The sequence below is a fragment of the Ctenocephalides felis genome, unplaced genomic scaffold (assembly GCF_003426905.1).
Source record: "Ctenocephalides felis isolate EL2017-DRISC unplaced genomic scaffold, ASM342690v1 CF-g0.4_SCAFFOLD_01604, whole genome shotgun sequence".
In the NCBI taxonomy this organism is placed as follows: Eukaryota; Metazoa; Arthropoda; class Insecta; order Siphonaptera; family Pulicidae; genus Ctenocephalides; species Ctenocephalides felis.
In genome coordinates this window covers 51508721-51580809 of record NW_020537758.1, presented here as the reverse complement: position 1 = coordinate 51580809, position 72089 = coordinate 51508721, and the positions used below count along the sequence as shown (strand labels likewise).

Here is a 72089-nt window from a genome sequence, read left to right as displayed (position 1 = left end):
AATGTGTTTTACAGATCATGTTAGTGTAATGCATTACTAAAAGCAACAATATGAACTTGTTCGAACAATCATACTTCATGCTTCCTTCTTTGGGCCATATTTTAAATTCAGTATAGTTTAATATTTATAAAAACTACGAATAATATAGAAATTATTTCAATAAACTTATGTCTGATGCACGGCATTGCATGCATTTATTATTTTCATTATAATTATTTACGAAGGAGAGGGTGAAATATTATTCTGATTCAGACATTTTTCATTACTAAATTAAATCAAGATTGGTACTACGATGTAACTTTAAAATGTTTATTTATCCATGCCAATTTACCTGTTGATATCGGTACGCATACAACGTTGACTCCTGTACGCATACAACGTTGATGCCGGTACGCAAACAACGACAGATCTCTATTCACATACGCGACGACTAATCACAATCCACCCGTATAGAAACGATAGTTTCATCGAGAGCGAATGACAAATCATTGGCTATGAGACTCTTATCTTATCTTATCTGCCGAATCGCACTTCCGTTGAATTTGTTCGGATTTACATCCAAGTCGCGCCTAAAGAAGTTTTACTTAAAAAATGTCAATATTATCTAAATATTTTTTAAACAGATTTATACAAACATGCATCTGCCTGATTAAAAAGTGCAGAATTTTTATAATGCTCTGTCAGCAGGTCTCTAATATTTTAGGATATTCGTTCTTTCGATCGAGAACTCTATTGCCATAAGCTAAACGCTAAAAATAATATTTTTAACACTTAATTACGAAGAAATGATTTGATCGATTTCTACGAAAAATCAATCAGCACAATTCCTATGATTTGATATCTTTCGAACGGTTTTATATTTTCAAAATCAGTTAGGATTTTTTGCAAAAACGTGTACGAAAAATTTTGCTTTAAAAATTTAAGATTACGAGAATGTTTATAAAGTCCCAACGAAATTTTATTAGAATCACTTTATGTATAAAAGCGATCTTAATCTTGTTCCACACCCGCTCCGGTCAAGGTTAATGATGCGGGACCATAAAGAAAACAAACAATGAGTGCGGAAGATGCGCGAAAGTGACGAACGAGGTCACAGACGGCGGAGACATTATCGCAACGCGACTATTTCTTCTGCTTTGTTTCCAGGAAACCAACGAACATATAATGAAAATTTTTATTACACAAAATTATAATGATAAGTTAAGCATTTTTAATATCAGTGTCCAATGAAGGCACATATGGTGCGAGAGTACGAAATTATAATTACCCCTTTACCATCCCTCACTGTTTACTTCTCTAACTTTTGCTTCCACCCATGTCCATCAACTGCAATTCTTATTTATCGTAGTCCTTTTAATATAGGGTAGAGCTGGGCTTAAAGCCCCGTGGGTAGGAAAGTCAACCGAAAATTTTTTAACAACAATATTCGAAACTAGAGGGATATATATATATATATATATATATATATATATATATTTCCTCTACTTTCTATATATATATATATATATATATATATATATATATATATATATATATATATATATATATTATATACGAGATTTGTTCAAAAAGTACCCGGAATTTTCGTTTTTTCAAAAAAATATTTATTTATTCGTCTACATTAATGTGGTCCCCTTCAAAGTAGTCCCCCCAGATATAATACACTTATGCCAGCGTTTTTTCCAATTTTCGAAGCACCCTTGATATTCACTTTTTGATATGTCCTTGAGCACTCTCAGCGATTCGGCCTTTATTTCTTCAATCGAGGAAAACCGCCGTCCTTTCATGGGTCTCTTCAACTTTGGGAATAGGAAAAAGTCACACGGAGCCATATCTGGTGAATATGGAGGTTGGGGCATCACTACGGTATTGTTTTTGGCCAAAAAATTACGAACAAGCAACGACGAGTGAGCAGGTGCGTTATCGTGGTGCAACAGCCATGAATTGTTTTTCCATAAATCGGAGCGTTTTTTTCGGATTGCTTCACGCAAACGTCGCATCACTTCAAGGTAATACTCCTTATTAACCGTACGACCTTGTGGTAAGAACTCTTGATGCACTATGCCGTTATAATCAAAGAAAACAGTAAGCAAAACCTTGACATTCGATCGAACTTGACGTGCTTTTTTCGGTCTTGGCTCACCTGGGCTCTTCCATTGGGACGATTGGGCTTTGGTTTCGACATCATAACCGTACACCCATGTTTCATCACCAGTTATGACCCTTTCAAGCAAACTTGGATCGTTGTTGACGTCATTTAACAGCTCTTGAGCGATGTTCATGCGATTGCTTTTTTGGTCAAAATTTAGCAGTTTTGGAATGAATTTTGCTGCCACTCGTTTCATGCCCAAAACATTTGAAAAAATGTTATGACATGAGCCAATTGATATGCCAACTTCATCAGCAACTTCTCTAATTGTGATTCGGCGATCATTCATAACCATTTTTTCCACTTCTTTCACATTTTCATCGTTTGTTGACGTGCTGGGTCGACCGGAGCGTTCGTCATCTTCAACGTCTTCGCGGCCATCTTGGAAACGCTTATACCACTCGTAAACACTTGTTTTTTTCATAGCAGACTCACCATAGGCTTTTTGTAACATTTCACACACTTTGTTACACTTTATTTCATTTTTTACGCAAAATTTAATACAAATTCTTTGACTTTTCAATTCTTCCATTGTAAAAATCGCCGAGCTCAGAAAAACACGTCGAACCTTAGCGACTACCACAGACAAAGTAAACAGTGAATATAGCTGAAAATTTCATCATACTTTAGGGGCATGTATACCAACACAATAAAAATTTTGACAATCAGACACTCCAGACCCGCGAAATTTAAAAATTCCGGGTACTTTTTGAACACACCTCGTATATATATATATATATATATATATATATATATATATAAGCAGCCGTCGACTCAAATCAAGCAACGTCGCTATCAGGAGATAGCCATGTTTGAAAACCTATAACAAATGCATTTTCTTAAACTTGCATCCAAAAATTAAATTTATAATTTTAATAAACTTTATAATTTTCATATTCGGTCTGATACTTATTAACTTCCCGAAGGAGAAGTTTATGTTTTCATCAAAAAATCCGATTCGCTAATTTTATGTTTTCTCGACGTTTCAAGCCATTCTGAATCGAATGAGACCAAATTTGGAAAAAGTATGTGTGTGTGTATGTGAACAGATTTTTTTGTTGTAATTTGACGTATTCTCGAAAACGGCTGGGCCGATTTCAAGAATTTAAAAGCCATTCGATGTATCTCGACGAGAACTATCGTTTGTCAGTTTTGTGGGACGATCGGCCGAGACGTTTCTTTATAAATAGTAGAAAAGTGAAAAATTCTTCGTCCACATTTTAGCCCGCAATTCTGAACCGATTATGAAAATTCAAAAACCGTTCGAAAGATATTGATTGGGAATCGTGCTGATTAGTTTTCTTGTAATGAAGTGTTAAAAAAAATATTATTATTTTTTTGACTGTAGATACTATAGTCTTCTAGATCATACTAATATATTACGGCCCTACGACAATTGGTTTAACTTTGAAAATTCGTCAAAGTTTGCAAAAATTGGTATCGTTTTTTTGGCATTTGTCAAAATTAGACCTTTGATCGACGTTTTCTCAAAAACGCCTGAACCGATTTCAGAAATTTAAAAGCTATTTGATGTATTTCAATGAGGAATATCGTTTGTCAGTTTTGTGCGGCGATCTACCAAGCCGTTTCTTTGTAATTTGAAAAAAAGTGGTAAACCTTTCGTCCACATTTAAGCTCATCCTACCGAACCGATTTTAAAAAATCAAAAACTGGTCAAAATATATTAGTTGGGAATGGTACTGATTAGTTTTAGGTGAAAATCTACCGAGCCGTTTTCTTATAATTAACTGTTGAAAAAAAAAATTTTTTTTAGCCGATTTTTTTCATATAAAGTTTGTTTTCGATTTTAATGATTTCAATTAGATAAGACGAATTATACGATGCCGCAGAGAATAATATTATATTTTTTATGTTTTATTTATTTAAAGTCATACTTTAGATTTTTCCTAAAAACGTTTTTTAAAGCTTATTATCGAGAAGTTGTGATAGGGTAGGGCGGGGCTAGTTGAGCAAATTTTTACTTAAACGGATGTAGCTTCTCAATGAAAAGTCTCAATAAATTGATATACGGCTTAATGGATTTGATGTTTATTGCTTAACAAAAGTGTTAATACTATTTTATGGTAATAAGTAAAATTTAAAAGCTACAGCTGTTTGAATGCAAAAAGTCACGTATGCTCAATGTACCCCATAGGTGGGGCTAGTTGAGCACTAAGAAAGTATAATGAAATCATAGGTTTAATGTCGATAATAATGAAATAAAATAAGTTTTCAATAACCAGTTCTATATTTATAGTCTTTATTGACAAAGAATACAAAACTTATAGTAATTTGCTTTGAATAATTAAAGAAAAGTAGAATCAACAAAACAATATCGTATCTTAGGAATTATTTTACCATTATATTCAGTATTTTTGTTTAAAATCATTATTTCCTCATATTATTACTCGTAGACTTAGCTTAAATCTTAAAAATAATAAATTTCTGGAAGTTATTGGTAATTGTCTTAGTGACAGAACAAATTTAGCAACTATGCTCAACTAACCCCAACTTGGAATTTCAAAATATAAGTGAGTTTATGAAAAAACCATGAGAATTATACGCAGAATCTCTGTGCATATTAAAAGTACTATAATTATGTGGGAGAATAACATTTACCTGATTAAAAATAAATAACATTTGACTAAACCAAACGAAAACTCGTGATGAATTACTTTTTTACTTTTTGGTCTCAAAATAAACAAAACGCCCGTGAGCCTCACTCATTTGTCCAGCGGCCACTAGCGATCGCGGAATGTTTATTTCTCCCAAACCTCTATCTTTCCGCCATATAGTGCGTATAGGGCGAATAGTTTTCGAGATATTTCGATTGCTCAACTTGCCCCTATGCTCAACTAGCCCCGCTCTACCCTACAGTAACACACCAGGAATTAAAATTATACAAATTTATGTATGCCAAGTAACGCTCGAAAACTATGTGTATAGTATTTTCACTAATTTACATACTAAACATCATCATTCTGGGAAAGCATACTGAATACACTCTTGACTAAGTTATTTGTCATAATATCTATTAAATATAAAAATGTTATTTTATTCAGTATGTCCTGCAAAAATGAGTTTAAAACAAAAATTATATAATTAAATGCCTTTTGTAAAAAATGTATAGACTGCACAAATTCCAAAATATTAATCATGTCTGCAATAAAAGCTAGATTTTTTCTTTATTTTCTACATAATTTTTACAACTGCCCTTATATATTAAGAAAGCAAGAGCATTCTTTTAGCAGCTATACAGGAATTATTCATTTATTTAAGAAAATCTAATCTGAATATTTTCTAAAACCTTTTGAAAAGTTTTATAAAGATCAATTTAGTACCATAATGAACAAGGATATTTCATAAAATAATATTCAGTTTCCTTGTTCATTTATTACTATAAATTATTTTATTACCGTAGTGTTTGCGTAGTATTTTTTTTTTCATAATAAAAAAATGTAATTAAATATTAAATTATACAATTGCTAGCTATTTTATGCATAATGGATATAATGATTGTGCGTTATAAATTATACTAGATGCAGTTTAAATAAGAACTGTGCACTTATTGAATAAAATAAGACAAATAATTAAAATAAAATAATCAGAAATTTTTTAATCCTAAAACTTTAGTTGTTGTAAACAGGGTTGTATAATAAAATTACAATAATTTCCTTTGAATTTACGCGCTTCATTTCAAATTGGAATAATTTTATCAATGCTCTAGCTATGATGATTCTTCTCGATTCAGAGATCTTTTTCCTGCAAATTAATTGAAATAACTAATCTTACCTGAAAGCTTAATTGAAAATTAAAGAAAAATATCAATTATTGAATATTTGTAACTACGTAGATAAATGGCATATGCATCTAGTTAAAGTTAAAACTAGGACAAATATTAATTTACTTAAAAAAAGTTTAATTTTAAATATCTTAAATAAATAAATAATTATTATAAAATTTACTCATTCATGCATGTAAAAATTAAACTTTTAAAGACATTGACAATTTCGATTTTATAATTAACGTAAGCCGAATTTCTTATAAATTGTAATTGTGTAAGCAAATTAATAAAAACTATTATTTAATTTTCATTTACTTGCTTTAATGATTTATTCTCTCTTATTTAATTTAAAATTAATTATAGCATAGTTTTTTACACTCAATAAATCTACTACAGCTTTATGATAAGTCGAGTAATAATATAATAATATATTAATAACAAACTAGTAAGTTAATTGTAAATATGCAATAAAATTATTAATGTATTTTTTATAATAGGAGGAAATGGAAAAATTGGTCTTGTCTAAACCGTGTTGTGCAATATATTATGTTATTTTTTGTGTTTTGTATCTCATAATCGCGTTTTAATAAACTTGCACATAAGATAATTTTACTGCTCGACTTTTTTGTCAGGCAACGCACGCGCGAAAGTGAAAGTTCAATACATACACGAGTCTAAAAAACTTATTACAAGATGACGGATTTTATAATTAGAATATAAAAATATACAATAAGTTGACAGATATAATTTATCTCTAAATTATTGATTTATCCACAGGTTTCCATGAAGCAATTGGTGATGCAATTTCGTTGTCAGTGTCTACTCCTAAACATTTACAAACTCTTGGATTAGTTCATCGATCTGTAGATGATACTCCACATGAAATTAATTATTTATTTGCAATGGCTATGGATAAAGTAGCCTTTTTACCATTTGCTTTAACTATGGACGCTTGGAGATGGGATGTATTCCAGAAGACTGTTACTAAAGACCAATATAACTGTCATTGGTGGAGACTTAGGTAAATAAATAGCTATAATTAGTATAATAAAGTTATCACAAATTTTATAAATATTTATTTTTAGAGAACAATTTGGAGGTATAAAACCCCCGCTGCTAAGATCTGAAATAGATTTCGACCCTGGAGCGAAGTATCACATTCCAGCCAATATACCGTACATAAGGTAAGTGCTATATTTATCAATTAAAACAAAAAAGTTTATTTTTATTTTGTTTTATTATTAGTAAAAATACGAAACTTATTATATACGAGATGCACAAACATGTTCAATAACAGACAACGAAAAATATATTTGGACGAGCTATTCAACATAGAATAATTTTGGTATGAGCTCATTTACTCAATCAACGTTCAGTCAGTGCGAGTGTTCACCAAATCCACCGGATTCTCCATGGATTTCTTCGTGTCCTCCGAAAGAGTGTTCACCGCCTCCATATCCTCCAATTTCGTGACCTCCAAATCCTCCACTTTCATGACCACCGAATCCACCGCTTTCGTGACCGCCTCCTAATCCTCCTCCTTCGTGACCTCCTAAGCTGATGCTTTCGTGATGTTCTTCATGTACTGGTACTGGTACTGGCACTTTGATAAAGTGTGGTACGTGTTTTTCTACTGTGTATGGTACTGGTTTTTCTACGGTGACTGGTACTGGCCTGTCAACTTCAACTTTTACTGGATAAGGTACAATTTTTTCTACTGGGTATGGTACTTTCTTTACTACTGGGTATGGAGCTGGTACATGAACTTTGACTGGATAAGGTACTGGTTTCTCGACATGTACTGGAACTGGACGGTCGACTGGAACCTTCACAGGGTATGGTACGTGTTTTTCAACTGGGTATGGAACTTTCTTTTCGATATGTACTGGGTATGGTTTGGGTACATGCACTGGGTAAGGACGGTCGACTGGAACCTTGACTGGTACTGGTACGTGTTTGATGACTGGGTAAGGTTGTGGAACATGGACTGGTACTTTGACTGGGAAAGGTACTTTCTTCTCTACTGGGAATGGAGCTGGTACTGGTACTTTAACAGCGTATGGTACGTGTTTGGTTACTGGGTAGGGTTGAGGAACGTATACCTTTACGGGTACAGGACGATCGACTGGAACTTTGACAGGGTATGGGACATGTTTTTCAACTGGGTATGGTTTAGGAATATGCACAGGTACTTTAACGATTTCTTTAACTGGATAAGGCACGTGTTTCACAACTGGATAAGGATGTGGAACTGGTACTTTAACTGGATATGGAACATGCTTCTCTACTGGGTAGGGAACATGCTTCTCAACTGGATAAGGCACATGAACATTTTTAACAACGGTTATCGTTTTAACATGATGGTCATCTCCAGATCCCAAAGATAATCCATGACCAAAATCGTGTCCTCCGGATGATCCACCGAAGTCATGTCCGCCGGATGATCCGCCGGATGATCCTCCGAAGTCATGACCGCCAAAGTCGTGTCCTCCAAAACCGAAACCGTGTATTCCACGTTTGTCTTGTTTCTTTTCGGCTTGTGCTGATTCTTCAACCGCGGGTTTAGTATCTTCTACTTTAGTTTCTTGTGCTTTTTTTTCTGCTTCGGCAGACACTAGCAGCGCCAGCGCTAGCAATAGCGCAATGCAATTCTAAAATAAAGAAAACATTTTTAATAAAACTTAATGGTTTAATAAAACTTTCCTGCATATAATTTATGAGTCACTATTATGTAAACTGTTTTCTATTTTTCACATGCACTATTTATCATCCGTAACACTGCGCATCCTCGACGAATTGCAATATCGTAATTAACGGCAAAAGAACTAACATAAAAAACGAAAAAACATATATCTCACCAGTAATTTCATGTTGGTACGTTTGGAGATGTGAAAAGCAAACGAGTTACTGATATCTTCCTGGTCGGGCACAAAGCTTTTATATTCGCGCACTTCACTTTCGCTGTTCAGTACAGCTGACTGCACAGGCACATATAATACATCCCCATTCGCCGTGTGCGCGACGCCGCCGACGGAACTGCGGACGTCTTTTTTCAACATTATTAATTATTATTTATTAAAAAGAGAACAAAAACAGGGCTTCCGAGGATTGCCATATCAGTTGTCTCATTTTTACAATCTATAATACAAATACAAAAATTACCGTTAGATAATTTTAATAATAGATATGCATTAAGTAATTAATTTAGTAAATGCAGATTAATAGTTGCATAAATAATTATAACAGCTTCGTTAATTATATGCTAATTTGGCAGAATCAGAAATGCAACAAAAATATTTACAATACAATGATTATTTAATATTATTTATAACTAATATTTGACGCGATGATCAACTAAATTGAATTTAGTAAATCAAAATAAGAAAATACACAACCTTAGGTCCTATAGGCTGTTGAGCTGGAACTTCTCCTTACTTCGTATTCTTTTTTTCATTAGAATTTATCTAATAGGGTTGACATCTTTTATCGGTGCAGCAATGCCGTGTGAGGGCTATTTTTACTTGGAAACTTATTCCTAACTATATTTCCAAGTGAAAATCGTTGTCACTGCTGTTTGATAATAGGCTGCTCAAAGTGGGTATCGAACCCGGGACCTCTCGTCGCTCTTAACCGCTTACCTACGGGCGAGCTCTTGAGTGTAAATAATGACTACATTTTTATATACGCAAGTTATAATCTATATATCATATCTATATACGTTTATTCTTTGGTGCATTTATTGACGAAGGCAAAAATAATTGAAAACTACATTTATTTCAAAGAATATTGTTTTAAAATTAGGATTCCTATTAAAAGTAGAAGATTCGATAAACTCTATGTTATAACATTAGGTATTTTTATATAGGGTAGGGAAAGGCAGACAGGTCCAATTTGACTTTGAGCAATAATATTGTATCGATCAAACCAAGTATATCACAACAATTAACACATATCAAGCAAACAACTATCTGACTATGTACAGTAAAACTCCCAGCTAATTCATATCCAAATTTTGTCACCTGGTCCTTTTTACCCCATAGGATGGGTAAAAATGTGCAGTCAAGGGACAGATTAAATATTTTATTTTTAATTTCAAATGGATTTTATGTACTAATAAATACATTATTCAACGAAAAATATAAATTTTATGGGTACATTTTTTACAGATATAACACTGTATATAACCTTGATCTGGTATTTTGTCATATTATTATCAGCATAGTTGGAACATTTTTTTATATTAACTAATTTCTTGTAAAAGTGCTTTTGTTAACTTATATATTTTTTATTGACTATTTTTATTTATTTACATCTGCGGGGATTTTTTTTAATAATTACTCTGATATATTTTTGGCTAAGTTGATATTGCCTCCATAGCGAAGAGAGTTTATTCCTATACGGAAAACTGCATGCAAATACAGTAAATATCTATTAAAAATACATGGTTTTTACTCCCAAAAATTTTATTCTTACCCCATTTGGTGTAATTTACCCCGGTTTCCCAACCACCGGTTTACACTATTGTCAAAGTAAAGGCTCAATTAGTTCTTTTTACACCACCCGCATGTAATTTTTTATAGAGGTTATATAAAAAATTGTTGAATCTAATTTAAAAATAATATTAAGAAATAAATATCGTAATCTTAAAAATTATATTGAGGAATTAAGGTCTTGTAGACAAAACAACAATACTTACAACCAAAAAAAATTAACAACCACAGAAAATACTTTTATTATGCTTTTCCGTTTATCTTCCGACAACAACGTCGTAAGAATTAAGGTGATGGCTGGTTATTCATCTTTTTTCCTCTACTTTCAAATATTGTTGTTTAAAAATGTTTAACTTTATTTGTTTTATTTTACCTAGCGATATGGTAGTGGACCTTTATATTCGCAGATTTTTAAGCCCCGCTTCTACTAATATGAAAAAGTAATAAACAAAAAATCAAATAATTTATACTATATAAAAATTAATAATAGATAAAATATTGAAGAATTTGATAACGTAAATAATAGGTTATCCAAATATGCCAAAACACGCAAAATTTATTATTATCTGTTTCTGGTAATTAATAACAATTATATTATATAATAGAAAAATTGCATTAGGAGTAAAATACTAAATATTAGCTGAATAAAAACTAGTGGTGTATAGCATGGTGCACACTAAACTAAGATAAAAACAATTATTACCTTTAGACTTTGAATATGATGAAAAATGTGATAATCATAAAATTTCACGAAAAAACCAGGCTCATGCACTTTTTTTCTGTCTAAGTGCAATGATAAAATGGGTCATAGCATTTTCATACAAATTTTCTATACGTCTTTAATATTTGGGATAATTTTTCAATTTATAATAAAGACAAAAACTATAAGTATTATAAGATACTTATATAAGATTTTCATTTATTGAGACAAAAATCTATCAGTACCAAGACTACGAAGTTTGCTCAGGTAATTATATATTGATTATAAATTATTATTAGATTAGACATTTATTTGCAACAATGGTATTCAAATTTTTAATTCGTTTTTCAATAAATTAAACAGTAAATTATTGATATTTTCGTTCATAGACAAAAATCATTTTTAGAAAAAATAAATATTATATAGATTAAAATATAGAAAATAGATGTAAGAGTAATGGGTATTCTTATAAACTTTCCATAAAATTATAATCTATTATGTAACATAAAAATATCGTAATATGTCTTAATCAAATATCTAACAGCCTGTACTTAAAAATTAGTGACGCCAAATTATATAATCAGTTTTAATACTCATTAAGAATATGCGTACTACAAAATAGATATGTACAAATAACACATATCATTATAATATATATCAAATATATATATTTTTTATTAAATATGTAGATAATTTAAAAATAATATCAAAATTCTTTTAGCAACTCCTTGATAAATAAAAAATGTTTATAAATTAATTTTAAAAGCTTGTGGATCATAAATTTCAAGCTTTATGATGCGGAACTTATGGTCTATAAATGTAATATGCAATATAAACTTTTAGTACTCAAAAGGGTGAATCATGATGAAAACTGCTATAACAAATATTCCTATGTTTAAAAAGAAGTATTATTGCAAATTTGTAAATTTGGAACCTGAACAAAAACAAACTTAATGCATTAAATAGTATATGAATTTAGGAAATCAGAGAAAAAGATACGTTATAAAATCATTTTTTATCTAACAATTTTAAAAACTTCTAGTTATTGAAGAACAAACAGATTTTATGATAATTTTGATTTTTTAAATTTAGTTTTAATCGAATATTTTTGGCATCGTGCCTTATAGCAAATGCTGGAACTTGCCGTACCAAAAATTATTATTTTCAAAAGAGATTATTTTTTTTTTTACTTTGAAATATTTGATTTTTGAGAATTTTGATATTTTTGAAGACAAATTAACTTTTTTGAAAAAAGTATTCTTTTTTATATTCAGAAATAGTTTAAATTTTTTTAAAAGCAATCGCGCTGCTTTAGCTGCATAGAGAAGAATTATCAAAGCGTCTAAGCGCCGCGTCACATTCTAACGGACAAATAATGTTACGGAACCCATAAAAATGTAAACTGAATTTTTACTTATACACCATACTTCTGTGCATATGTCTAATGATCATTTTTGACCGCCAAATAACATATTTTTTTAATTTTTTACTCGATCTCAGAAACCGCTAGACCTACCTTCCCAAAAATTTAATCAGTTCTTCATTTTGTCAATACAAGTAAAATGTTTTCTGATTTATTAAAATCGGACGCTCGGTTCTCTTAAAAACTGAGTCACCGTTTTTGGAACTTTTTGCCCCTAAATATTAATACAAAATGCAAATCTAAAGACAAAATGGATTCTAAGATTCAGGTTTGAGAGATTGCAAAAAATTAATACGAGTATACGACAATAAATGAATTAATATTATAGAAATAATGAAATAAGTAAAGAGATATTTCCATGTATATAAAAATATATCGAAATTTATGATTATATGACTTTACAAAATCTCATGACAAATTGTTTCTCTCTAATTCTTTTCCTGCTCAGTGTTGACCTTACACTGGTTAAAAATGCACGGCAACACATTATATTTATTTGTTGGGAAGGCAGATTGAAGCAGAGTTGTGAATTTGACATCTTTCAGCACATAAAATCTTACACAAATTCATAAAGGTGTGAACACAATCGTAGCTCACCGCAACTCGATAAGAATCATCTGGCATAATCATCGAAGTTAGTAAAACATTATACGAACTTGTCGATGAAGTATCTCGGACAACTACCTTTCTACGGAAGACAACTTGGATGAAGTATCTAAATGCAGTTCTAAAAAAACAACATACTATCCAGATCTAGTTATAAAGTCTTAAGCATCTAGCTAGGCGATTTGACGATTTGGTGAGTTAAAGGACAAGGAGAGATTGAATCGCGATCTCAATGCACTTTTTAGTGATGAATTCAGTTTATGATCCGAAGTCTTGGCTTAATACTAGTCAGAACTAATTATGGTATCAGCGATAACTCGAGGTTTGGACATACAGAATGAGTATGCCAACGGAAGTCCGGTGTCAGGGCTAGAGTAAATGCGTTAACTCGAGTTGACCCGAGGACTGGGCGTACCTTTTAAGTAGCCAACGGAAGACCACTGATTAGGGCGTTGCACCAAAGTCTATATTTTTTAAAATTCTTGATCCATGCTCAATGCTATCTTTATTGTAAATGTCGTAGGTCACCAATATAGAAATATATAAAATATATAAAAAAGATGTTTCCATGTATCTAAAAATATATTAAAATTTATGATTATAAAACTTTATAAAATGTCGTGACCTATTGTTTCTCTAAAATTCATTGATTCCCACAATATCATGAGACGGATATAATTGCATTTCTTTATTTAAAAAATCATCATGGTATATTAAGGGTGTAAGTGACATTAAATCGATATATTATTCTTGGCATAATAGGCCTATAACATTTTAGTACGTTTATTAAGACCTGGAACTCTATCGCTACACAAGGTCTTATTAAAATTGCCAAAGCAAATTTCTTTAACAACCAACTACATAGAAACGACCTAACCGATTCCTGCATTATTCTCAAATGATATCTTAATTATTGTTTCTGATTTCGTATTCTTCAGAATTTTTCACGATAACTTGGAAGCAAAATTGCCACTTTTTTGTTAATTTTAATGAAATACCTCGGTCGATCTTCTCAAAAAACTAATTAAAGAGAGTGCTCTTGTTCAGTTTAAAAATTTTTTTTGAAACCGGTTCAGTTGTTTTTGAATAAATGTCGACTATAGATTATAAATTTACTTTATTCAGAGTTGATCTAAAACAATTCAGAATGACTCAAAACGTCTATTGAAAACATTAACAATTAGCAAATCGTTTTCTTATGAAAACAAACTTGTCATTTAGGAAGTTAATTTTAATTTAGATAACACAGATTTAAAAAAATATAAAACTGTTATATTTTATTTTATTTTATGCTACATCCGATTATTATATTATTTACTTCAAGTTATAAAATATTTCCATTTAACAATAAAGATATATTTATAATCTGAATGTATCAGTAGGTACTATTATTTACACATATTCATAATCATGAATTTATCACAACTTTACATCTTTAAAACTGACAGCATAAAACAGTTATATAAAATCATTTAAAATCTAGTGTAGTTTTTGCATCTAATTATATAGGTTGAATAACACAAAAAAATTCGGTTATCTTTTTAGTTCGCAGTTATTATTTAATAATACATTTATAACTCTACGTGTCTAGTTTGTCGAGTTCAAAGTGATTACTGCAAATCGCTTTTACTTTCACCAGCACATGTGTTTATTACTGTCAAACTCAAAACAAAACATTTATTTGGCTTGAAGTTATTATCGGACATATTATTCCATGCTTGTTTCACGGAAATTTTATTCCAATAAAAAATATTGAATAGTCAATTGCATCTAGTATTAATTGAATGATCGTACCTAGTGATAAATAAATTATATAGGTAAACTAAAAAGAAAAATAAAGTTTGAAGTATTCATGTTAAATCAAATAAAGTGCACGAAGTCTTGTTATCATTTTATTAGGTGCTGAAGAAGTTTTTTTTTTAATCAAATTAAAATTTTGCACAATTTAGGAGCTTTGGGCCAGCGGTGGCGATTTCAGTTCGAACGTGGGCTAGCGCCAACTAGTCCTAGGTTCGCTGGTTCGATTCCCGCTACAGCCAAAGCCCGACATCAGGCAACTTTGATGTCAAATTTTCTATTGAGGTCATGAACTTTATTCTAGTCAACAGCGTTTTAAAATACAAATTTTCAGAATATTTAAAAAATTCCTAAATCTCAATTTTAGGTATAGGGTAGAGCGGAAGTTAAGGATCCATGGGCGAAAGGGTCCACTATTAATATCTCAAAAACAAGTAAAGTTAAGAATCTTTTAACAATAACTCTTGAAACTAGAGGAACAGATGTATAATCAGCCATCAGCTTAATTCTTATCACGTTGCAGATAAATGGCAATTTTGAAAATTCATAACAAAAGATTGCAAGTTTTTTTAGTTGTGAGCATTGTTGTTTAGTTTACAAGACCTTAATACTAATAATTGTTAATTTTAAGTTAGATTCAACATACAACATAGCTAACATATGGGGTAAAAAGAACCAACTGGACCTCTACCCTCGAAAAGGTGTAAACAATATAAAATAGTGAATAAAAATTTAAATTCGGTTAAAAAATCATTTTACAAGAAATAAATTAAATCAATAGTTATTACAACTCTGCTGATAAATATTTCTTACAAAATACCAGATCAAGATGTAGTGTTATCTCTGTAAAGTATACGTACTCATGAAATTTATATTTTGCATTGGTTGAATAATAAAGCTTTTTCAAATAGAAAATAAGAAATTTTCTATTTCTTTGAAATAGAAATCTCTTTGAAATAGAAAATAAGACATTGAACCTACTTTTTCCTTGACCGTGCCATTGCACTCCGCCTATGGAGTAGAAAAGGTCACTTGACAAATTTTTGAAAAAATAGACACATTTCTTCAATAATGAACTAGCTACAAATAGCACTTGATATGTGTTATTTGTAGTGATATAATTGATTTGGTTTTTAAATTGTAATTGCAAAAAGTCAAATTGGACCCTTGTGCTCCGTCCTTAGTTAATTGCTTCAATTAATGTCCATAGTTAATTGCTTCAATTTGAAAAAAAATATCCGTACGTACCCTCCCCCCCACACACACTGCATTCATTTTTTTAAAGTACGACAAAATGTTCAGAAACCGTCAAAACGTGAAGATATGTAAAAAAAATTATTTTCGATTTTTAGTCAATTACCCTAATTATATTGAGTTTATAAGCATTTAACCTTTATTAAAAACAAAATACGTGTAATTTGTAAAATTTTAAAGCAAGCCAAACAAATCTTTTTTATAATTAAAAAATGCATGTCTTGATTGCTGCTCCAGCACTACTCAAGAGTCAGTGATTTCCAATTTTAATCGATTCTAATAAATTCTAATATTATTTGAACCTTCTTTTCTATTTCTTTTCGAGTTATAAAGTGAGCTCCATTCATTCTTCAGATTTTTTTGTCAAACGTACAATACTTTATTAAAAATAACATTACAAATTATACAATGTTATTAAAATAACATTAATATATTGAAACAATAAAGAAGATAAAAATTAAAAAAATAAAGAACATAAAACTAATAATGTTGTGTAAAATGTAAATATGATAGAATTAAAAAGTAAACAATTATAGTAAGTAAAATACAAATTAACAACATACTTCTTAAGACTCATTTAAATAATAAAAATAACTAAATAATATGAAAACGAATAATGATACTGCAACTTTAACGAAATTTCAAGTATTCAATTATAAAATATAAAATATCTAGAAAAGTTTGAAACAAGATTTTAATTTAAAAAAAAATATGGAGAAAAAACTTTATAGATTATCTGAAACTTTTGAACTTTTGTTATTTTTTTTAAAAAATTACTTGGCACAAAAAGTATTCTCAGAAGCGCGTCCAACCAGGCTAAAACGAAAAATTCCCAATGATCTCATAAATTTGTAAACGCTAACATTAATATTATTATTATTATTATTATTATCTTACTATTTCTATTATTGTTATTTTGTTATATTTTGTTATTTTTCTAGTATTATTTTATTATTCAGAAATTTTATTTACATTATTTATTAATTTTATTTTTATTATTATTTGCTTCTATTTTATATTAAATCATCATATTACGGATATTATTTTCATGTAAATTCTATACTTTTCACTCTTATTTATTTAAATTTATGTTATTATTTATCAATATTGCTATATGTTAATTATTTATCAGTCGTAATAATTATTGAAATTAAAAAAAAATAAATAAATGAATAAATGTTTATATTTTAATAATAAAGTAGGCTAAATAAGATTTTTAAACTGTTTTCAATCTTTATTGGTACTATAGTTTCATTTAAAAAAATAACATAGATAATATTTTTAGTTTTAAACCGGCTCTATTACTTTCAAAAGTTCTAATCGTATATCAACAAACATTATCTATTCTCATATTGGTTATAGAATTATTATTTTTAACTTAAATTGGCTTTCTTTATTATTTATTACGTATAAAACATGCTGAATTAACACTATGAAATAATTACTGAACATAGGAATGCGTAAAATGCGTCGAAAGTATTCTATGTCGATACAATTAATAAATATGAAACCGACTTTATAAATATTACGGTTTCACCCATTACTTTCATACTGAAGGCTTTTGTGTAAAAAATTTTCAGCAAATTTTTAGCGTTTAGAGCAGATTTTTATAGTAGTTTCGATTATCTATGTTTAGTTTTTTAATACTAGCAAATCGCTACTGGTATTGTTTCCCGAAAGCGAATATTAGTGTCGCCAGAAAATGCGAATTGCTAACATTATGTTGTCGCTGCGTTTAAAGTCATTCTGAATCGTTTGTGACGAACTTCGGAAAGTGTGTGTGTGAGCCAATTTCTCGATCATTCGTCAATGTTGTCTCAACACTGCTGCACCAATTTTAGTAACGTTCATCTAGTTTTATTAAATAAAAGAGTTAATAAAAAAAAAAAAAAATTGCTATTTGATGAAACTAGATGAGAGCGAGTTTCCATTACGTTTTCGATATGATTGGCTAAGATTGAAAAACCTTTTGAATATTATTGTATTATTTGTGCTAATTCTAAGTTATTGTCACAGATAGGAAACTTTAAATTTTTTTTAGGCGTTTATAATATTTATTAATAAATGAATTTTTAAAATATTTAATGTCCACAAAATTTGGTTGATTTACATAGTCACAAAATTTAGGAATAATGGTTTTACTTATAATTTTAGGGCATTTAATACGTGTTTGTTATGTATGATTAATACAATTACATGTAAGACATATCATATTGATTAGCTTTCAGTGAAAGTGAAAACTGTAAACTTAAATAGCTAAATCTGATATCTCATTGATTAGGTCAATTACTTACTGGTATTGGGAAGTTCATGCAACTTGCCTTAATGCAAAATGCATCTAATAAATAGTTTATGTACTAGCAGATAATACATCTTATATGAAATGTGTATAAATATTAAGAACAGTTTTTGAAGTTTCGCGCATAACCTATTACAATAAGTTAATGTCTTGCATTAGAGTTTAATAAATAGTGTGATTTAAAAAACGCTTTTTATTATGAAAATTAAAGATTTAATATAAAAGTACACAAAACACTGTTAACTTAATTTTTTTTCGATATCTTTTATGGTTACGCCAAAATGTGAGTTTGAAAGAAAGGGCCACTTTCACATATTTTCAATGATATCTCGGCCATAAGGTGAGGTACAAAGTTGAAAATTTGTATATAGCATTTCTTCAAAAAAAACCTTTAAAATGGCATATAAATTATTTAAATACCAGAGTGGTGCCGATTCTATATGACAATGCGCCCATGCCCTTTTGAACTGTTGTAAAAATTTTGTACTTTTTCGCTTATTTTAAAAAAATAGTGGTGGATTGTTGCGCAGAACTGATCAACTTGGATCCTTATCAAGCTGTCTCTGATAACATTCCAATTTTACTTTTAAACTATTCAGATTTGCTTGAAAGTCCAAGAAAACTTAAAATTAACAAGACGGATTTGGTTTTAATAATCTTGATATATAATTTTTTCAATTCGAAATTGAACTTATGTGTAAATAATCTATTTAATCAATAAATATTTGAATTGTTTATTATTATAATCAACATGTCTAACAGTCTACTTGTTTACTTGTGTAAGTGTCAACCTGTCTAAGTGCCAATTGTCTACTTTTTTCACGACCTGTCCACATGTCCACTCATTTACCACTTTACTTGTTTTTTTTTTGCGTCTTCTACATCTTTTCTACCTTCTTACATGTCTATCTATTTACCTTTTAATCAGTCTACATGTCTACCTGCCAACTTATCAGTATGTCTTGTCTTTCTTTTTGTCTATCGTCATATTTTCTACTTGTCTACTTATCTACCAGCTCACCTGTCATCTGTTCACCTGTCTACCTCTTTATGTAAATTTAACAATTATTGATATCATATTACTCTTTAAAAAATGTTGTAATACTGATAATAAATTTGACAAAATACTTTTAAAAATTTCTCCTATATAAGTTGTATTTTCAAATTCAACTATTTGGTATTGGTATTTAGCCTTAAGGCAAGTTACATGAACATCCCGATATGTGTAAATAATCGACTTAATCAATAATAAACAAATTAATTTATGATTAATTAAAAGTATTCCGAGTGGATTTATTACACATAATTGAAAATGAATGAACACGTTAACTCGGAGTATTTTCTAAAAGCAAATTTTCACAAATCAATAATTTTTACAATTGAACCAGTTTTCATAGGACGTTAATGGTTTAGTATGTTCATTAAGACCAAGTAATCTATTGTTATACCAAGTAAATCATCTAATTTTAATTTTAACAAACGTCAAAAAAACAATTCATTTTCTCAAACTGTGGTGAATTTTTAAAATTAAACTACTTGTCGTAAAGCCGTAATATTTCAGTAAGTTCTATAAGACCATAATATATATTGCCAAAAAAAAGTTCCATAAAAATCGGCTTAAATTTTTTTTTCAACAGTTAATTACAAGAAAACGGCTCAGTAGATTTTCATCTAAAATTAATCAGCATCATTCCCAACTAATATCTTTCGAACAGTTTTTGATTTTTTAAAATCGATTCGGTAGAATGAGCTTAAATGCGGACAAAATATTTAACATTATTTTTCAAATGACAAAGAAACGGCTCGGCAGATCGTCTCACAAACTATAGTGCTCATTGAGATACATCGAATGGCTTTTAAATTTCTGAAATCGGTTCGGGGGTTTTTGAGCAAACGTCGATGAAAGGTCTAATTTTGACAAATGCCAAAAAAATGATACCAATTTTTGCAAACTTTGACGAATTTTTAAAGCAAAACGGGTTGTCGTAGGGCGGTAATATTTTAGTATGATCTAGAAGACTATGGTATCTACCGTCAAAAAATTCATAAAAATCGTCGATTTTTTTTTTTAAAACTTTATTACAAGAAAACGGGCAGGCAGATCTTTACCAAAAACTAATCAGCACGATTCCCAATATCTATCAAACGGTTTTTGAATTTTCAAAATCGATTCAGAATTGCGGGCTAAAACGTGGACGAAATTTTTTTCACTTTTCTGCGATTTACAAAGAAACGGCTTGGCCGATTGCCGCACAAAACTCGAAAGCCCTAGTCCTCATTGAGATACAGCGAATGGCTTTTAAATTTTTGAAATCGGTTCAGCCGTTTTTGAGAAAACGTTGATTTACGGCAAAAGATCTGTTCACACACACGCTCACACACACATACTTTTTCCAAATTTGGTCTCATTCGATTCAGAATGGCTTGAAATGTCAAGAAAACATAAAATTAGCGAATCAGATTTTTTGATGAAAACATAAACTTCTCCTTCGGGAAGTTAAAAATTAGTCATTTTTATACTTTATTGAAGCAAGTGGAAGGTAATTCCGCCTAGATGTCTAGACATCTAACGATACTCGTCATAAATGTGAATGTATCGCAGGCGTAACAATTAATTTTAATTTAGTATAAAATGTCATTTTAAGCATTTAAATAAAAATATATATAAAATAGAACTGTATTAATCAATTCGGTCTGCGCATCAATCAATTCTTTTAAAAATATTCAAAAACTTTTGAAGAAGTTATGAGTAAATCATAAAATGTAATTAATTAATTAATTAGAATCTCAAAGGGACTGCATTTATTTTAGACAAAATTTTTGCATAAAATGAAACATTACTCGACTTTATTATATTTGAAACGAAATGAATGATATTTATAAATTACACTTTTTTTTCAAGTCATTTTCAGCTAAACTTAACTGAAATTTTTCGCTTAATTTCAATATGTTTTTTTAATTTGTCTCAACTATCTAAATAAATTAAATTTATGTTATTTCATATAAAAGATAAATCAGTGTAAAACACCGGTAAGATTATTAGCTAAATCGTTCTAGCGGTTCTCACATAGAGACCACTATGTTTAAATTGTATAATACAGATCAAATTTATAAAGAACATAATTATAAATAATTATTATTTTACATACTATATTGGAAATTGTTGATCATGTGGGAATTATAAATATTTTTACTCTTCGATAATGCATAAGTCAAAATATAGCTGTTAAAAACTATTAAAAAAATTATGTATAAATAATTATTATTTAACATAAATTGCAATTTTCCTAAAAAAACTTTTTTTTAATCATAATTTATATTATTACCGAGTCGCTAACAAGCAAGTTAGTAAAAATTATTTATCTTGTAACACTTCTTTCTTAGTTTTTTAAAAAATCCTCAACCGATTGTACATTTTGTAAACTTATACACAAATTTATATAGTCAAATTACAATTATAAATATTGTTTTCCACGATAATGCGTTTCACCAAACTATCACTTTTCTCAATCACTATTCAGCCCTTAGCCCTTTTCAATAAAATTTCTTGTTAAAGAATCATTAGTATTATTATTCGCATAAAAATATTTTCATTGGTTATATTTAACGCAGATCCCCAGTTCGAATTAATTTCATCTGGTTAAACTCAGTTTTTTTTTAAATTCCATATAATTAAGCATTAGTTAGAAATTAATTTATAATTATATTTGCTAAACTTTAGTTAAGTTGGTACTCTTATGAATATTCCAACAGTCAAACTTAATTTTGTGATTTTGTGATATAACTAGATTCATTGTTTTTTGTACTTTTTTACCATCAATCTTGCAAAATTTAAATAATTGTGTTTACTTTGTAATCTATCTCAAGAAAAAACATTGAAATATGTATAGTTTTATAAACTATATATTTACTTCGTAAATGATTAAAAACACAATTTATCTTTGATGAAGATTTAATCCGATGACAAAATATAATAAATAATACGAACATTTAAACTTTTTAGATCAAAACAATATTTTATTGACAAATATAACAAAAGATGATTGTGTTTACTACGATCACTTTTTTGTTTCTTATTTTATTATGTCTAGATGTCAGAAGACGCCATATATGTAGTAACAAATAAACTTTAGGGTAGATCGAGGTTTAAAAGTCGGCTGGTAAAAAGGTCCTTTCTTAATTTCAAAATCGAGTAAATGAGGAATTTTTAACATCAATATTTATCAGGAGATAAAAGAGCAATGTTTGAAAATTTATAACAAAAGTACTTTCTTTCGTTGGTAGTTTTTTTGGATGTAAACTATGTTGTTTAGTTTACGTTATCTTAAAATAATATTTAAGTATACGTTGTATAATTGTTTCATAAGATGTATTGTTAAGTTTAACCTTTATAATAGCATACATGAGGATGGGGTAAAAAAACTAATTGAACCTTTCGCAATCGGTAAAGAATCGGCGGTGTAAAATGGGACAGGCAGGGGACAAACATACCCGATGTATTATTCGTCTTTACCTTGGCAAAGACGTAAACAATAAAAAAAATATAAATGCACTCTTAGTTGAAAAAAAAATTACTTTTACTTTCATGAAATAATTTATACTAGTAATCATTCCAAGTCTTATAATAAATATTTCTGATAAAACACCATATCAAGGTTATATACGATGTTTTCCTGTACAAAATCCGCCCATGAAATGTCTATTTCGCATTGATTGAATATTGTAGCTATTATTTTGTAAAATCTTTTTGTAATTAAAAATAAGACATCGGGTACGTTTACTCCCTGCCTGTCCCATTTTACACCGCCCATTCGGAAAAATGATGAATTTTATAAAAATAGGAAAAAAAACTTTTTCATGATTAGGAATTAACTAAAAAATTTACTCAATTTAGTACGATAGTTGTTTGAAACGTGTTATGTGTTGTGATGTAGGTCATTTGGTTTTGACAGTATAATTACTTAAAGTCAAATTGGACCTATGTGCCCTGCCCTAACCTATTGAAAACAGTATTGTGAAGTAGGTTTTATCTCATATTATTTAGATCATTAACCCATAACATAGATACAAATTCCTTAATAAGCACATGAAAATTATCGCCTATTATTAAAAAATGAAATTTAATGCGATCAATCTATATATAATATTTTTTCTATACTAAATAAATTTTGTAGTTCAGAATATATATTTGATATAAACATTCTAGCAATATAGAACAAAATGTTACTTCATTTAAATATAGAGTTATGCAAGAGCAACTATTCTTCACATTCATAAATAGGCGTAAAAATATATTTATATAAAAACAAATTTAATATTTTCTTAATTTATAATTATTAAATTGTAGAGATATAAACAACACTTTGCTTCACAACACTGATTTTATCTATTACAATTATTATTATTTATGCCTCATATATAACTGATGATTTCTTTTATTTGCTATTTAGCCATTTAGTTTACCATGGTTAATATTGCGTGTCTTAAACAAGTTGGATGATAGTGTATTAAGAAAAACTTTTCTTTGAATTATTGAATGAGGTCGATCCCACTACCTCTAAATTTAAAGCATTTACATTTGTTGCATAATATAGAATTTCGAAATCAAATGTCCATATATGTGTATTATAAATGTGTACGTGAGTTTCGCAAAATAATAATAACTTTGTTACAAAATCATTACGGATACCATTCATTTTAGAAAATTATATATTTTTGATACACATTACTTCATTTTTATGTGAAATTGAATTTAATCAAATTCACTGTCTTAAAATTATATTTGTATTGACTATAGTGTTTATTAATGAAACTACAAATAAATAATTATTTTAAAATTTTATTTATTTACAAAACATGACATATTCGGTGAATGATGTAAAATGACGACACACGTAGGTACAAAAATACATATCTTTTACTTATATAATAAATAAATTATCGATCTAATAGTGGTGTCCACCAAAGTCATGACTTTCGTGGTGGCTGTGTACGGCCACTGGTACAGCGACCTTTACTGGGTAAGGTACAGGCTTCTCAACTGGATAAGGTACATGTTTCTCCACATGGACTGGATAAGGCCTATCGACTGGTACTTTGACTGGGTATGGGATGTGTTTCTCTACTGGATATGGGACGTTCTTGACGACTGGGTATGGGGCTGGGACGGCGACCTTAACTGGGTAAGGTACTGGTTTCTCTACATGGACTGGGTAAGGTCTGTCATAAGGTACTTTGACTGGGTATGGGATGTGTTTTTCTACTGGGTATGGGACGTGTTTCTCAACTGGGACTGGGTATGGTTTTGGTACATGGACTGGGTAAGGTCTGTCGTATGGAACCTTGACTTCGTATGGGACGTGCTTGACGACTGGGTAGGGTTGTGGTACGTGGACTGGTACTTTGACTGGAACATGCACGTGCTTTTCTACTGGGTAAGGAGCTGGTACTGGTACTTTGACGGCTACTGGCACTTCCTTCTCGACTGGGTATGGTTGTGGGACGAATACTTTGTATGGTACTGGGCGGTCGACTGGTACTTTCACTGGAACATGGACGGTTTTCTCTACTGGGTAGGGTTGTGGCACGTGTACGGGTACTTTCACGATTTCCTTAACTGGGTACGGCACTTCCTTAACGACTGGGTAAGGTTGTGGTACTGGAACCTTGACGGGGACGGGTACGTGCTTGGTTACGGGAACATGCACGACCTTTTCAACTGGGTATGGAACAGCTACATTTTTGACGACAGTAAGTGTTTTGTGGGAACCGTGATCTCCGTGATAGCCACCATAACCGCCGGCATAACCGCTAAGATCGGCAAGACCTTCGTGTCCACCGATAAAACCGCCATGTCCTCCAAGAAGGGCTCCATGATCACCTCCAAGACCTCCTCCAAATCCACTATGTCCGTAGCCAAAGTCGACCAGACCACGTTTTTCTTGTTTCTTTGGTTCTTCAGCCGCCTTCTTTTCTTCCGCCGCTGCGACAAGCGCAAGCGCCACCACACCTACAAATAACTGTCCAAGAAATAAGAAATCGTGTTAATCTTTTTTTAATAATAATATACTGGTTTAAGTGTTGACACAATTTTACTATCTATAGTGCGGTGCGAAATATTCTTTACAAGAATAATTAAAACTTTCCAAAAAACAATCGCCCGTGCGATATTGTCACTATTACATTAATGACATTATTATGAGAATAAAAATATTCTCATGCTAAGGTCGCATGCGGATGAATGAAAATATTTCATATAATTATATGTCTATTACAAAATCTTCATTTGCAATTCAAATAAATAAACAATGAGTAACCTTGATAGTACATATATATCCTTTATGAATTATTAAAAATCATAAATATTAAAACTAGAACAATCATGCAATGATGGAATTTAGAACACGGAAGTTAATATATATCATCACTTCAATAAGTTAATCAAAATTTCAATTAAGGTAATCCAAAACACAAAATTCAATCAGTCTGGAGCGTAATCCAATAATGCTTCCATAATTTTCGAAAAGTCCAAAAAAGAAAGCACGTATCCGTGATAGCACCGTATTTGTTTCATATCCGTTTTGTTATTCATGACACTTGCCGCGTTAAAATTCCGTCGCACTGCCCTACCATAATAATTTATTATTCACGTATCGTATTTATCGGTAAACTATGCCAATCATGATGGCTTACCATGGACTTCATTGCGAATTGAGAACAACAGTTGAGCCTGGGCTCCAGATGTGCACTGGATGCTTTTGCCGAGTCGTTCGGAGCTTTTATAGTGGGACAGCGACATGTATGAACATTACCGTGGTGGCGATATACTTTCGCTTTCGGTAGGCATACGTAGTCGCCGCAGCAGAGTTTCGCGTCTCGATGGCGGGCAGTCGGTTAGCCGCTCCAGCGGCCCTTCTCGGGGATCTGGTCGGATGCCGTAATATCGCAATACAACCTGGCGCGACGTTATTCGGATTACGTTGACCAGTTATGCTCTGCTTCGGATCGAGATCTCGGCTCGGAAAAAACGTGATGCATTGAAATTCACGGTCACTGTGTACGTGATTGCACGATTGCACGGATTTTATAAGAGATTCACTAGTTGTTAGCATCACGATTAATTTTATTAACGCCTCGTATACGTTTTTAACTTCCCGTAAGAGAAGTTGATTTTTTTGCGAAGAAATCCAATTTGCTATACTTATGTTTCCACGACGTTTCAAATCATTATTAATCCAATGAGACCAAATTTGGAAAAAATGTTTGTGCATGTGAGCAGATTTTTGACCTATAGACGACGTTTTCTCAAAAACAACTGATGGACCAATTCCAAAAATTCAAAAGGTATCCGATCTATCTCGATAAGGACTATTGTTGGTCACTTTTGCTCAATAATATGCCAAGCCATTTCTTTGTCATTATCAGAAAAGCGTAAAAATTTTGTGCACGTTTCAGGCCACATTATTAAATCGAATTTTATATTAAATTCAAAAACTTTTCAAGAGATATTGGATGCAAATCGTGCGGATTAGTTTTTGGCACAGATCGGGCTGTTTTCGTTGTAATGTGTTAATTTTTTTGTCAATTTTTGTTATATCTTTTTTGGCGACTGATATCATGGTCTTATAGAGCTTACTTAAATATTACAGACACACGACAGGCCGTTTAATTTAAATAAATTGTAACACTGCATTTTTGTAGAAATTAATTGTAAAATATTGTACAGCAGTTTTTCAATTATTTTCACTTAATTCATTAACGGTTACAGCAACAATCCCTTTTTGTTTTGTAGTAATATAACTAGTAGATTTCAAGATATATTTATTTAAAAAAAACTGTTATAATAGGCCCCTAAACCTTCTATATGATATTACTTTCTGAAATATTTGGCATTTTGAATATTCCTAATTTCATCTCAATCATGGTCTTTGATTTTAAACGAATCAAGTTCAATCTCCCTATTATTTACACAATATTTATATTCAGTATTACCTTTAAGCATTTTGTTTAGAGTTCGATTATTTTTTATCGAAATTTTTGTGTTTACTCAATTCCCAAAGAAAACGCTATCAAAATATGATATGATGCTTTAAATAGCATTAAACATAATTAGATTCGCACGTTAGATTTTTCCATTTTCTGACTATCATTCTACAAAAATGTATATTGTAGGTGGTATTTAAACTAATATCTTCGTTTTTATCTAATTGAACAGCCCTCAGAACTCAGGGGGCGTCCATTAATCACGTGAGCTAGGTTTTAAGAATTTTGGGACCTCCCCCTTGGTGATACATGATGATATTCAAAATTAACCCCCCCTCCCCCTCCAAACATCACGTGTATTATTAGTCGCGTGAAAAAACTAAAATTTTTGATTTTTTTTGAGGATTTTGATTTCTTTTAAAAAAAATCAGTTAAAAAATAAATACACGTGATATCTTACCATACCCCTCCTTCCGCCCACGTAATATTTCGTGATTTTTTGTCAAACCCCCCTCCCCCTAAAAACGGATTAATGGACGCCCCCTCAAGGGTTATCTATGAGCTGTTGTGATAAATTTTTATTATTACAATTTCTTACTTGGAACCTATATTTTCGAATAAAAACCGCTTAATTTATATAAGCTTGACGGAGGACCTCTGATAAAAATTCCGTCGCTCTAACCACTTATCTATGGACGAGCATAAGCACTGTCACAATTGTGCTATATAGATATATTTCATTTTCAACACTGTCAGTCTTTGAAAATTACAAGTAACAAAATAAATTCACATATCAAAAATAATTTCAATTTAAGGCAATTGATAACATTTAAGTATTTTTTGGAAATTGTAATACACGTGTTTCTTTATCACAAGATAGTTCTACTTTCATAATATTCTAAAAATATTTTTAATAGTGGACTTGAAATTATCTATTTGGATACAATTCTATATGCCTCTATAAATTACTGATTTATTATAGATAATTTTAGCAAAACTTCACGAGAGTCACAAAAGACATTTAGACTCCCATTATATGTATTCCACTATGGAGAAAATCGTAACAAGAGTTCATCTTATAAACATCATATTATAAAATAAAACAATTTTATATGAAATCCTTAACAATGAAATGTAAATAAAGTACTTTTGTGCCATTTAACTAGAGTGGGATCAATATCATTGTCAGATGATCACCTATTGTTTGTAACTCGCGATTGATTTAACTGCACCAATGGTATTGATAAGTAAAAGACAATCTACATTAGTCAAATGTGAATTAAGGATATATTTATTGTTGGTTATTTAACATAGCTTTAAATACATAGGCTGCAGGACTCATATAGAGAAAGACGATCATATATATTTGTAAATCGTAAATGAAAATTACTACAATTAATAAATCTCTAAAAGCTGTAGTATGTTTCTGAAAATAAAATAAAAAATACTAAATTTAGGTAAAAAGTATTCTGGCAAACGCTACACCAATGAATGCAATTTTGCGTAAACTTATTTGCAGCTTTTGAGCATTGAATTGATAATTTTCTAGTATGTACTTGTAAAATCCAAAAAATAAATTGTGAAAAATGTAAAATATCTAAGTCTGAAAATGTATAAATTTTAGATAATATTTTTTGCACACATATATGTGTCATCTGTGTTTATAAATGTACAAATGAAGGCATAAATAATTCCAAATAAATAAATATGTACATGTATGTTTATATATATATAAACATGCATACACACAAATATAAGAATACACAATTTATAATGGCAAAATTACCGCAAGGCCGAATACCAGAAAATGAATAAAAAATAATAATAACTTAGTGGTTACATAAATTATATTCTGAAATGAGACATAGGACGTTAGTTCTATAAGCACTAGCACGGCTTTTGATATAGTGTAGAGTGGGGCTTAAAGGTATACGGGTAAAAAGGTCTACCACCGATATCTCAAGTAAAAACAAGTAAAAATTTTTAATAAAAATATTTGGAAGTAGATGGTAAAAGATGAATATCCAGCCTACATCTTGATTTTGCAACTTTCAGGAGTAAACCGCAATGTTTGAAAATCCAAAAGTATTTTCTTTCGTTATTAGTTTCAATGGTTGTAAGCACTGTTGTTTAGTTTACGAGACATTTATATAATTTTTAGGTACACGTTAATCGTTTTAAAAGTTGTATGATTGAATTGCAATCTGTCAAACAGACTAGTAAAGTCAAAATCAGCACAACAGCTTATAAGACTATTAGGTTCTGAATAATAAAAATTAAAAGTTGTATTGTTATTTTTAACAGTTTTTCATATAACCTCTATAAAAGTTTACATGTGGGTTGAGTAAAATGGACCAACTGAAGCTTTACACTGGCAAAGGTGTAAACAATAAAAAAATGTAAATGATAAAATTAAATAAGATAGATAAGCAAATTAACAAGACAATAATTAAATAAATAGTTATTGCAACTCTGCTAACAAATATTTCAGATCATGATTATATACAGAGTTAGCTCTGGAAAAATGTAACCATAAAATTTAAATTTTACATTTGTTGAATAATTTATTTAATTATTTAACGCCCATGGCAATGTAGCTATTTATTTATCGCCCAAAATGTAGCTATAATTTTGGTAATCCCCTTTAAAATTGCAAATAAAATATGGGATATGTTCGCCCCCTGGCGGTCGTATTTCACACCGTCTATGGGGCAAATTAAAAGTGTTTACTGTTTCATTATATGTTCTTTATATATGATAAAACTTTATAAATTTTATTTCTAAATTATTCTACAAAACTTTAAATTACATATCTAGATCACAATAAACGCTTTTTAATCGTTTATAGAAAAAGCCATTGGCAATTACCCACATTTCAATCATAACATGTGATAACACATTTCACAATTCATTACGGACGCTCGGATTTCTTGCCTTATATAAGTTGGAGCAAAACCAGAGTTGTAGTTCATTATCCGATAGCATTGCATATAAGAATACGTCTTTTTTGAAACCAAATTTTTATAAATTGTATTATTAGCAATTTGTCTTTCAAGATTAATAATTTATACTTTGATTTCTGTAAACATTGACAAACTGCCAAAATTTTCACGACAGCTAAAAAATTAAGTTTTTGGATATATCAATTTGAAAATGAAAGACTCATACATGAATAAATTTAATTTAAAATTTGGCATAAAGATTTATGTAACCGTGTTATTCAATCCAATATATTAAAAAAAGATATATAAATTTCATATTAAAAAATTATCTATTTAAAAAAGTTATGTTAATGCTATGATTCAATGTAGTGGTTCTTAAATTGTTGGATTTAGTTTACTCATATTTTGATAGAGATTTTTTTTTCTTAGAAGAAAAACATATTCTACCCTAAATCAAGTTGGAGCATTGATTCAGCTCACGATCTTGCACTAAGGCAATACTACCCAATATTATTATTATTGTATGTATTTGTATGAATAATAAAACAAATTAAAGAAAATAATTTTTGCTTTTCAATTCCTAATATTCATTAACTTTCCAAAAAGTGTTTACATAAATACATAATCCTTTAGTTTAAAAATTTTTGATCATACTCTTCTTATCAAATAAAATAATGTAGTTACATAAAATCGTTTTTGACAGAAAAAACCTGATTATTGAAATATATTAAACGATGTAATTAAACATCGTCATAAATTTTTTTTTTGCGTTTTATTTTTTGAAAACTTGCTCAGAAAATAAACATAAATAAATTTTTTGAATAATTCAGGAATAATTTATTAAATATATACGTTAATTATAGTTTAGTTATTTTTATTCTTTTTTTTTCAATTTGTAGGTCAAGTCGATATTAGAGAAAAAAAATAACTTGCCAACACACTTTAGTAATTTTTTTCAAAAGAAGGCAAAGCCGATCAATCTTAAAAAAATAAAATTCATAGTACCACAAAAAAGTTGATTTACGGTTACAGTTCTGAAGTTTGAATGAACAAAATTAACAAAAATTAACTATAAAAATCGAAAAATGGTTATAAATTCACCAAAGCTCTAGGTTGCATTGAAAGTTTTCTCAGGTCAATACTATCACCTCGTTTAGGCTTGACTTCAAGTTCTAGGACACCGTAAATATTATGTATATATATATATATATATATATATATAAATATATATATATAGGTATATATATGTTACGTATATATATTTACGTATATTTCAAGAACATAGCCAAGTAACCCAAAATATATGACTAATGCAAAGAAAGCATGATATTTAGAAATGAATCAATGTATATTTAATGCAAAAATAAGAAGAAAACATATTATTTATATTCGCGTTCTGAGATAGTTGAATAATTTATCTTCCCAAGATGTCAAAATTAATATTTATCAGAAAGTACCCACTGTTTTTCATAAACAGATATTAACAAAACTTTCCTCGTATTTTCACGTTCCGATAATTTAATCATCACTAAATTTACCTGTTAAAGTAAAAAACTAAATTTAAAATTACAAGATTTTGATGAAATTTTATTATATTTTCATAAAAATATGAATGTATTTTTGAATTGAAAAAGTAGATTCTTTGTTAAAAAAAATTAATAAAATGATAAATCATTTACAATTTATAATCTGTCATGTACTTAATGTTTATTTATTTATTACTGAGTGTCAGAATGAGTTGAACTCTAAGTTTATTTACTCAGTATTTTAACAGCTTTATTAATCACATCTTAACTCATAAATTGATAATATATAATAAGCAACCAATGCAGAAAATTTATCTTTGTTCCTATAATTAATATTTATAACTAAAGATTGTTTCCGCATGCGTTGTTGGATTTCACTTAAATTCTATAACATCTACGAGATTTATATTTTCAAAGGAGCACCGGCTTGAAGTTATCGAACTGTAAAGATTTATAAATACCCATTTATTTTATCACCAATATATGCATTCAATACAAATTTATCGAGTTTTTCGAACTTTAAAAACGATAAAATTTTTTATATACCTAATATGGAACTGGAACACTGGAAATTGAGTATACCTCGGAGTGCGAGAAAAATGGTAATTTCTGGGTGCTATTAAATAAATAAATATATATATATATATATATATATATATATATATATATATATATTAGAGTGGTCCTTAATATGATCATTTTCGAATTTCGTTGCTCTTAAGGGCTCAAATGGTTCCAAATTGATAAAAAACACTTCTCTGAAAGTTTTAACTCTTAATATTAAATTTTAGATAGTGCGCAATTCAATCAAACTTCGTATGGAAATAGCATGGAAAATTTTTTTTATTGAAAATTCGACGCTCTGCAAAATTTTTGAACATTTTTCCATGGTATTTCTATACAAAACTTTGATTGAATTGCGCTCTATCTAACAGAGAATATTAGAGAACTTTCAGAGAATTGTTTTTTATCAATTTGTAACCATTTGAGCCCTTGGGAGCAAGGAAATTGGAAAATGTCCATTTTAAGGACTACATATATATATATATATACAAATACGTTTTAATATTAACAATAATAGTAATAACGGTTGCACTCATAGTGAGAGTTTTCCATTGCGCATTTTCATTATACCGCATTTTCTCTGAAAACGGTTGTTATTCTAGAAATAATTGTAAGTGGCATTTTGTCTTAAGGCAAGATGCCTGAATTTAATCTATATTTATAATATATAACAAATCAATATATTAATTTATGAGTGATTCATAAGAAACCAAGTTGCTGTCGAGCATCACAAGTAAAAAACTGTTTCAGATTTTTCAATTTTGTAAAAATTTTCTTATTTGTACTTATCATATGTTACTTATTTTCTACAAATGGTTTAAATATTACACTTATTCGAAAACTTTAATCCATTCTTATAATTAAATCACTTGTATTCTAATATGTTCAATAAGAGCAGAAACTCTATAGAAATACAAGATTTCATTAACCGATTTTTACCCAAACTTACTGTACTGAGCACTTATAAGCTACTACCATTTATAAAGAAACTGCTTGGCCGATCGTAGTGCAATCGAATGGCTTTTACATTTGTAATTTTTCTAATTTTGATGTGAAATGACTCGAAACTTCAAGCAAACATGAAATCCTTCTTCCTCCTTCAATGAAGACAAAAAAAATTCTATAAATTCTTATTTCTAACAAAATACATATACAATATTTAAGACACCCAACTACATTATTTTTAACTGACTGTTGATAATTTATTATATAAATATTATATTATAATATTATATTAATAGTATTAACCATAATTATTACTCATCGTGAGATAAGATAAATTAATTAATTTTACCTTCTGAAAATTATGATACTATATCAGGATATATCACTTCCCACAATTATGCACTCATTGACTACTTCTTTTTGTTTTCGATTTCTGTAACCAAATAGTATTTACCAAATCAAATTTATATCAGAATAATTTTAATAATAATATAGATGTAACTCAAAATACTATAATTACATTATTTTTTTATTTCATAAATAAATTTTGAATTATTTACTGTAATAATCATTTTTCAATACTTTGGTACAGAAGCTTAAATTACAAATTTTAAGAGCTACAATACTACCTCAGTACATATATTACTTATACTTTCAACATTCAAAAATATTTTTTTAACCTCGTGATAGTTTTATAATTTTACTTTATGCGCATCCTGCGTTTTAAATATTAATAATTTTGAATGATAATAATCGAGTAATAATTATTCGAATGTTTATTTCGCAAGTTAATTAACGAACAAAATTTCACAATCATGTGACAACTTTGTTCTAAACAAAACCTTGACACTAAAACTAATAGAAACTGTAAAGTGCAGAATCATACAGCCTAAAGCTTGTGGAACTTATGAGTAATTGTATGTTAATTGACGAAGTGGACATTATTCTTCTTTGTTTGGAAGATTGAGTGAAGGCAGGTCCTTGGTATGAGAGAACCATATTCAATATAGCTCGCTTTCTTCTCTCACTTTCTCTCCTTCCTCAGCACTTCTTACTTCCCGAACTTCTGCTTTTATGCTGTCTGGTGCCTCGGCTTTCAATTCCCTGACTTTTCTATTCTCTTGTAAGTCGTCTATAGTTGCATTTCATTTCGACTTTGCCGACTTTTCCTAACGAGGGCTTAAACCAGTTTTCCTTACTTTTTATGATCAACTAAAATGGAGTTCTTTTTTCTCCAAAACCTAATAATACTTCTTCATTTGCTATCTTGTCGTTTGTTTATATATTCTGCTCTTTCTCTATAAATTTTCTCCACCACAAATCGAAGCATCTATCTCTCTGATTCATACAGAAAAATTCTCCAAATGTAGAGTTTAAACGACCAAGTTTGTTCGTCAGTAGCATTTTCTTTCTTGATGACTAGTAAATAACTATTATGTGATGATAACAACTAAATTTCACATTTTTTATGATTTTAAATTTGATATTGGTTGATGATACATGTTTAAAGTGAATTATATCAATTTTTTTCCAATATTTAATACAAAAATATTGAATTAGTTTGTATTTTTATACTATGAATTTTGAAAAATGCAATGATTCATCGATTTTAGGAACTATTTCTCAAAGCAAAAAATCTGATTCGATAAATTTATTTTCTTGAAGTTTCAAGTTTGAGATCATAATTGGAAAAAGTATGTGCGTATATATAAGCCAAAATTTGTCTTTTCGTCGACGTTTTCTCAAAAACGGCTGAACTCATTTCGAAAAATTAAATGCATTTCTATGTAGCACTCGGGTTGATTAGTTTTCCAAGGCGATCGGCCGAGCCATTTCTTGAAAATTAGCAGTAAACTTTAAAAAGTTTGTCCACGTTCTCGCCAAAAATACTGGACTGTTCGAAGGATATCAGCGAAAAATTGTGCTGCTTAGTTTTTGGTAAAGATTAGAGGGGTTATTTCTATGTAAAATAAATTGCAATTTTTTCTGACAATTTTAATGAAACATTGTTAGAGTTAATGGTTTCAATGAATATTCTAAAATATTAGCATAAAAGGTTTAATTATAAGGGGCATACACCTTGTATGTTCTAAGCGAGTAGTAATATTTTTGCTTTAAATCTCGTATCTTATTCATTAAAATATTCTTGTTCATTATTTATACGTATCAAAGCTAATTGCCACTTACAAATAGTTTGGTTTATAATTTTAATATTACTTACAATTACTGTTGAAATGATTAATACTTTTATGCGCCCTAGAAAAATAGAGTATACCTAATGGAAAAAGCTGAAACTCTTTTTGCTTTTATTTAACTTATAGGTAGGAACATAATTTGGTAAAGTTTAAGTACTTTATATTAAATTGCATTTTACGTATTCAATAGAATATTATAACAAATAATTGTTGTTTGAAATTATCTACTTAAAATTTTAATTGTCATTCACTTTTTTCTCGTGAAACTAATTATTTTATAAAAGCAAAGTTTTATAAAAAAAAATTGATTAAAGAATACAATTTCGAACATCAAATTCAAAACACATGCAAATATTTTAATTTTCAGTACTAAACAAATAAAAATATATTTTTACTGTTTAGTAGATTTCTGATAGTAATAATTTTATTTTAAGGCCTTAAATATAAAAAATAATCTGCGTAGATTTTGATGTGTATTTTTAATCAATTTGCATACACATGTTAAAAGTTTGGATTCATATTTATTTTTATTGCCTGAATAATTAAAATTAAATTATGCATTTATGTAAAGTAAAATTTCAAGTAAGATATCAGAAAAAAATCCAGATTAATAATAAATGAAGTGAATGTGTTCTGAATTTAACATATAACTTTCATAACAATCTAAAGGGACCTTACGCAACTGTTACATATTCAAAATGTACCATAACAAGCCAATAATAATTATATGCCCTATTATATTGAAAGTGACCGTTTGAGTTAATTTAAAAGTAAGAGTGATTCGGTTGCAGTTTTGTATAAAAACAACTGTATCATATTTTAACAGGTTTTCAACACGACTATATTATCCACAAAACGATTTCGAAATGTTCTAATTTCGGCAGCTGATAATATCAATGTTTTGTTCTTCTGCTAAATAAAAGAAAGTCAATCGATCGAACTTCATTGAAATTTTTTCTTGTATCGCATCTGTATAAATATAAATCACCTTCATTGTATAACATGTTTATGAGTGCATATTTATGCAAATTAATTATGAAACTAAATTTAATATCGGTTATAATTTAGTTGTAAAATTAGCAATATTTTATGCTAATTAAATGGTAATCTATCAATATAAATAAATATATATATATATATATATATATATATATATATATAATACGCGAATTAGCATTTTTATAAAAACGATAACGAAAATTATGATAAGTCTAATGCTAATTGACCATACTCTACATTTGAGTATAATATTGAAATATTAAAATCAATTCGATATGATTTTATTTTCAAAATATTTAAAATTATTATATATTTAAATGAAGAATATGGTATTTTGCATCTGATAATACCATACATAACGTGACTTTACATATCATTGAAAATTATTGGAAATTTGTGATTTGAGATATTTCAACTTGTAATGAATTAAAGAAAACATTACTTGACAAATAACATATATCACGAGCCAACAAATATTTTACTTCGATCATTAAAACTTCTAGATAATTCATCATTATAGAAATGTGTATTTTTTCAATAAATTGTTAACTGTTCCTTTTTACCCCATATGCGGGGTAAAATGGGGCGGCCAAAGGGCTAACAGGTTGAATGTCTTACTCTAAAGTTTAAAATAATTTTACCAAATAACAATTAAATTACTCAACCAATGCAAAATTTAATTTTATGGGTACATTTTTCACAGAGATATATATACTGTTTAAAATCATATATCTTGTAAAATAGCTTTAGTTCAATTTACTTTCTTGTTTACTATTTTGTATTATTTACTTTTACACCTTTGCCAGATTTACATCCACGTGAAAACTTTTATAGAGGTTATATAAAAAACTGTTGAATCTAACATAAAATTAACAATACAAAGTAAAATAATTGAAGAACGTATATTTGAAAATTATATTGGGATCTCGTAATCTAAACTAAAATGCTCACAACCAAAAAAAAACTAACAACGAATGCAAATACTATTTTTATGAATTTTCAATCATTGCCTTCACTTAATAATGAAGAATAATAAAGTAATCGATGGTGAACCTTTTTACCTGCGGGCTTTAAGCCCCTATACAAAAAATATATTTAGATGAATTGCAATATTTATACTAGACAAATTTGTTTAGAAATCAAAATTTCCATAAGTTATTTAATTATAAGAAAGAATTTGACTCGTGTATATGAAACAATTTAAACAGGACATATATATCATAAGAAATCGATAGAAATTAATTTATTAATAAATCCAAGTAATTTTTTGTATAATTTAAAATCAGACGAATAATAAATTAAACAAAGCATACGAGGTGTGTTCAAAAAGTACCCGGAATTACTAATAATTAAATTTCGCGGGTCTGGAGTGTCTGATTGTCAAAATTTTTTTTTTATTGTGTTGGTATACATGCCCCTAAAGTATGATGAAATTTTCAGCTATATTCACTGTTTACTTTGTCTGTGGTAGTCGCTAAGGTTCGACGTGTTTTTCTGAGCTCGGCGATTTTTACAATGGAAGAATTGAAAAGTCAAAGAATTTGTATTAAATTTTGCGTAAAAAATGAAATAAAGTGTTGCAAAGTGCAAAAATTCACCAGATATGGCTCCGTGTGACTTTTTCCTATTCCCAAAGTTGAAGAGACCCATGAAAGGACGGCGGTTTTCCTCGATTGAAGAAAATCGCTGAGAGTGCTCAAGGACATATCAAAAAGTGAATATCAAGGGTGCTTCGAAAATTGGAAAAAACGCTGGCATAAGTGTATTATATCTGGGGGGGACTACTTTGAAGGGGACCACATTAATGTAGAGTCTACATTGTAGACGAATAAATAAATATTTTTTTGAAAAAAACGAAAATTCCGGGTACTTTTTGAACAGACCTCGTATACTTCGTAAATATAGCAATTAAAATGACATAAACTTCTAATAAAAATTTAATTTATGTATAATCCATTCGTTTTTTAAATACAAATAAATTGCTAGCATTTCATTTTTTAAATCAATCTAGGTTGATAAATTTTATTCAAATTGTTTGATATACATTAGTCACAAATTTTCTCATAATCAATATATAAGTTATTTAATTATTAACTCCCGAAGGAGAAGTTATGTTTTCGCGACAAAATCCGATTTGCTAATTTTAGGTTTTCTCGACGTTCCAAGTCATTTTGCATCGAATGAGACCAAATTTGGAAATAGTATGTGTGTGTGTATTTATGACTGTGTGTATGCGTATGTGAGCCGATTTTTGACCTTTCGTCGATGTTTCCTCAACAACGACTGAACCGATTTCAAAAATGTAAAAGCCATTCGAGGTGTTTTGATGATGACTAGGAAAACCATACAATAATATTAAGGACTACGTACATGATATACATATATAATCATGCCAGTATTTTCTTGATTTTTGAAATCGGTTCAGTCGTTTTCAGTAGTTTTAAGCGTCGATGTTTGACCTTTCGTCGATGTTTCCTCAAAAACGACTGAACCGATTTCAAAAATGTAAAAGCCATTCGATGTGCCTCGATGAGGACTAGCAAAATCATACAATAATATTAAGGCCTACGCACATTATATACATATGTAATCATGCCAGTATTTTTTAACTATATCTTATAAAATAATTAATTAAGTTTCTTAAAAAAAATATTTCGAACTTTTTCATAAAAAGTGACATGGCGATAAAGTTTACGAACAGTCTTACAGAAATTGCTTGAATTATACAAATTCAAATATTTGGAATAGTAAACTACAATACTAGGGCATACAAGCACGTATCTGTGCATTTAAATTAATATAACCACAAATAATTAAAATGGTTGATATCAATTGGAAATTGCAGTTTTTAGATTTATTTGAAATGAAAATTTTATTTTCAAAATAAACAACTTAAAATTTTATCTAAATATCTAAATATCTAAATATCAATTTCGGTTGATTAAGTCAATTATTACACATTTTGGGAAGTTCATTGCCTTAAGGCAAAATGCCACTCTCAACTAGTTTATAATAATATAAATTGACTATTTAGTCATTATAAGCGCAGACTAAATATAATAAGGTGCGTGTAATGTTTATTCATTAAGCAATTTTAGAGATATATTTGTTTTCGCGAGTGTGAGGGACTTAATTGGAAACACTATGCTGTATACACGCTATTCCCACAGCATAAATTTAATTATAATGATCATATTATTAAATTCTTGAGCCTTTACATTGAGTAACTGCTTGAATTGCTCAATAACTGTCGAGTAATTTATCAGAAACATTGACATAGTCCCAAATGAAATTAATCATACCTAATTTCTAACAAATCAATTTATACATGATAAGTTATGTATTTTCATTATACACACTTGGAAACTCAGCGTGTTACTCGATATAACATCAGGGATGGGAAATCAATAGAGCTTTCCAATAAATGAATTATTTAAAAATTATTAAACTTTTGCTTGTTTTATATTATATTATAATTATCCATGGATTGCAAATTAACGCACTTACTTATATTTTTTTTATAGAGTAGGGCTTGGCACAAACGTCCAATTTGACTTTGAACAATAATATTTTGAAAACCAAACCAATCATATCATTGAAAATAACATATCTGCCTAGGTTCAGTGAAACGTCTAGTTAATTCAATCTTGTATAAATGGGATTTTTTAGCTGTTTCTCAAAAATTTGTAACCTGGTTCTTTTACCCCAAAAATGCGGTATAATGGAAAAACCAGAGGGCAAACAGGCCAAATTTCTTATTTTTATTTTATTATTCAATGAATGCAAAATATACATTTTATGGGTACATCTTTTACAGGAATAACACTGTATACACCCATTATCCAGTATTTGTTCAGAAATCTTTATCAGCAAAATTGGAATAACTATTTAACTACCCGAAGTAGAAGTTTATGTTTTCATCAAAAAATCCGTTATGCTAATTTTGTGTTTTCTCGACGTTACAAGACATTCTGAATTAAATGAGACAAAATTTGAAAAAAGTATGTGTGTGAACATATTTTTTACCTTAAATTGACGTTTTCTCAAAAACGGCTGGTTCGATTTCAAAAATTTAAAAGCCACTTTACAATTATATATGCCATTTCACAATTTTGTGCGACAATCGGCCGAGCCATTTCTTTGTAATTTGCAAGAAGTCACAATACTGAATCGATTTTAAAAAATCAAAAACTGTTAGAAAAATAGTGATTGGGAATGAAACTGATTAGTTTTAGATAAAGATCGACCGAGCCGTTTTTTGTAATTAACTGTTAAAACGATTTTTTGCCGAATTTTATGAAACTCTTTTTCTCGATAGATATCATGGTCTTCTAGAACATACTGGAATATTACGGCCCTACAGCAAGTAGTTTAATTTTAAAAATTCATCAAAGTTTGAAAAAATATAATAGTAAAAATTTGTGTCAAAAGTTGCTTTAATGATTGTGTCAAAAGTTGATGTAATGAGTCAAACATTGTCAATTCATTAAATTGTAAAATACTTAACTACAATTTTAGGACCTACAAGAACGTGTCTGTCCAATATAATCAATATAATTACAATTTAAATGTATTTTAGAAAACGCAATTGGAAATCTCATGATCAAGATTTAATTGAAAACAAAAACTTAATTTTCGAAACAAAAAGTTAAAAATTCTATCTAAATATCTAAATCCTAATTTCGATTGATTAAGTCAATTATTATACACATCGGAAAGTTTTTGCAACTTGCCCTAAGGCAAAATGCCACTTTTAACTAAATTTAATTTCAAGTTAAATTGTTTCATTTAACCTAGTTTACTATTTACTATCGCTGTTTTTTTAATTTTTTACACCTATGCTAGGGTGAAGGTTCATTTGGTCCTGTTTACCCCATACAGGTGTATGCTTTTATAGAGATTAATTAAAGAAAAACGGTTGTATCTAACTATAGAATTAAAATAACATCTTTTAAATCAAATAAATATAAATAAACTAAACAACAGCGCTCGCACCCGAAAAAACTAACAAATAAAGAAAATATTCTTGTTATGGATTTTTAAACATTGCCGTTTATCTCCAGATATTGCGGTCGTAAGAATCAAGATGATAGCTGGTTATACATTTTTTTTCCCTCTATTTTCAAATATTGTCAAAATATTCTCAACTTTACTGGTTTTATAGATATCGGTGGTGGACCTTTTTGCCCACGGAGCTTTAAGCTCCGCTCTACTCTATATAGGTTAATGGGGTGTGAACCTTAATATTTAGAAAATGCCGCAATAATCTATCAACCCTGCATATTATCCTAGATTTTTCACCAAGTATTATAACGACCTATAGTCTTAATGGCATAATAGACGAATGACTAATACAGACACCATTTTCCTTTATTGCAAATCATTAAGCTAGATATTGTACATTCTCATAACAACAATGGAGCACAATCTAATAAATAGCTTTATTCATATTATTATTATTATACATAAAACTTTTGCTTTTGATAAATAAGTCAGAATTCGTAACGTGTTTCGCAATCCATGTTAACTTGAGTTATTCCTAGGAGTAACCCGATATGATTTATGCCATAGGGCAGCGAATTTATACAAACAAATGTTTCATGGTATAAATGCATTGCAATCGCTCAACATCGCAATTCTATTCTTGAGGTCACACAATAAATATATTCGTGCAATGTAAGTCTATTTTCTCTTTTGTGATTCAATGGCAGATCGTCGATATAAAAACACTCGATTGCCACAGTAAAGGACTGATTTAATGAAATTATATGTTTGCTAACAATAATGATGAGATTTGTTTCTTCATTAGTTGATACAATTATTAATTAAGTTGGATCAGTAAAAATTGCATTGCCTATCACGTCACATTATTTCACATATTCAATTAGAGCGCGGAACATAAGCTAGATACGTGTTATTCTAAAATTTCAATCTGCACAAATGAGCACCAGGGCAGGTCTGTGAGCTGGGTTAAATTTCAACTTGATTCTGTAAAGAATATTGTGAGAGATTTTCCATTGCCACCTCACACAGCAGAGTCTGAAATGAACTATTTCTATAATTGGAACATATTTTAGATCTACATTTTTAAGTAAAAATCGACATCGCTACTGCACGATGCCAGGTTGTCCAGAGCAAAGACTCGACCCAGTCTATATAGGGCAGCATGTTAAATCGTTACGCCATAAATCACTTTTGTACGTACATGTACATATTTATAAAATTTTTTTTTAGATATTCAATCAATTATTAAATACTAAGAATATTCAAAAATTTCTTGACGGGACTATTTAACGTTTTGAGTTATAATTTGAATCATTAGCGCAAAGCATAAAAAAAAATTGAATAAAATATAATATAATAATTTAAATAAAATATAACCATAACTGTAATATTTCTTTCATAAATATTTAATATATACGCATTTGCACTGAAGACGAATAACCATACAAAATCTTTGCAGCATTTGTTTTGAACCGAGCTTACTTTTTATCTGTTTTTTTTTTTCAGTAACACTATACTTTACATTATAAATCACACTAAATTTACTCACTTAATTATAAAGTTATGCTTATAATGTTCATAGAAGAATATTTATTACAAAGATCGATAATTGATTCATAAAATTTGTTAGAATTATATAGTAGCAAGTTGCTACTATATAATTACTAGCAACATGTGGCAGATAAATCATTGGTTAATAAACTATTTTTCCATTTCAATGTTTTGAATGTCCTTTTATAAAATGCCATGATCGAATTTTGATAGCTCAATATAATACTCATTATCATAACCGTCGATTGGAATAAATCTAATGTCTTCATTGATTTCAGCAAATTGGCTTGAAATTAAATACTGATATAAATTGAAACAGACTAAAACCGACATGAAAAATAATTTAATTACTACTGATTTTTACGAGATATGAGTATGTGATAAGAGAGTTAAAATTTGAAGTTCTATGAGTTTTTAATCATATATTATAAAACAATTGATCCAAAAGTTAGAAAAAAATCTTTGGCGTGATAAACGTGACATTACCACTTGATTTAGGTATAAGTATACAAAAACATTTCTGGCGATATAATTAATGGTTTCTTAAATTTTCACGGTGACTGAAAGTATGGACTTTAAATCTACAAAAATACAGATAAACAGATTTTTTATATAGAGAGATATGTCGTACCGCCGAACCGATAATTTCATAGTATTTAGTTACCGTTATATTGAAATAAGAATAAGTAATCAATTTTGCAAATATTATTTGATTATAAATGAGAATTTCTGATTAGTTACACTAAACCGCGAGATTTTATGAGTATATACAAAATAATCTACATACTACATAATTCCACATAAGCGGAATATGTAATATCTTAATTCGTATGTTTAGTCTATTGCTCCACTTCGCCCATGGCCAATACAACCATTATAAAAATCGTTAAATTTTGATTCCAAACTACTGGTATCACGGTAAAGTCCACTTGTTATTTCATAACACCATGTTACGACTAAAATATTCAAATACCAGAAAACATTATCCAATAGATATCGAAAAACAGCCTAAAACGAATAATATATGATACAAGTTCATAATATGGGCAATTTACATTAATCAGAGCTCTAGCCGGGTAACAAAACTTATTATTGATTTTTATTGAATATCGCTGTGTTTTAAACCTATCTGATCACCTAATAAATATAGTTGTTTTTGAGCATTTAAGATATACAGAACAAAATCTACTAAAGTTACATGCACTAACATGAGTCTTTTTTCCAAAATATTTATATTTTTTAGCAACAGCTTAACAATGTATAAAAAAATTAGTTTTACATTGATACACTAATATAAGGAACACTGAGAACAAAACCAACTAAGTCATAACAAAAGACATAAATCAACCAAAAACTATCGTCATATGTTCATTAAAATTCACAGCTTATTCATCTGTAAAAAATTATGTTTTGCTAAAACTTGCCATCTGGTCAAATATAGTGTACGACAAAAAAGTGCTTTAGTTAAAAATTAACAATGGGGCCTCTACTTTAAAATAGTATTGTTAAAATATTCCGTACTTGTTTTGACGATAAAAACGTTGGATCTTTATCCCGTCGACTTTAAGCCGTGTACTACCTTATTTATTTGATAGCAAAAAAATTAAAACTATCAATATCATATCATATTGTGCTTGGATATAGGAGAAGTACGGACGAAATAGTATATACAGACAGAATGACACAGTGGCCCTATTTAAAAACATACTAGTTTTATTATTAATCCAGCGACTGTACAGCATGAAGAAAGCTACAATAAAAATCCTGTCAGATGTTGAGCGTCATTGTCACAATCTTGTCGCAGTAATCAGTTAAGGGTATTTTTCTCATGTTTGCTTTTGTGGTTCTATTTATTGATATTCGTTTTTCAATTGAAATCAAATAACTTATGCCAGTTGTGAGTTCGATCAGTTTCCTGGCAATAATCAGGTGTCTTGCCTGACTTCTGGAAAATGACTTACTCGTACAATGGACAAAATAATAGTACTTTTTCGCAAGCATTACAGGACCAATATAAAAATCTTGTCAAATGTAATTGGTTTTCAACTTCTACTCTGAAATGCAAAAAAATAATTGCTAAAAATATATTAGATTGCTAACTTATAAATATGTTATTAGAGTTCCTGCTTAATTAAAAATACCATCGCACTTGTAGTCAGTAAACCAAAGATGAGTAAGAACGATTGAGACCGAGATCATTAAATAATAAATTAAATTAATAAAAATTGAAAAACGAAACACTATATCATTTGACAGTACTTCCCTATGTCACAATTTTACCTTATTATAAGATTGTGCAGCCATACAATATTATACAATCTATCAATAAAATCTAAATATTTCAAAATTTATATAACATAGCCAAAACACGGATTTGTTGAAACGGTTGTATTTCAAATCTTTTTTGTAAAATGATCTAAAATTATAATTTCAACTAATTGTAAATGATTTTGTTAACATACTCAATCATTTTCTCTTAATATCTTCTATGTGCATGGGTTAATTTAGTATGAAGTTTTTATTGTATGCTTCCATGTTTGGGTGTACATCTTAATTTAGCTTTTTTCGGACATACTTGTTTCATATTTTTATTTAGATTTTAAAATTTAAATTGTGATCCAGCTATCCCACTATACATGTGTCGTTGCAATAGTGTCCGCGGGGCATATTGATGTCCGCGTTTATTGCGGCAAAGTCGTGACCCGCGCAAAGAAATCTCTTTGAAATGTATCCTACATTAGTTCTAATGCAATACTTTACTTTTATCTTTCAAAATAAATTCACTCTGATTATACCGATGTACAATAGCATAGGATATATGAAACTATTTTTCACTGGCTTGGATCTCATTTGAAAGTATTATACACGTTATGATAAATTGTATATTATTTATGTTTTATACAACAGCAAGAAATCCACCGCTTTGTAATAGAGAATAATTATGGGTATTTGAGATACTGTAAGAAAATCTGTGATTAATTATGTTTTCCATGCCGTTTGCTACCATGAGATACTATTGTAAACTAGATTTTAAAATGCTTTTCATCGCAACTGATATATATGTATATATATATATATATATATATATATATCATATTTCAAAATTAACTTCCTACCTTTGCAAATGTAATAGGCAGGTTATGGAGTACAAAGAAGAGAACAGTTTTTTATATAAACAAGAGTTTAAACTTCAGAACACAAGTTTCTGAACGTTTTTATAAATAACCATCGGCAACTTTTCCAAGAGTTCAAACTCATTTCTCAAAAGTTCATTAAGGTTTGATTTAAAAATTTGAACGGTTAAAATTATCAATCACTAATAATAAGTTTTGGGCACTAATTGGGGCGGTCGCTTCTTCGGATTTAATAGTAGAGAATGTGAGGAGTAAATTATTTAGACAATATTAATTATTGTTCGAAATATTTTTTTAATCGGCATACCTCGAACATTTCAATAATGTTTACATAATAGATAAATTATGAAAAATAATTTTATTTTTGCAACAATTTATAGAAAAGTTTCAACTTTTCCCGTCTCTTCTGCATTCATTAATAAAAAATATGATAATCTAGTCCTTATTAAGTGGATTGATCTATTATTTTTAAGTGCTCATTCCGTTGTTCAGTGTCATTATTAAATATTATCACATATTCAGATCATTATTGTTATTAGCATTCTACTAAAGTAAAGAGAAGTTTTCGATAAAAAATCTATAGTCCAAGTATATCTCTATAAATAGTACCTTAGAATTTATACAATATGTTTTCTTCCTGTTTTTCTTATTACGCTATATAATCCCATTTCTTCCCTATTTACCTATTGGAAAATTAGTCAATTCTCTATATTTTTTTCAACTTTGTCACCAATTGAATTGAATAATAACGTTTTGTTGAACCTAATAGTTTAAAATAATATTTTTATTTCAATAAAAAGCCAAATAATATACAATTCGGAATAAACTTATAGCTATGGATACAAAATAAGCTGATAATTTCATGCTCGTTTGAATAATTTACAGTGATATATAAATGATAACATTGAAGAAACGTTATGTTAGAACAAATATATTACGAAAATTGTCTCTATAACGTACTTATCTATTAAAATAAACTGTAAAAATCGAGAGAAATTGAACAGAAAAGGCTAAAATTCTACGAATGGAACTAGAGTAGACTATTGAAGTTATATAATTTAATGCAAAGTATATAACTAATATATTTGTAACTTATTTGGGGCTAGCCCGTAGGTAAGCGGTTAAGAGCGACGGGACTTGTTTCAGAGGTCCCGGGTTCGATACCCACTTCGAGCAGCCTGTTGTCAGGCAGCAGTGACAACGAGTTTCACTTGGAAATATAGATAGCAATATGCTTTCAAGTGAAAATACCCCTTGCCCGGCATTGCTGCACCAATAAAAAGTCAGCCCTATTAGATTAATTCTAATAACAAAAATCATCAAATATGGATGGATTAACCATTGGGTTACCATCTAAAAATACGAAGTGAGGAAAAGTTTCAGCCCAACAGCTCATAGTACGTAAGGTTTTGATTGCTGTTGAAACTATAATAATAAAAAAAAACTTATTTATCTCTTTAATAAAAAAACGAATGTATACAAGCGGAACAAAAACTTCAACTCGCGATTTCTTGGCTGTAAATTTTTTTTATTCTTCCTAATTGGCGGGAAAGATAGCGAAAAAACTAAACGTCAAAACGAAACAAAATTTATTGTATTCAGAATTAAATTCTATTTTAGTTGAACCTAAGAAAAATTAAAAAAAGCTATAATTTACCCACTTAGTCTAAAGTAAAATTTTGTATCGAATAACATGATTTGTTTTCAAGTTGCGAAAAATTGGTAAATTTCTCATTTTTTGAGGCTTTTTCAGGTTCAACAAGAACTATACTATTTAAAATATATATTTGTTTTGATTTGTTGTTTTATATGGAAATTGTGACCTGTATCTTTCCCGCCAAATGACAGCCGCACGCTCGTGGCGCACCGGCAAAATGCTTGTACTCGGCATATTATGACATATATTTTAATGAAAAAATTGATAACAATATTGAAATGTATTTTACCTGGGAATGATACTAGATAAAAATCTACCGAGCCGTTTTCTTGTAATTAACTGTTGAAAAAAAAATTGAAGCCGATTTTTTTTGACGTTGATTAAAATTAAAATTAGACGATTTACTATATAGAGTATTTGGTCTTAATGAACATACTAAACCATTAAAGTCCTATGGAAACTGGTTCAATTATAAAAAATATTGATTTTTGAAAATTTGCTTTTAGAAAATACTCCAAGTTAACGAGTTTGTTAGTTTTCAATTAAGTGTTATATATAAATCCACTCGGAATACTTTTAATCACTCATAAATTATTTTTTTCTTATTGATTAAGTCGATTATTTATACATATCGGGAAGTTCATGTAACTTGCCTCAAGGCAAAATACCAATACCAACTAGTTAGAATCAGCTTTATAATTTTATACAATCTTGTCTGAGGGTTTTTAAAATTTGTTTAATTTTCAAATTCAAAGTACAAAATATCGAAAAAAACAATCGTTATTTCCTTCAAATAATCATTTTCAATTTTATTCTGACCAATGTTAGAATAACACAGCTTCATCGAGATGTTTGGATGGAAAATCAAGTTAGCTAGAAGATTCAAGTAAAATGAAATCTTGCCCTTACAATGCATGTTTATGTTGCAGGAATCGAAGTAGATTGGCAGCTTGAATAACATTCAAGTATGCACGAATGAGAATGCTTTCATTTGAATGCAGAGTGAATCAATTAATCCAAAGGACACTTGGGCAGACGAAAGCGCGCGCCGTGAAATCTTTTAATCAACAATGCCCCTAACAAAATTTTCTTCTTCGTACAATGAATTTTTACCAATCTTGTGATAAAAACCTTATTCACACAAACCATGTGCGGTGTTCCTAATCGGCACAATAAAAGGCGACCTCGTTAAGTGTCGCCGCGGCTGCAGAAACGACACCGACACCGACACCATAAACACTGTAATTTCCGGACGAATGGACACGCGGACAACTCCACTTGCAAATAGCGCTTGTCACAATCGCACTGTCTCAACGCGCATTTAATAGCAAATGTTGTAATCAGGTTCACGACCCGACCTATTGCACAATATAAAACATTTCTTTAAAAACCTCAAAATGTTACAATTAACCGACTGTTTCGCCAGATGCCCGCCAAGCCAATTGCTGATTTACTCGGATTCTATTTCGCATGTAGTGCATAAGTTGTCTCGTTATCCTTGCCTCTATTAGTGATGGAATTATTATAGAAATTATTGTGCATGGGCGCAAAATGTCTGTTATTATCTTCATATTACATTACTATGAATACTTTATTCCATATACTTTTTACCTTCCCGTAGACTAACTTATAGTAATGGAACGAAAATCGAAAATGAAAATTTGTATCTTCACGTTTTGAAGGTTTCTGAACATTTTGGTATACTTCAGAAAAAATGGATGTGTGTGTATGCGTGTGGGTGTTGTGTGGTCGCATTTTTTGTCCACGTTTTCAGGCGCACAGATCAACCGATTTAAATGGCTTAAAAAACATTCGATTCATATTGATAGGAGAATATGCTAATTAGATTTTGGCAAAGGCATGTTTAGCTGTTTTGCGTTTTTGAGAGATCGGAGTATTCGATTTGAATGATCTAAAAAGCATCAATTTGTTATGATAAAGAAAAGTGACAGATTCGTTTTTGCAAAGGCAGGTCCAGCCATTTCGAAGATACAGAGCTAAATATACAAATAATAGCATTTTTCGAGAGAACTAAGTATCCGATTTGAACTATTCAAAAAGCTTTCTACTTGATAAAAGTAAGTAAAGTTGACAAAACGATTGCTTTTGGATTTTTTTTTTAATTTCCAAAAAAAATTTTTTTAATATTAATTTCAATCCTAGTTAAAGTTCTAAACTCACTTATCTACTTGAAATAAATAATTTCAACTTTGAAATTTAGTTTATATAATTCTTATAAATACTAGACAATGTCCTTTATATTAAATCAGATTGAGTGAGCGTTTTATTTTATTTTGATTTTCATTTACTTTTTTGATTTATTTACTTGCTGAGTTTCATTTACTTTTCTATAAACATATATAAGTTGCAATATTTATAATACTCTATTTGAAAACATTTAATATTCCTTGAATACTTCATTACGGTATGGGAAGTTCCGGCAATTCGCCTTAAGGCACGATGCCATACACTACTAGTTAAATATGTAAGTATATTTCAGTAAAATTAAAATGTTCAATATTTCTATGATAAGTTGCTTAAAGTTGCTCTACATTATTTTAAATTTCCCGCCCGGATGAGAAGTTTTCATCGGTACATCAAATTTGATCAACTTTCTCGTTTCACGACATACTGAATCGTTTAATATCAAAATAAAAAAAAGTATTCTCCTGATATATGCGTGTATGAGCTTAAACTTGACCCCCGTCGAACATCTCTCAGAAACGGCAGCGCCGATTTCAAAAATTTAAAAACCATTTTTAAAACACTTATTGATTAATTAGAGAGTATTTTCATTTATATGTATGTCTATATACTAAATTAAAAATGTAATTTCTATAGCGAATGATAATGGATTTCGCTCATCATTCCCTTACCTTATCAAAAGGTCGAGCGGGGCTTAAGGGTAGGCGGGTAAAAAAGTCGACCACCAATATCTCAAAAACAAGTTAGAAAATTTTCAACAACAATATTTGAAAGTAAAGAAAAATGAATGTGTAATGAGCCGTCACCAATGCTATAAACGTCGCTATTAGGAGGTAAACGGTCCTCTAAAAATCTATAACCAAAGTTCTTTTTTGGTCGTTTTTTTATTGTAAGCACTGTTCCTTGGTTAATATAATTTGAGTTAGATTCATCAAACTTTTTTATATAGCCTCTATAAAAGCTTACATAAGGGCTGGATAAAAAGGACCAACTGGAAATTTATCCTGGCTAAGTAATTTTAAAAGAGATAATTTATATTATAACAACAAATTATTTCTACTTTGCTGATAAATGTTTCTGACGAAATACCAGATCCACTGTGTTATCTTCGTAAAAAATGTGCCCATGAAATTTATATTTTGCATTGCAAGAATATTATTTCGTAAAATCCCTTTGAATTTGAAATTAAGACATTGGATCTGTTTGCTCCCTGGCTGTTTTTATTGTTACCCCATAGGCTAGGTAAAATGGGACTGTTGACAAATTGAGAAAAACATATATAACACATATTTAGTATTAAATCTGAAAGTTATTAATAGTAGTAAAACCCCATAATATCATAAATTTAAAACCAAATGCTATTGAAATAATAAAAAAAATCTATTAAAAATTGATTATTTCTTGTAAATGATATCTTAAATTAAATTAATTAAATTTTATTTCCATAATCAATATAATAATCAATAATATTTAGTAATACATATTCTAATAAAAGATACTCCAGCGTATTGTCAATCTCTGAATTGCTACAATACAATTCTCTAATTATATCAGAAGTGTCAATTATCGCCAGCAGACCTATTAAATTAATGAAAGATTGCCGTGTCTTGAAATAATCTTTATATGTCGAAAGAATAAACTGACAGAAAGCAATTAGATGTGTTTTATACAATCGGGATTTATTCTTATAGAGCGCCATCATAATTGGCTTGCGCCTATTCATACAAAATATTTTTAATTACCTGAATTAGTATTGTTCTGATACGATATTTAGAAATTCTGTAAGAAATTTCATAAGATTCATTCAATAAAAGTAGGGAATGTTAACACAAACTAGAAATAAATATAGTCAAGTATGAAGCTAACTCAGACCATTTATTAATTAATGTTGATTACGATATATGATGTATTCTGCGCAGAATTAATTCTTGAATTTGCATTAATTGAGTAATTATTCTATTACACTTGGCATTATTTTGAATTCAGGGAACGCCAGTACTCTTTTTTTTAACAAAAAATTACAGACATTAACTTCCGTAGGAAAGTTATTGTAATGAGCCGAAAATCGAAATTGAAAATGTTTTCTGAGAAGGTTTCTGAACATTTTGGCATACCTAAGAAAAAAATGGATGTGTATGTGTGTATGTATGTCCTCGTTTTCGGGCGCTCGGATCAACCGATTTGAATGGTTCAAAAAACATTCGATTTCTAGTGATAGTGAGATGTGTTGATTAGTTTTTGGCAAAGGCAGGGTCCAGCCGTTACGGAGATCCGGAGCAAGGAGTGCAGAAAATAGAATCGCGTTTTTGAGTGAACGGAGCATCCGATTTTGAATGATCTAAAAAATTCAATTAGTATGATGGGAGAAGTGATTATTAGTTTTTTGGCAATGGCAGGCCCAGCCATTTCGAAGATAAGAGCTAAATGTGCAAAAAAATAAGCAGTTTTTGGGGGAACTAAGCGATAAATGATTCAAAGAGCTTTCAGCTTGTTTTAACAAAATAATTGATTTTGAAAAAAAAATTGTATCATTTTTTTTTAGTTTTTTTTGTACATCGAGAATATTTTTTTAATTCTGAGTAAAGTTCTAATATACTCTGAACAATAATTTTAACTTTGTAATTCAGTTTATATAATTCTTATAAATATTAAACAATGTTACAATATTTATTTATAATCGACCTATTTGATAACATTCAGCATCTCGAACCTTTCGTACGGTACGGAAAGTCCAGCAATTGCCTTAAGGCACGATGCCATACACCCCACTAGTTTATAATTGAAATGGTATGCAAAAATTTAAAAACTTTGATAAAAATATTTTCAAAATAAAAAAATAATCGTGAAATAAATGAATCAGAAGCATGTGATTTTACTATTCATTGGTAAAGTATGTATAGACTTTAGAAATCTATGGTATTTACCTACTACAAGCTTTAAATTTCAAACTTATCCAAAAACCATTATATCATACAAAATACTTTTTTTGAGGTTTTGGTTCTTGACTGTATCAGTTTTATATGAAAAAGTTTGATAGATTGTAAGGCGTTATTTAAATTGTTTGAAATAAACAAATTTTTTTACAAGATTCAGGCCTACGTAATTTAAATTTTACTATTAGAGGAAAAAAGTAATTGCACCACAAAGTTACTTTAAAAAATCGGACCATACATATCATGACTAAGTCATAAGTTGGAAAATTAAAAATAGGCTTAGGGTAATGCGGGGGCTTAAAGGTCTGCGGTTATAAAGATACCGATATCTCAAAAACAAGTAAAGTTGAGAGTTTTTTTAAACAAAAATATTTGAAAGTAGAGAAAAAAAAAGTATAATAATCCATCACTTTGATTCTGAGGATGTCACTATCAAGAAATCTATAGAAAAATTTCCTTTTTTTTAGTTTTTTAGTTATGAGCATTGTTGTTTAATTTACGAGACCAAAATAAAACTTTTTGGTGTACTTTTTTATTGTTTTATAGGATGAAGTGCCATTTTCAAGTTAGATTCAACAGTTTTATATAACCTCTATAGGAGCTTACATGTGGATGGGGTAAAAAGGTCTAACTGAAGCTTTACCCTGGCAAGATGCACCCAATAAAAAATAGAACAAGAAATAAGTTAACTAAATACTTATTCTAACTATGCTGATAATTATTTCTAAAGTGATACTAGATCAATCTTGAATACAGTGTTGCCTCTGTAAACAATGTACCCATGATATTTATATTCGCATTGTTTTAATAATGTTGCCCTTATACTCCCTAAAATACATTTAAAATTAAAAATGAGACATTGAATCTGTTCGCACGATGATGTCTCTTCCTACCCAGCCTGTGGTGTGTAAAGAACCGGGTGACAATTTTTTGAAAAGTAGCAAAAAACATATTTCCACTATGATGAGATAACTGGAGTTTTATTGAACATAGTCAGATAGTTTCTTGTTTGATATGTGTAGTTTGTTGTGACACAATTGGTTTGGTTTTCAAAATATAACTGTTCAAAGTCAAATTAGAGCTTTGTGTCCCGCCCTAGGATTCTTCCTAAAATTTTTACAAAATAGCGTATAATGCGTTTAAATACCTCTCCTTAAATTTTTGGAAACATACTCATACCCATCGTTTTGGTTAGAAATATATTTTCATTTGGTACCATGGAGTACGGAATCTTTTTCTCTATAATTATATCTAAGATCATGAAGTAATAATCTTACAATTAGTATTTCCAACTTTTTATAATGAGGAACACTACACTTTTTTTTTATATTTTCATACAAGTAGCTTCTTAAACCGGATGAACGAGAGTGCGAGACCACTTTTCACTTTTCTTGCAACTTGTTATTGACTTATACTGTTAACTTCTTGTAAAATATGATGTTGAAGAACAAATCTTCTAGATTTTCTAAACGAATCATTATATACCGAATTAGAAAGAAAAGCTTTCGCTTAAGGAAATCGTTTATATATAATTTTACTGGATTAATTAGTGTGCGTAATGTATGATTAAGACAAAAGTTTAAGAATATATGCAAAACGATTCATTAACATTGATTTAATCTTTATATCTAATCTTTCTCCTTACCGTTCAATGTATTATTCCTGGAAATACACACGTACGCAAATAAATCGTCTTAATTACACGTAGTATGATTTGAATGTATCTAAAATGCAAATTGATAGTTTGAAACCGTTATTAAGGCTTTGAACAAAATATTTTATAATAATGTAACTTGATTTTATCAATAAAGATGATATGAATTAAAAATCTCTTGATAAAATTGATGCCATCTAGTAATAATTTTGAATTTTAATTCTTATTTTTATATAAAATAAATAATAATTTGGAAACTTATTACAAATTATTATAAACATATACAGATACAATTAAAAATAACGTCATTTTAGCAATACAATTTTGCCAAATAAATATCATTTTCATGTGAAATTCCAAAGCAGTTTAGCCTTTTAGACAATCTGTTGTCACAAACTTTTGGTATTTGACTGGGGCGTACAGTTCTGAATGGATGACAAACTTCACTTTATTTTGTTTATTTTCCCGGAATACTTGTAGATATAACTGACATATGCTGTGGTCAAAAATTATCCCAGCACTTGCTATCCCAATTATTAAATAAATATAAGGAAAGCAGTATAAGCGGTGTTTCGAAGTTTGGAACTACATTTCGTTATTTTTATATATCCAGAATGTTCTAAAATACTTATAACTAATCATCGATTATCAGCAAGATGATAATGTTCTATTTTTAAACTCTCTTTACACTAAGAAGTTGTGTGAATTTTTTATATGGTCAAGTGCAGTTTATGCAGTATGCTTCAAACTGCATTTTGTGGTATACCTCCAAATTCTTGAAAGTATTCCTGACTAATCAAATCTACTAATTTCATCCATAATTCCGAAAGTAATATTGTGAAAATTGCATTACTTTTAATTTTTTCCCACTCGAGCAAAATATCTAGAGTAATCTACTTATAGACAGGAGGCATTCATCTAATTATCAGAAAGTGTTTTTACTAAGTATACAAAATTTTATGCATTAACTTTAATTTTCACTTGGAACCATCGAATCTACTTGAGGAATGTTAAAGAGTATCTTGAGAGTTGACGAAGCATCTAGGCTGTGTTCCACGTATAGACAGGAGACATGAATCTAATTATCAAAAAGAATTTTAATAAATATATCCAATGCTCTATAATATATAAAACTCCGTCTTGATAACACTATACAAATTGCATTAATTTTAATTCTGTTCCAGAATTATCGAAGATACTTTTGACACATTCAGGAGTATCCAAAATTTTTACATAACTTTTATGCTGTGGTTAATTTATAGGCAGGAATTGTTCATCTAATTAGCAAAAAGTATTCTACTAAATACATCCAATGTCTTGCTATAAAATCAAATCCTATCTAGCTAACATTAGGCGTAGTTAACTTTTATTAACTTCCCGTAGGGCAAGTTATAGTAATCGCAAAAAAATCGAAAATGAAAATTTGTATATATCTTTACGTTTCAAAACCATCTGAACATTTTTGCATACCTTAGAAAAAATAGATGTATGCGTGTGTGCGTGTGTGCGTGTATGTGTGTGTGCGGATACAAATTTTCGTCGACGATTTCGGAAACACGGATGAAGCGATTTGAATAATTAAAAAAAACATTCGATTCGTATTGATAAGGAGACGTGCTGATTAGTTTTTGACGAAGGCAGGTCTAGTCGTTCCAAAGATATGGAGCAAAAAGTGCCAAAAAACGGTAACTCAAGATCTGATCGAATTTTCATGAAGGCAGGTCTAGCGGTTTCGGAGATATAGTAAAAAAAAAGTAAAAAAAATGCCATTTGGGGGTCAAAAATGATCATTAGGCATCTGCACATCAAATTATCAGATATTTTATAGAGATTTTAACAATAAGTATAAATTTTGTTTACATTCCTATGGGTTCGTACCAATGTTTATTCGTTAGACGGCGACGCGGCTTACGCGCTTCGATATTTCGTCTATTTGCAGTTAAAGCAGTACGATTGCTTTGAAAAAAGTTCAGAATTTCCAAAATATTTCAAAATAAATAAATAAATTTCTTCAAAAATTCTTCTTTTGTCAAAAACTTATAGTTTCTCAAAAATCTAATTTTTTCAAAGTAATTTTTTTTAAAAAATGTTAATCTGTTTAAAAATAAATAATATTTGGTACGGGAAGTTCCAGCAATTTGCCTTAAAGCACGATGCCTCGCGTCCCACTAGTTTTCTCCCTAAATAATCAAACCTATTTGGGACACGTTAGAATTAGTTTAATTAATTACCTAGAAGGTTTACGTAGATGTAAAAGTATTCTATTGATCATCCCTAATCACCTACGAAAAGATAAAATCCCATCTAGATAGCATTATGCAAAATGGCATTAACTTTTATTTTTTTCGGGTATCATCGCAGCTTTTTGAGACAAATTGAGGAATAACTTCAGATTTAGTAAAACATCTATCATGTGCTCCTCTCGTAGTAAAACTAAATCAAAAAGTTTTCTAAACCTAAACCAATATTCTGATATAAAATAAAATCCCATCTAGATAACGAAGCTTTTTGAGACAAATTAAGAAATAACTTCAGATTTAGTAAAACATCTATGATGTGCTCCTCTCGTAGTAAAATTAAAATAAAAAGTAGTTTTCTGAACCTAAACCAATATTCTGATATAAAATAAAATCCCATCTAGATAACGAAGCTTTTTGAGACACATTAAAAAATAACTTCAGATATATTAAAACATCTATGATATGCTCCGCTCGAAGTTAAACTGAATCAAAAAGTAGTTTTCTGAATCTAAACCAATATTCTGATATAAAATAAAATCCCATCTAGATAACAAAGCTTTTTGAGACAAATAAAGGAATAACTTCAGAATTATTAAAACATCTATGATGTGCTCCTCTCGTAGTAAAACTAAATCAAAAAGTAGTTTTCTGAACCTAAACCAATATTTTGATATAAAATAAAATCCCATCTAGATAACGAAGCTTTTTGAGATAAATTAAGGAATAACTTCATAATTATTAAAACATGTATGATGTGCTCCTCTCGTAGTAAAACTAAATCAAAAAATAGTTTTCTGAACCTAAACCAATATTCTGATATAAAATAAAATCCCATCTAGATAACGAAGCTTTTTGAGACAAATTAAGGAATAACTTCAGATTTAGTAAAGCATCTATGATGTGCTCCTCTCGTAGTAAAACTAAATCAAAAAGTAGTTTTCTGAACCTAAACCAATATTCTGATATAAAATAAAATCCCATCTAGATAACGAAGCTTTTTGAGACAAATTAAGGAATAACTTCAGAATTATTAAAGCATCTATGATATGCTCCTCTCGTAGAAAAACTAAATCAAAAAGTAGTTTTCTGAACCTAAACCAATATTCTGATATAAAATAAAATCCCATCTAGATAACGAAGCTTTTTGAGACAAATTAAGGAATAACTTCAGAATTATTAAAACGTGTATGATGTGCTCCTTTCGTAGTAAAACTAAATCAAAAAATAGTTCTGTGAACCTAAACCAATATTCTGATATAAAATAAAATCCCATCTAGATAACGAAGCTTTTTGAGATAAATTAAGGAATAACTTCAGATTTAGTAAAACATCTATGATGTGCTCCTCTCGTAGTAAAACTGAATCAAAAAGTAGTTTTTTGAATCTAAACCAATATTCTGATATAAAATAAAATCCCATCTAGATAACGAAGCTTTTTGAGACAAATTAAGGAATAACTTCAGATTTAGTAAAACATCTATGATGTGTTCCTCTCGTAGTAAAACTAAATCAAAAAGTAGTTTTCTGAACCTAAACCAATATTCGGATATAAAATAAAATCCCATCTAGATAACGAAGCTTTTTGAGACAAATTAAAAAATAACTTTAGATTTAGTAAAGCATCTATGCTGTGCTCCTCCCATAGTAAAACCAAATCAAAAAGTAGTTTTCTGAACCTAAACCAATATTCTGATATAAAATAAAATCCCGTCTAGATAACATTGTGCAAATTGCATTATCTTTTATCTTTTTTTCCCGGAATGCTCGAAGGTATTCGAGACCCGTTAAGGCGTTCCTGACCAGACCCGAGAGATGATGACTGATATATGTCGTGCACGTTTCGCTAACGAACAGAAGCAAAACGATGCAAGAACGATGAGGCAACTTTACCCACATGAGGCAATAACAGTCACGGCGTATGCGCGCGTACAATGACAGAACGCGTCACTTATAAAACTGTCCGTTTCCGCCGAAGACGCTTTCCATTTCATTTTGTGATTTATCAATCAACTGAAATGCTTAACGACGACCAAAGGCCGCGAGCAAACAAATAGTGATGAAACTTTGCGACGAAGTCCACTGGAAAATATGAGGAAATATTGAGGAGTCGGGCAGAATACAATTTTTATAACCTAAACGTGAAATCAACATGTTTTTTCTATTGGCCTTTGCGACAGCCAGTGCTGGATATACAGTAGGGTCAGTCGGGGCTACTGCCCAGGGCGGCAATTTTCGGGGGCGGCAAAATTTGGATAGCAAAGAAAAAATTATATACAATGTAGTTACTAATTCTTTAAATAACATTTTTTTTCTAACAAAATATAATACGATTGCAATGTAAATCTTGGGCTCAAATAACCTATTATTAAAATTTATTATTTTGCCTTGCTTTCCGAACATAAATTATCAAATTAGTTAATATGTCATTATCAAATTTGTCAATTTGGTTAATATAAAGATTCGTAAACGAGCTGAAAGTTTAGGAAAAATATGTTTTTCAGATCTCGAACCCTCTTAAGATGAAGAATTCGTGCACTTCCATACTTACAGCGCCCAAAATATTAAACTAGTGACGCATATAGTAAAATATCAAAACTCAATTACCATTTTTCGAAACGGCTGGTCCTGCCTGTGCCAAAAACGAACCAGCACGTCCCCTCATCAATACAAATCTAATATTTTTTAATTATTCAAGTCGATTTCGAGAACACAAATCAACCGATTTGAATGATTCGATTCCTATTGATAAGAAGACGTGTTGATTAGTTATTGGCCAGGCAGGTTCAACTGTTTCGAAGATACGGGCCAGAATTCCAAAAATGATAATTCAGTTTATGAGGAACGGAGCGTCCAATATCATTAATAAAATGTACAGGTATTGACAAAATGAAGAACTACTCAAATTTGTGAGAGACACGTCTAGCAGTTTCGGTGTGATCCATTTTGGTGATTATTAGACATATGCACATCAAATCATCATCTATTTTATAGATATTTTAATGATAAGTATAAATTTTGTATACATTCTATGGGTTCTGTAACATTGTTTATCCTTTACACTGCGGCGCTTACACGCTTCTATATTTTGTGTCTACGCAGCTGTAGCAGCGCGATTGCTTAAATAAAGTTCAAAATTTTAACAGATTTTACAATATAAAGAAACACAAAATTTTCAAAAAAAGTCAATTTATTTCAAAGTTTTCAATTTTTTTTTTTTTAATTTTCGGTACGGAAAGTTGCAACATTTTTTCTGCAATCAAATAGTTATTTTAATTTTCAAGAAATGTAAAAACTACTTAAGTAAAATTTCAGGGATGGGGCGGCACTTTGTCAGTGCCCCAGGGCGCCAAATTCTAAATTCGGCACTGGCTACAGCGTTTAGTCTCCTGTAATTTATTTTTGCTTCTTTTCTTTTATATCATATAAGATCTTCCATAATTTTTCAATTTTTCAACTCGACCGATCTAACTGCATCTGTATCTGTGAGTCAAGCGTTACCGATTCGGCTGCACTCGCCGCGACATGATCTTTTTTGTATAAAAAAATAAGATAATACCCAAAGTCCTCATTTTAAATCAATCTCTAATTAGTCCGAACTGATATAAATAATTCCATAAATTATTTTTATTTTGCTTTTCTGTAATTTCAATAAATCTCATGACCACCCATTTGCTACGACAGTATTTTCTGCAGAAGTGACACTGCTGTATAGAACAGCTTGTCACCCAGTAGCGCTACTAAACAATGTTTTAAGATTTTTCAATAAAAATGTATTTGAAAACAAAAAAATACTTTTCTATGAAAAATTCAACATAGAGTGATATTTTTTTTAATTACTATATCTGTTACAACTGCTAAATAATTAACATCTAGTAACAGTAATGAACAATTATATAAATTTAATAAATATTGCAACTGGGTGTCGTCTATAAGCGACACCGATATTCAGGTATTCAAGCGGGGGTGTCCTGTACAAGCGACAAATCGTGCACAAGAGGTCATGTGAATGGGGTTAAACAATAATATTATATAATGAATCGATTTCATTAAAATACTCTCATGTATGTTAAACAATTAATGTTTCTCATATTGATAGTTATTAATAAATTAGAACATATTCAACTTTAATTAAGTCTTAGTTAATTGAAAAACCGAGTTACAAAATGTGCTCTATTGCAATAAAATCACTTAGTTATTACGGACAATGCAATTTTATGCTTATTGCAATATGATATATATATATATATATATATATATATTTATATACAGATAAATAATTTGAAATATTCTGAACTAAAAAGTCTCATTTTTCTTCAAATGACATATAAATTTTAATTATTTAAAAAAAATTTTAAAAAATTATTCGGCGTTCCGAAGATATGGGAAGATTAATTTTTCGTGAATTTTGAAATGACGTTATATTTGAAAATACATCGAGCAAATACATCTTTACTTTTCTGCCTACTGTTAAAATAATCTTTTTTGTGAATTGGAATTAAACCCATATATTAGTTACACATAACTAATCTCATTCACAATTTTACAGAAAAATAAAATTGTTTGCTCAAGCTCCTATTACTACACTTATCAAAAAATATTGCTTTAATTTATTCCTCATTAAAAAGTAATAAAATAAAATTATTTTACAACAAGATGAAAACACTATGCTATATATATGTTATAAACAATTATCTATCCAAAGTAGGTTCTTGGCCCATATAAACGTTAATTTATAGATTTTTACAAAGCTACTAGAAATTAAATAAAGTGTTAGTCAAATCATATTTACATTGAATTATATCAACCAACATTTAATTACAAGTGGTACAAGGAATTGTATGAATGTTACTCCTGACGCCATTGATTTTAATTGCTGTGGATAAATTAAAATTATCTTGTACTAGATAATTAATTAACTTCGCAGATAAACAGTATTATTTATGTTTGTTTGCATAATTTTATTTAGTTACAAAAATATTGTAATTTGAAAACCAACAAAAACGCCAGTCATGTAGTAGTTTTCTCGTGTTTTTTCTAGGTGATGAACCTCAATAACGAGCAAAAGAAAACTTTCTCGATTATGTGACATGTTTTGCAATATAAGTATGACCATACCCGATGACATGTTTTCGCGATGAATGTATATCGGCATAATATCAGTAATGTGCCAAAAAAATCGCAAAAATATCTATAATCAATGCATCTAATAAGCGCGACACGGATAAGATAATTATTGGAGATCTAGATTACGTAATGAAACGTTGCATTCACTTTTACTGAATAAAATGCATGTTATACAATTAATGTATGATCATGCAATAAATATTATATGGAGTCACGTTAAATAAATACTTCATTCAATTTCAATAGCGAAACAAAAAGCGAATTGCATACTGCGAAAAGATAACATAAGTACTGCAAGACACTTTAATGACCAGAAAAATGTAAACGAAGTAATTGCTATGAATTTTTTAGCTTTGTGTACGATATAAACAATACGTTAAATTGTAGGTATGCTTGACTTGAGAAATCGCTCTCAAACGATATTTTATTTTTGTCATGATTTGCCGAGTGTAACAATGCCGAGCGCATGAACTCTCGCTTGTATTAAAAATACAGTACCACGACAATACGTGATACACAATTAAATTAAATAGAAGTAAAAGTAGGATGCGGATTATTTGCGATTTGCACCTTTATTGACTGCCTTTAGCACCAGATGTTAATAAAATATCTATAAATCATTAAAAACTTATAACTAACTCTAAACGTACACACACGTATCCATTTCAACACCTCAGATTCCATTTCATAACGAGACTGTGAAAATACCTCATTATTTTTTACAAACAATTAACGAGTGCTTTTATTAACACTGTCTTGATTTATGGCTGAGCGTCTATAAGTTTGCTACGCCGTTGGTTATGTAATTTAAATTTTGCAATGCCCTGTAATAACTTATGTATTCCAACGGTAAATCTTCGTTACTTATTTAGAGCTAATACTCATCGATTTTTATATCCGCAAATTGACATCGGTGTAGCAAATGAAAGTTTTATATAACTGTGTTAGTAATCTTATGAAATTTAGTATAACATGCAATTATATGAAAAGCTATAAGTGATACATAATTGCCATGCTACAATAAATAATTATTGTTAATTCTTCATCTGAAAGAGGTGTTTATATACGGAAACAAACATATAATAAAAATATCTTTATTAAACTTAATTATCTACAAATATAAATACACAGGTGAGCGAGAAGTGTACGCATTGGGTTGGTTTTGATTTGGCAAGGCTTGCGAGCTTTGAAAGCACGCTGATTCATAGAATCCCGTGGCGGGCCGATAAAAGCTAATAATTACATGCTATATTTCACAGTAAGCCCGCCATTTACCCGAGCGATATGATTGAAAATGGTATCTACTTAATGATGGTAGCTGTAACCGCCACCGAGTCCGCTGAAGCTTGTGTAGCTATCACCGTGGTGTTCGGCGTGGTGTTCGTGATGTACATGTACTGGTACGGCTACTTTGACTGGGACTGGGTATGGCTTCTCCACTGGTACTGGGTATGGTTTCTCGACATGGACTGGGTAAGGCCTGTCGACTGGAACCTTGACTGGGTAAGGTACGTGTTTCTCCACTTGTACTGGGTAGTGCTTCACGACTGGGAAAGGTTGTGGTACTGGCACTTTGACCTCTACTGGGTATGGTTTTTCTACTGGTACTGGGTAAGGCCTGTCGACTGGTACTTTGACTGGTACTGGGACATGTTTCTCCACTGGGTATGGGACGTGCTTTTCAACGGTCACTGGGTAAGGTTGTGGCACATGTACTGGGTATGGTCTGTCGACTGGAACCTTGACATGTACTGGGACATGTTTGTATACATCATAAGGCTGTGGTACTGGTACTTCGACCTTGACTGGGTAAGGTACGTGTTTCTCGACGGTGTAGGGTTGTGGTACTGGAACCTTCACTGGGTAAGGTACGTGTTTTTCAACTGGGTAGGGTTGTGGCACCAAAACCTTGACGGGGTATGGTTTGTCGACATGAACATGAACTGGATAAGGCACATGTTTGGTAACTTCGTAGGGTTGTGGCACATGTACAGGTACTTTGACGTATTCCTTAACAGTGTATGGTACGTGTTTGACGACTTCGTATGGTTGAGGAACTCCAACCTTGACTGGGTAAGGTACATGTTTCTCTACTGGGTAGGGAACGTGTTTCTCAACTGGAACTGGAACTGGAGTTTTCTTCAAAAGTGTCACGGTTTTGGTGACATCAGTGTGTGTTCCTAAAACATTGTAATGTGCTCCATATCCACCATCTCCAAGTTCATGACCTCCATAAGCACCTCCGATTCCGTGACCTGTTCCTAAAAATCCAACATCCAAACCGCTGTGGCCATATCCGTATCCCAAATTCAAGAGGCCACGTTTGTCCAACTTCTTTTCTAACGGCACCTTCTCGGCAACCGCGAGCGCCAAAAGGGCGAAACAGATCTGCAAAATATAAACGCATTTCGTTAATCACAACACATCACAATTTTGTTATCGTATTAATCAAAACGCGAAACTGAAAAATAACTCACAAAAGCTCTCATGTTTCTATATACACAAATTGTCGGTCTGAGTCCAGACAGTGAACTGGATGCTGCTAGTTGGTGGGTCTGTTCTTTTATACTGCGTGGTATCACTTTTTCACTTTCGCTCGCTCGGACTGAGCGGCGGGACAACAGTCCATCGCGCTACGGGTTCGCCTCGCGTGGAGTACGTTGGATTCCGTAACTCGTCTCGAGTTGGCGGCGCGTTGTCAGCGTTCCACGGAATCCCCGCGCGCCCTTCGTAGGCTCAAATAGTAAGGCATGCCCAGGGAGGAAAACGCTCACAGTGTGTATGCATACGAACATGTATGTCAGAGGCATTCGGTTATAGTTTGACACACTACGTAATGCACAGAGAGACCGCATAACACGACATGCATAGATTCAATGTTGATGTGGTAATCCGCGCAGCAGTATGATAATCGATGTAGGAACAGGGCGAGCTCTTAGTCGTTGTGGGTCAATATCACACTGAGATATTCACCGAAGCATTAACATTGACACTACCTTGCACGTTTTCAATAATATGAAAAAACATCATATTGTCAATATGTATGAAAATGTTTCCAACATATTGTCATGTTTTAAAGAAACAGATAATATTTACTAACAATGTGAATTTACCAATTGGTTCAATTTAATTATTTGTAATTGACAAACAAGTTAGTATCAAATTCAAGTAATTGTTCAATATCTAAACGAAAAAAGCTAAACGAAACCACTATAAAAAGACCCCCATTGGCAGTTTTTGAAATGATAAATAACAAACACATTGACCAAAAAATAAAATATTAATATATTTAAAATCAAACACGTTTAATAATTGTAGCTCCGTCCATAAAATAAAAATTAAAAGCTTATTCTTTCATTATTACTGAGGCGGTTCAAAATTTAAATTTTGGTTTGTAAATTTACGACCTTTTCTCTATTCTTCATTTTATAGCTTTTTATTTTTATCTTTTGCCATTTTCGAACAATGCATTTATTATAAAATATATATTTTGCAAAATATAAATCTGTTAATTGCTCCCACTGAATAAATTTACGCTATCGATTCAGAGGCCTACAAATTTTTTTTTTGTTTGGTGCATCAAATGTTATTGCTGATTCTTATAGTATTTCAAATGAATATGCGTTGATTTCAAATCTGCAAATCATTTGTTTGTGTCAGCTCTAGTTTTTGAGATACATTTTTGAGAAAGAAATTGCCGAAACCAGGTCCATTCTAGGTCGTCACGGAAAAGTTCTTTTCACTGTGTCAACTAATTAAAAACAAAGTTTAAAAACAACGATGCTTTTTGTTTTGGCATTTCTAATAAACTAGCTTATACACACATAAAATTTAGTTTTGGTTACAAACATTTTGTAGTGTTGTATTTTGCCAGTAAAACAATGTAAATGCTATTGTAGATATAAGCAAATTATAGTATATAGAGTATATAAAATTTCGTGTAAACTTTGATAAAAAAAATCAAAAACCGTGTAAAAAACGACGAATATCTTGTAAAACGGGGGATAGGTATATTCAAAATTGCAAAAACAGAAACGACTTTTGGTTGTTAATATAAGCGATTTTATTACACAAATTTTTTAGTACAATTTTATTTATCAAAAGAAGTCACCAACTTCACACCAAATTATTCACGAACAGTAAAATAAGTGGGTAATTTATCTTATTATCTGACTTTAACAATGAAAATGTGTCTTAGTAAAGCTATGTATTTGGATAGAATTATAGACAATTGATTTTTTAAATCTATAATTTTATTAATTACAAAGAAAAAGTGTTTATTGTTTAATTTAATAATCATAGTCATTCTTGTCTATACAAATATTATACTATACATATATGCAAATATTGTATAGTATGTATACGTAGCAAAATTGATTTAACACAAATGATGTTTTTTAAAAAGTATATTTGTTTTAACCTTGGGAGAAAGTCCTAAAACTGAAACTGAACCTGACCTTACACCTTGACTTTAAAAAAACAAAAAAAAATGTCGATGAAGCATATCTTTCTCCACTGAAGCGTTAATTGAAATACCTGAGATGTTTTGAAATTCATATAGAGAGCACTTATATGTGCATTAACATTATGTAATTTGTAACAAATTATTTATTATAAAATATAATTATCATTAGTTTGATTTGCAAATTACTACGAGAATGAATCTCACAGTTTACTGTTTCGTAGTATCATAAAATTAATCGATATTGATTGATTTATTCTATTGCATTTTCAGTTACTATTATACATCATAAAATCATCCAATTTTCTTGCATAATAATTACATATTCTGTATCTTATTTTGACCTCAATTTTCGAGTAATGCTAAATAAGCTTGTGAATTTATTGTAGTTTCACGTAGTAGCAGAAAAGTATTAAATAACATATGATAAAATATATAAAATATAATAAGATAGAGTTGTTTAATAGATTGTAAAGTGAATGACAGTATGATTTATTCCAAAATTAAATTTCATTCATATTGAAAGATTAATCAATTGTTGTGACAACTATATCTTTGTAATTAATTTTTTGACCTTTGTCTATATTTTACTATGAACCTTGAATATTTAGGAGTCAGAGTTAAAATATACTTGCTCAAAGCAAATTATATAATTTTAGTTGAAATTGCGGCCTTCATAGGGTTTACTTTCATTTTCCCAGCAATGTAATGAATTAGCAATATTCACATTGATGAATTTGAATTTTTCGCTCTTTCTGTTTAATGCTTATATTACTTTGAACTATCAGGCATATGAATTTATAGATTTATCATGACATATTCTTTAAATTTAACTTCCTATTTTAGAAAACCTGTTTCCTAATTTGTTTTATCAGATTACAATAATCCTTAAATATAATATGATTATTTATATTCAATAAAATATTATTAAGACGTTCTCAAATATTAAGCTTTAATATGACTATGCCCAATGCAAAATCTTGCTTATTACGTTATATTACGCCTGTTTCTGCACTTTGAAATATATTTTTCTCATTTCTCGAATTTTTATTCCGTTTTCGGGCAAATTGTTTTAACGGTGTTTTACTGTAATTATTACATTTTGCTAATAATTAGAAAAATAGTAATAAATCAGCATTGCCCCGACGTTTTTCGAATCTTCGAAAAATCCCCGGTACATAATAATACCTATTTTATACAATATGTCTTAATTTGTGAATTTAAATGTGTGATGCTCTAATAATCCAACATTTCTGAATGTTAAATAGTTTTGTACAGTGAAAATTCTTTACGCGCGTATCACACTTACGATCTATATGCAACGTTCTACTATTGCAAAATACAATAAAGATGCATTTATTGATATGTTGTATAATGCAACTTTCAATTTTAGTATACCGCTGTACAATTATATTGAACTAAAGTATTTTCTTATTATGACAAAAAAAATTACATCTATTTTAATTGTACTCATGCTGCACAATTTGCAATTATTTGAAAAAAGTCATTCAGTATTTTAGGCAAAAAATGAAATAACAGAAAAAATAGATTAGGTTTAAGGTATTGTTGGAGTAATCAGATCAAACATGTATCGCGCCTTCAAAAGCTTATTTTGTGGGTGGTTTAAGGGTCATGTTTCTTCTAGGACTTACTTATTTAGTTATTTGTAATTATTTCTACTACAATCGATGAGGTTATGACAGTACTAGTGATTTCGAGCGATATTATAGCAATTATCAGAGGCTTGATGGATTTTTTTATTAATTAATCATTTTTATTCATTTTGGGACAAAATGAAATAGTACAATTTGCAATTACTACAGGCTAGCCCATCCCAGACCAAGAAAAAATTAAATTGAAAACCGTCAAAGTTGATTGGCTTTTAAAATCTACTCTAACTACTACCGGTAAAAAGAAGAAACTGGCATTTATTGCGAAGACTTCTGTTCCCTTTCTGAGCTTGACATCTACGAAGTATAATTTGTTCCCTTTGAGCTCATACTTCATATGTTGATGTCCCAAAGAGGACCAAACAATTTATTTGTAAACGGTCTTTTAACAAAATTGTATCTCAGTATGTGCTTAAGTTATGTCATTTTATCCATACTGCATGGCCGTATGCATGGTTATTTTAATTAGTCGCATTTATCCTTTATAAATATGTTATTATAGTTCCTACTTAATTAACTATGTTACTGATAGTCAAAGAATCAAAGATGAGTCAAAAAGATTGAGACTGGTGTAGCAAATTAGCTCCAATTTATATTAAGGGTACTATAACTTTTTATATAAAAACAAAAAAGTGTCTAAAAAAATATTGATGTTTAATAAAACTACTATCAAATTGCAAAATATTGATCTTTAATTAAATCCGCCTAATTAGTGGAACCAAATTAAATTAATCAAATCACAATCGTGAAATTAAATAAAGAAGATTTATGAAAAAGTTCTTCAACTGATTATCATTTTGTCTATACTTCCACTACCCTTAAATATAAATTAAATAAAATAATAAAAGTTACATACATGAACAATATATCTATAGATCAATAAATCCTCGGCTGTACTAGACTCGGGTAATATGCTAAAGTGCTTACAATTGAAGTATGTTTTTGTACAGACTAGGGATGTAGATTCTAAGTATAACCAGCAAAAACCAGAAAAAGTAAAATAAAATAACAAAGATTATGAATATATGAAGAAACAAAATTCTTATTGCGATAACAGTGCCAGTCATGCAAAAAATGCATGGATGGCGATGAGCAAAAAAGTCCAATTTGACTTATACTGTTTTGGTAACTATACAATTTAAAATAAACGAATTACACCATAAAGCACAACACGTATCAATCAAACAAACAGCTATCGTAGTATGTTCAGTAAAATTTTCAGTTAATTCCTAATTATAGAAATATGGTATTTTTTACTATTTTTCAAGAATTTGTAATCTGTCCCTTCTTTTTATAGGCGGAATAAAATAGAACGGTCAAGAGACAAACAGATCCAGTGTCTTATTTTAAATTTTTAATCTTAAAGTTTATACAAAATTTTAAAGTTGTAATTGTCATTTATAAGTAAATTCGTGAATAACCGTTGTTTGGACAGAGAGTTTACAAAATAATAGCTACAATATTCAACAAATGCAAAATTCATGAGCACATTTTTTACAAAGGTAATACTATATACAATCTAGTTTTGGTATTTTGTCAGAAATATCTTTAGCGGAGTGGGATCAACTATTAATTTAATCCTCCCACACGTAAGCTATTATAGACGTTACATAGAAACATCTAACGTTGATTAAAATAATAATACAGATAAAGCAAGTAGTTATGGTATATTTGAAAATTATATATAGGTCTCGTAAACTAAACATCAGTGCTCACCACCGTTGGATTCTTTTGTTATATATTTTCACATAAGGCTGATTAAACATCTTTTTCCCTCTACTTTCAAATATTGTTGAAAAATTCTCAAATTTACTTGTTTTTACAATACTGGTGGTGGACTTTTTTACCCGTGGACCTTTGAGCGCCGAACTATCCTATGCAAATAATAGACGGGAAGTGCAAAATAATGAGAATTGTATACCAGACACAGAAGTAAGGAAGGAGAAGCTGGAGAATTAAAAAGTGATCTAAAAACAAGGAAAAAGGCGAGTAAATAAAAAGTGGGATTTCTTAACACAGACCTGTCCTCAGGGAAACCACCAACAATAATAATCCTCGGCCATCGATTTCAATACTTTGTTACGATATCTCCCTTATCTCGAATATTCCGTTCACCGGATGCGTGCTTGTACTTTTCAATAATAACGCGAATCATAATAATGCATCTGTTGTAAGTAAGTTTTATAAGTGTAACACTTCCGTCGTTTTGCGTAATCCAACGGTGTCGAATTCTTACACAAGCATAAAAACACTGATTTCATACGTGATTATTCGATTTATATGCGCAAGCGAGGGTTTCTGTAATACATTTTTATTTTACCTCAAATTTTTCGTATAGCCTTACGGATCAGAAACATGGACTCTATGGAAGAGCGTACAAGAGTTTCGAGGTGCGTACTGGTGATGTATGAAAGAGATGGAAGATAGTGATATGCTAACGAATGAAGAAAGAAAGAAAGCTATTGGATATAATCGAGAAAAGAAAAGGAAACTGGATCGCATACAGGACAACGTCATCTAGGACAAAGAATAATGCAGATGATAGATGACTTACATAAGAATAAATACGGAAATTGAAAACCGAGATATAGGAAACGGAAGCATTGAAGCAGAAGTTTTAGAAGTAAAAAGTGAACTATGATCAAGTCACAGCAAAAGACAGAGCACCAATAACAAAATTAATTAGATTATATCGACACTCTGAGGGTCATGTCAAGACTTCGGAACTAGTTAGATCAAATAACAAGACTTGTCTAATAATTCTACTGCTTGTAGTTATATCGAATATTTACTATTGGAGAGATCGCCAGTTGATACAAAACTTAAATATGGGATAGAAAATATAAAATCGATTTAATTAAAGATGTTCAACAGAATGTGAATTGATGTAGAAGTGCAGTTCAATTATAAATAAAAAATGCAATTTTAAAATTTTAAATATACTACAAGTTAAAAAAAGGAAATATTACATAAATTAGCAGTTATTTAATCAATACTAGTTGAATCTTCAAATAAAGAAAAACTGAAATAGACTTTCGATGCTATCAAAAAAAACTTCAATAGCAAGCAATAAAAGATTTGGAACAAAAAAATCATCATTATAGATTTGGAAACTAGTTGTGTATGGCATTAAGGCAAATTGCTGAGAAAACTTCGAAATATTCGAGAAATATTAAATGTTTTCATATAGATTACTATAAATACTGTAACATTGTATAATATTTATACGAGTTATATAAACTAAATAACAAAGCTAAAATTATTGTTATGGAATATCTAAGTGAGCTTTAGAACTTACTTTGAGAAAAAAAAATTGGAAATAAAATTTGAAAGAAAAATTTGTTTCCAAAAGCAATTAATTTTTCAAAACAAGCAGAAAGTTTTTGAATCATTCAAATCGGATGCTTGGTTCTCTCAAGAACTGACACTTTTTGCATATTTAGCTCGGTATCTCCGAAACGTATCGACCTGCCTTTGCCAAAAACTAATCACCGCTTTTCCCCGTCAATACAAATTGAATGTGTTTTGAACAATTCTCTCAATTCAAAAACTCGATTTCTATGTTCTGCACTCTTTGCTGCGTATCTCCTAAACGGCTGGACCTGCCTTTGCCGAAAACTAATCAGCACATCTGTTAGCACATCTATCTATCAATAGGAATCGAACGTATTTTGAATCATTCAAATCGGTTGAAACGTGCGCCCGAAAACGTGGATGAAAAGTTGTATTCATACATACATACAAACACTCAAACACACACAAACATACATTTTTTCTGAAGTATGCCAAAGTGTTCAGAA

The 72089-nt window shown here is 29.8% G+C and overlaps 4 protein-coding genes across 4 annotated transcripts in view; 1 reads left to right on the top strand and 3 right to left on the bottom strand.

Annotated features, from left to right (window-relative positions):
• LOC113373934 (angiotensin-converting enzyme-like) overlaps positions 1 to 7121 on the top strand; it is a 157772-nt gene extending 150651 nt beyond the window's left edge. The window contains exons 26-27 of the mRNA XM_026614200.1: positions 6711 to 6954; positions 7019 to 7121. Of these exons, the coding sequence (XP_026469985.1) occupies positions 6711 to 6954; positions 7019 to 7121 (347 nt within the window). The remainder of the gene's footprint in view (positions 1 to 6710; positions 6955 to 7018) is intronic.
• Positions 7122 to 7309: 188 nt separating this feature from the next.
• LOC113373933 (tetra-peptide repeat homeobox protein 1-like) lies at positions 7310 to 8992 on the bottom strand. The gene is made up of 2 exons (XM_026614198.1): positions 8792 to 8992; positions 7310 to 8584 (listed from the first exon to the last, which is right to left on the bottom strand). The coding sequence occupies exons 1-2, from the start codon at positions 8990 to 8992 to the stop codon at positions 7310 to 7312; spliced, it is 1476 nt and encodes a 491-aa protein (XP_026469983.1).
• Positions 8993 to 24447: 15455 nt separating this feature from the next.
• Positions 24448 to 26300, bottom strand: LOC113373932 (skin secretory protein xP2-like). Its single transcript, XM_026614197.1, has 2 exons — positions 26195 to 26300; positions 24448 to 25511 (listed from the first exon to the last, which is right to left on the bottom strand). The coding sequence occupies exons 1-2, from the start codon at positions 26298 to 26300 to the stop codon at positions 24448 to 24450; spliced, it is 1170 nt and encodes a 389-aa protein (XP_026469982.1).
• Positions 26301 to 63336: 37036 nt separating this feature from the next.
• The window catches only part of LOC113373931 (skin secretory protein xP2-like), a gene marked incomplete at its 5' end in the record, with an annotated part of 9736 nt that continues 983 nt past the window's right edge, over positions 63337 to 72089 (bottom strand). Inside the window, one exon of the mRNA XM_026614196.1 lies at positions 63337 to 64545. Coding sequence (XP_026469981.1) covers positions 63463 to 64545 — 1083 coding nt within the window. The remainder of the gene's footprint in view (positions 64546 to 72089) is intronic.

Coding starts and splice junctions, on each gene's coding strand:
- LOC113373933 (XM_026614198.1), bottom strand. CDS start 8,992: ATGTTGAAAAAAGACGTCCGCAGTTCCGTCGGCGGCGTCGCGCACACG. Junction 8,585..8,791: donor GTACCAACATGAAATTACTG/GTGAGATATATG, acceptor TCTTTATTTTAG/AATTGCATTGCGCTATTGCT.
- LOC113373932 (XM_026614197.1), bottom strand. CDS start 26,300: ATGTCGCTGTCCCACTATAAAAGCTCCGAACGACTCGGCAAAAGCATC. Junction 25,512..26,194: donor AATTCGCAATGAAGTCCATG/GTAAGCCATCAT, acceptor AGTTATTTGTAG/GTGTGGTGGCGCTTGCGCTT.